The sequence below is a fragment of the Schistocerca gregaria genome, chromosome 2, assembly GCF_023897955.1.
Source record: "Schistocerca gregaria isolate iqSchGreg1 chromosome 2, iqSchGreg1.2, whole genome shotgun sequence".
Classification (NCBI taxonomy): domain Eukaryota; kingdom Metazoa; phylum Arthropoda; class Insecta; order Orthoptera; family Acrididae; genus Schistocerca; species Schistocerca gregaria.
In genome coordinates this window covers 537435765-537507853 of record NC_064921.1, presented here as the reverse complement: position 1 = coordinate 537507853, position 72089 = coordinate 537435765, and the positions used below count along the sequence as shown (strand labels likewise).

Genomic DNA, 72089 nt, shown 5'->3' with positions numbered 1-72089 from the left:
ATTATTTGTGGAGTAAATTCACGGACGTTTAGTAGAAACCTCTTCAAAGAACTGGGTATACTAACTACTGCCTCTCAGGATATTTACTCCTTAATGAAATTTGTCCTAAAAAATATATCTCTTTCTCCAACAAACAGCTCAGTTCATACATACAATACCAGGAACAAAAATGATCTGCACAAGGACTTAAAAACACTTACTTCAGTTCAAAAAGGGGTCCACTATTCAGGAACACTCATCTTCAATAATTTGCCAGCAAACATAAAAAATTCAGTGTCAAATAAAGATCAGTTTAAAAGGAGCCTGAAAGACTTATTAGTGGCCAACTCCTTCTACTCCATTGACGAATTTTTTAATAGGAACAAATGATGTATTGAATGTATTCCTACTATTAGTATTGCTATTTCAGTGACATGTTCTACATCCACGAGGATCTCCTCAACACGGATCTATGGAACGAAAAACTAATCTAATCTAATCTAATCACCCAGCAATGGCGAGTAGGTGCAGACAGCAACAAGTGACATCATTTCAGTAGCAGCAGTTCCAACAGTGGCACTCACTCAGCAATGTTGAAAAAGTGCAGGTAACTGTCCATAATATTCACCAGCAATAATTAAACAGTTCATCAGAGTTCATCAGCAGAAATTAAACATTTCCAAGTGGCACCCACCAATGATAATAGGTGTAAGCACGAACAACAGTTTGAATGCACACACAATTGCTTTTACAAAATTATTATCAATGCTCTTACACTAAGCATACAAATTATAATAAACACACAAATGATATCAGATACATCTACATCTACATGACTACTCTGCAATTCACATTTAAGTGCTTGGCAGAGGGTTCATCGAACCACAATCATAACTATCTCTCTACTATTCCACTCCCGAACAGCGAGCGGGAAAAACGAACACCTAAACCTTTCTGTTCGGGCTCTGATTTCTCTTATTTTATTTTGATGATCATTCCTACCTATGTAGGTTGGGCTCAACAAAATATTGTCATACTAACTATTACAAATACACAAATATCAGTAAACCTATAATATTTATGGATGTCAGTGCAAGCCACAACAAACAATTAAAAGTAATATTTAAAAGGTAGGTCGGTACCAATTATTTGGGATTAGGAATGGAAAATACACAAAACACACCCACTCATCTTTCATCCACATATTAAGTACTATTGTGTAATTGAATAGCGTTAACAGTGTAAATGCAATTCTGTTAAAAGTTGATGTTCAACATGTCTATCAAATAGTAGTGGCAGCAGTGTATAATGGTCAATAATAGTTAGTCAACGTCATAGTCATCATGTAAAGGCCAATGTTTGCCAAGCCAAATCAAAATGTACGGTTGCTGAACAACTGTCAGAGTGCCAAGATATGCAAATAATTCCTCTCTCCAAAAATAGTATATACTGATTATTGATTTCACAAAGTGTGTGTGTAGACAATCTTCCTTCCACTGGAGTGTTCATCCTTCTTGTTCCATATAAGCCCAAAAAATTCCCTCACTTACTTTACCTCTTATCCACCAAAACTCCAATAATCGTCAGCATCACATAATCTCAATACTTCAATAATACCTCTTTAATACGTCGATACATATAAACTCTATCACCAACATCATTTACCTTACCTCTTATCCACCAAAACTTCAATATCATCAACGTCACACAATCTCAATACTTCAATATATCGATACATATAAACCTTATTACCAATATCATTTCACTTCCATAACAACTCTTTCCTCTAGTCTGTCTCCTCGAACAAGTACAGATAAAATCCTAGTGCAAACTTCAATTCATCATCCCATACAATCCGAAGACACAATGTCCACACACAACCTCTGTGTAATCACCTGAGCCAAGTCTTCTACTCATTATAAATTATAAAATACATTTTGGTTACCTTGTCCATCATAAAATAAAAGAAATACGTACATGACCTCTAACAGCCTTCAGTTTGAATAACTTTAAGTAAGTAGGTGCGAGTACACAGTATTAATGATCACATAAGAATTGGAATGAATAAACTGTAATATTTCACAGTGTGTACACCACTTCAAGAATCATGAGAAAACAGAAGCAAACATGTGGAGTATTCCTTGTGTCAAGTGTTCCTTGCTATTTTAATTGCTCACGAAGAATGCAGTGTAATAACTGTTAGTGGTCTAAAGCTAGTGTTAGTATGTCATATCGTCAGCTTCCTTTGTATTAGAATAAATTTATACTGCTTCTATAAAACCGCCAGTTCATGTGACTTCAATGAAGTTTCCTGTACCAATGTAGTTCGTAGAATTATAGCAGTTCATTTTCTTATCTTAAAATGTAAAGCACTGAGCGTAAGCAAAACATGCAATAGCGAGTAAATACACCAGTAGAGAACAAAATATCAACAAGTGGATGGAGCACAATCCCTACAACGAGGCTCTGCCAAGTGAACAATCTATAATCAATACCGTAGTGTAACCTAAACTCTATGTTTGTACACATAATATAAGCATTTCTATATACCAAATTAAATAGTAGTTATGACAACAAAACAGGAATGTGTAAATATGCAATCCATACGCAAAGCAGCAAGTATATACCTTACATAATAAATAGGTCATTAGCATCATATCAACATAAGCAAATAAATGATCACATGTAATCTTAATAAGTAAACATGAAGGCGCAAGCAGATAAATCACAAAGTATAACTTACATACATAACCGTATCAGCACAACTAATCAGGTGACAATTATAATTTAAATAAATAGGCACAGCAGGCATGTAATAAAAAAATATGACATCAGTGAAAAAGCATAGCAGCCAAGCGATGCATAATATACACAAGTAACAACCATGTTCATTAATAAAACGTTGTCAAAATCAGGAAATGTACGCAAGCATGTCGCTTCACGTATAAAGTACATACCTAAGTAGAAATATGTTACCTGAAAAATAAACTTAATTAAAAGTTACCTTTTTAGTTTATTACTTTCTTCTTCGAAATTACATTCTTCCTGAAATTTTCTCGATAGCAAGTCCTCTTAACGTCGAACAAGCACAGAAGTTCTTAAATTTTTTATACAACTGTATCCTGGAAAAGTTGAACGTTAATAACATTAGTTACCAAGTCAGTATAGCTTTATACTGAATTTAATCGGAGAAATTAGACTGTGTATTTGTCTACGGCTGTCAGTGCATTCGCACTGAGCGCTCGATCAGCGTAGGAAGTAATTGTTTGCGGTCAACGGCTACTTTGTGCGGCGCACGGACTGACTGTCGCTTTGCGTATGTGCTGCCGCTAGAACAAGGCACGATATCCTTGTATTCACTGTGTGTTTACCTGTAACTGTTAATTTCTCAAAAGTATGTCATTCCACAAAATTTTAACGTTCGATATATGATGTATTCCTTTAGAGCGCCGTGATTTAAGAGTTTCTACTTCGACAGTGTTATCATGAATAATTTCGCGAACTCTATATGGACCGTTATAAAGCAGAAAAAATTTGCGACGCAACCTTTTCCTTTGTGAGACAAACGAAGAGACTTAATTAACACCTTTTGACCAGCTGACAAAGTTTTTTAAACGACCAGGACGTTTAGCTGATTTCTCTCTTCTAGCAGCGCAGATGCAATATTTTGTAGAGCCAGGTTGACAACTTCAGAATGCCGCAGTTTCCGTGTAAGCGGGAAATGAACTATTTCAGAAATGCTATTTGTCGGTGCTTTATTTTTTAATATCAATATAGGTAGTAAAGAAGTTGAATCATTAGGAAGTTCATTCAGAGTGTTTTGAAAAATATGGAGATACTGATCCCACGTTCTGTGATTATGATGGCAATAGAGACGACACAATTTATTGATTTCCTTCATCCATCTCTCTGAAGCGTTAGATTGAGGGTGAAAAAGTGCAATGAAAATTGGTTTAATCTTACGACGCCGTAGAGTACGAAGCCAAATTTTAGAGCGAAACTGTGAACCATTATCTGATATAACTTAATCAACATGACCCACTTCTTTAAGAAAATGTTTGATGAAAGAATTAGATACTGAAGGAGCTGTTGCTTTGCGTAAAGGTCTAAAACACACATACTTTGATGTCAGTTCCACTACTACCAAAATGTACACAAAATCACTAGTAGAACGAACCACTGGACGGAACAAATCGACTGCAGCCATCTCCTTTAATTTTGCTGGAATGATAGGAAACAACGATGCTCTGTGAGAAATAGTTGGCGGGTTATCCATTTGACATAATTGGCATTTGGCAAGAACAAATCGAATACGTATTTTCCATATTACTGAAGTAGCAATTTTCTCGTAATTTATGAAAGCATTTTCTGGGACCAAAGTGTGCATAACTGAAACATGTAAGACAAATCAATTTATTAACCCACTCATCAGGCATGCAGACGAACCAAACAGAGTTGTGAACCGATTTTCGTTTAAAAAGAATGTTATTACGAACTAAATAATACTGTCTAATCGCTACGCTTTCCTTTCTCCTCCACTTCTCCTTAATGTCCTTCCAGATTGTATCCTTGTTTTGCACCTTAGCGATGTCCTGCAGCGAAGACGAAATAAAATTTTCAAACGCAACACCTTGAATATACATCGAACAATAATTGTTTTCTTTGCAGTCCTCCTCAGCACTTTGTTTCAAACCCATAGGTGCACGTGATAAAGCATCAGCAATAATATTTGAAGAACCCTGGATGTAAACAATACTAAAATCAAATTCCTGTAGATACAGTGCCCAACGTGATAATCTTCCATGTGTTAATTTTGTTGACATAAGAAATTCTAGAGCTCGATGATAGGTGTAAACCTTAGTATGTCTGCCATACAAAAAGATGCGAAATTTTGTGAAAGCCCAAACAACAGCCAAAGCTTCAAGTTGCGTAATCGAATAATTCTTTTCTGATTTAGAGAGAACACGACTTCCAAATGCAGTAGTTTTCTGTACTACAACGCCGTTTTCTTCTATCTCTTGAAGGAAGTGTGCACCTAGGCCTTTGTATGATGAGTCCGTCGCCAAACAAAAATCTTTGGATAAATCCGGATGTGAAAGAAGTGGAGCAGCAACTAAAGCATCACGAAGTTGTTCAAATTCTAATTGAGCTTCCTCATCCCAACACCAATTACAATTCTTTCCAGAAAGTTCACATAAACGAGGTGTGGCCAAATTGTCCAATCTGACAAAGCGTATAAGAAAATTACTGACACCAAGGAAACTACGAACATCACGTTTTGTAGTAGGAATAGCATAATTACGAATAGCATCCAGTTTCTCTGGATCACGAAGAATACCTTCTGTAGAAATAATATGACCTAGAAGTTTCACCTGAGAACGACCAAATTAAGATTTTTCCAAGTTCACTGTAATGCCAACAGTTGCAAAAATACGTAATAATGAATCCAAAATTCTGTACAAGGAATAGTTCTTACACATATACGAAAAACTGATTCACTAATAACATTCAATGGGCTCCCAGAATCTAAAACCGCAGTGAACTTATTCTTACTCACGCATACTTCAATAACAGGATGTAAAAATGCGTCTACATTATTTTCCTTTTCGTCTAGTAAAATATCTGTCATGTCTTCCAAGTGTACGCAGTGTAAAGTCGTAGTGTCATTACTTTCGAAACTGTCTATATTGCTTCCAGAAGCCGAAGCTACAAGTCATTGTCGATTGTTTGCGTCACGTCTTTGATTATTCCCGTCATTTCGCGGATCAATTTCTACGATTTGCACTTGTCCCTCTGAATTTCTGACACGCGGCGGATGCCAATTAGGTCCCTCCTGTCTGTTACATGTAAATTCTTGGTTGTGTCTGTTATTAAAATTTCTATTTTCCTGGCTATCTGCATGACTACTTCTTGTGTAATTTCGACTGTCACTTCTGAAATTATTGTTAGATCTACTACCCTGGTTATTTCTGTAGTAAGAATTTCGATTATTGTATGAATAATTTCTGTCTTGATGATACCGATTACTGATTCCGTGTGATTGATCATTCCGGTAAGAACTTCTGTTATTATACTTGTCTGTGTAATTTCTGTTAGGACGTCTGTTATTGTCATAAGGCTGGTATCTATTGTCCTGTCTGTTTCGTCTGTCATTTTCAAAATTACCGCTATAACGTCCGCTTCGATCATTATCCCTTTTCTCTGAAAATCTATTGTGATTACCGTTACTGAAAAAATTACAAGAAGTGCCGACGTCGTTGTCATACTCAAGTTCTTGTAGCAAAGTCTTAAAAGTTTCAATGTCATCTTTACATCTTCCGGCTAAAGCAATGTGTCTTATTGATTGTAGCAGCATAGTTGAACAAATGCGAATTAATTCAGTCGAGCTATAAGGTTTGGAAAGGAATTGATTCTTTCGAAACATGGCTTCAAAGTATTCTGCCGGCGTGCAGAACTCAGACTGTTTAAAATTACGCTGCATAATAAGACTATATTTGACTCTGTGTTGCGTGTTTTCGTGCCAATATGCCGATAGAAATGCATGATAAAAATCATTTAAATTATTACAATCTCTAATAAGTGCGCGCATGCGCGCCGCCGGTTCGTTTTTCATCAATATCCTGAAAATTATCACTTTTGGGTAAAATAGTCATATTCGGTTATTCTTTACTGACTCCTTTTCTAGAGAGATTGATAGTTGAAGAGTTGTTTTGATAGATACAGAGAATAGTAAAAGAATAGGTAGCAGTGCAGGAAACTAAAAGGGAAATAGCACCACTACAGCTTGGGCCCTGTGCACGCTACGGCACATATTCACTTAGTGTAGTGAATCCCCTGAGGACCTAAATAGCCACACATAAATTCTAGTTTGTGACTTAATAGGCAATTTGGCGGAAGTGCGTACATAAATTGGTCTAACCATGAACATGGATGTATGTCATTATTAGAATTGCGAAAGATCTTAAATTTCGGAACAGTTAAAAAGTGTTTATAGTCAAAGTTTTCGCCTCGTGGCGACGAAGACCTACCGCGTCTGTCCCCGTCCCAATGTCGATTATTGTCAAGTTCGCGCGACTGGCGCTCTCTTGTAGCTTCTCGTAAATGAAATAAATTATTTTCTTCAAAGCCCTCTGCTATCTGTGATTCTAAATTTCTTCTGCTGTCTTTTCCTACGATTTCGCTTTCAATTTGTTTGACTTGATTTCGTAACGCCTCAAATTCCCTTTTAACGCGTTCATTAAATTTTCCCTGATTTTCAACATGTTTATTTATGTTCTGGTACTCTTCGGTTTCTGCAAATAGCAATGGAGCTGTATCGTCTGAATCTCTGTCCCCATTTAAACTAAGACTTGACAATTTATCTGAAATCTCCTCAACTCTTTGCGATAAGTCACCTATTTGTTCTTTCTGTTTATTTACCTCTTCCATAAGTGTCGCAACTCGGGTTTCAGTATTGACACATTTTGTAGCTAAATGTTCATATTGCTGTGTTTGGTTATTTATTCTGTCATTTGGTACGGATTCCTCGATTCTTTCAAATATTTCTTCCTTATCGTGTGCACGTTGTAAATTTAACTCTGAAAATTTTTGTACTATCACGTGATCTATTTCTTCCTGTTCTCTATCCTGTTCCTTTTGTCTAATTTCTATTGAAATTAATCTATTATTGTGAGCATTCAAAACCGGTGGTACTTTTTCTATAATTTCTTTCTTTAATTCATCTTTCATGTTTTTAAAACATATCCCTATTCTTGAGTCTAACCTTGTTTGCATTGTTCCCATATCAATTTTAATTGTTCCTATTTGTAAGTCTAACTGTGATTCCAAATTTAGTATTGCTCTCATCAACTGCTCCATATTAACTGGTTCGAAATTCTTTTCGCCCCTAACATTTCCCATAAAACTAACTTCCTTCATCATAGCTGTAAAGCTATCTGTGTTCGATACTATTCCAGAATCTTCCGTCGTTAATCTCGTATTCTAAAAATTTTTTGATTGTGAGAAATTTTGAACTGGTTCTGGACTATTTTCCCAGCTTATTAAATTGTTTTCTCCTTCATTATTCATCATACTGTTCTCCTGTGCTGGCAAGTTGGCCATGTTAACAATTTCGTTATTCTGATTATCCATCATTTTTGCCTTTTTCAATGATCATGTAATCATTTACAAAACATACAAAACTGGTCACTATACGAAAATTACACACAATACAACACTTTATCACCATCAATACCACCCACATGAAATGCTTCCCAACAAATACAGTTAACAAACAATTAAAACCTTTACAATTGCTCAAAATTGTCAAACCCATATACAACTCATCAAAAATTAAATTCTACAAAAGTACCACCAGAAGAATGACAAGACAACTACAAATGTTCAGTTACAATATCTATACATGCAGTATAGACTACACTTACTAAACTACAAATTTCTACAACAATACTACTGTCTGCTATTTTTACTATCAAAGGAATTCCAAGGGGCGATCCTGGCAGGGTCGCCATGTGCATGGGGGCTTAATTAAAAAGGATAATGAATAAATGCAATAATTTTAGTAGTTGAGTGGCCAGTTACAAAGTCTCGTAACTGGTTGGCCCTGCTAGTAATAGCATGCAATCTGACTGCTTAAAAGAAAAATAAAGAATGACAAGAATTTTCCATTAACACAATTGATTAATTGAGTCCCCCGCAACTATAAAAGCTACGAAACAACAAAGCACAAGTGTAACTGTTCTGTGTGTGGTAGTGTGACTCAATGTACATGTATCTGGCTTGGTTCTCCCTCAATACGACAAGATATTTTAAACCCATTTACAATGAACTAATTGAGAAACCAGAATTACAAGTCTAATACATGAACACAAGTCAGATGCTTTGTTGACTGAACCTGTGACCAAGGGGCATTGTCATTAAAGAAATCTGTAACACTCTCAATATATATTGAGGAAAAATACACTGTGATAATTGCAACATCTTCCATCTATACATTACACCAACTGAACAGCATCTACTCTCTAGCCCAACAGAACAACAACTGCCATAAACATCCTCTCAACTACCACTGCCCTCGACATCCTCTCAACTACTACTGCACCAGTGGAGACGCGGAATAATAATCTTTGCACAATCTCTGGCGCTGTGACTCAGTGTAGTCACCTTTCAGGCATATCACAATATCGAACTAAATATTTTCATATAAGGCTGCCACAGCTCTAGAGACATCCAAACCCTTATAGACGATGTAAGAAGTGACATTATGACTGTAGTTCTGAATCGAAATGGCGAAGCAAGCTTTCACGCCTTTTATTGCGAAGTGCAGTCGAGATGAATGTTGCAGTATCAATATCATTGATGTCGAGAAATTACCGAGGCACTAAAAATCGATAAGATACCCGGCGCCGATTCAATTCTGTGTTGTTTCAAAGGAAATCTGGTACGCTGTCCGTTATAATTGTTACATTTATCGAGGGTGAAAAAATGACTCCAGAGCATGGGAGAAGGCACTAACAGTAACAAGAAGACTGGACTACTGACCTTTTTCAGTGATATGTGTGAACTGCAGAATCACAGAAAAACTTGATAACCTATGTGGATCACATCTGTCTTCCTCATAATAACCAGTTTTTCTTCCGAAAACATACAGCGCCCCTTACTTGCACGGTACATGATTTTTGAAAAGTAATAAATCATAGTATAAAGAGGGATTTTGTGTCTGTTTACTTCTCAGATGTTCTGAATTCAGTATCGAAACGGCGCATCAAAGAAAATGTATCGTTGGTGAAGCAATAACAAAACCATTCTAGGTTGATATGAAAAGCCTGAATTAACATGAGCTGTGGCTAATGGTGACGATATAAATGTTTCATGTTTCCTAGCAGTACGATCGAATCACTACCCAAATCAACATTTTGTTAACCTAACTTGAGCACAAACGAAAGATTTCTCAGTTCCCGACATCGGCGAATAAACGAAGGCTGTTTTTTTTGTTTACGTGTTGTATTAACTGTAGCCCGGTCGTAGCATGTAGCAGCGCGCATTGCACTGAGGCACTTCAGAAGCTCTGAGACACCTATAGAAGAAAGATACTAGACAAGATTCTGAATTCGATCCAAATTCCCGAAGGTTGTTTGCGACCTCCTTTCTCTTTCGAATGTATTGTCTAATTTGACTTGTCTGCCATCCACTACACAACGCAACCTCCGACTCCTTCCGGTTTGACCCAGTGTAGAACAGTCTACGAAGATAGCGATCTGACGACGTAGGCGAGATTGAAACAAGTTCAAAGAAGTGGATATGTCAATACACAAGTGATTGATTTGAAAATGAAGGCATGGGTTGCGTTCACCGATGGCGTAAATACTGTCCCCATAATGGAGACTATTCGGCAGCCACAGTGTGTAGCAGGAGTCATTCCAACTTTCCATGTATTATGAAAGATCTGCATAACTTAATAAAGACGTTAGGTCAACTTTACATTACTTTAGTTACATGAACTGTATATATCTCTAGGATACGTAAGTCCAGTCAGTTCTTACATCTCCATTTGTGAATGAAACTGGACGAATTCTGTACATTGGTACGAGGGGGATACTATATACCACGAACGCTACACTCACTCGCAGGTGTTTACTCGTCTGTGTACTCATCTACTCTTATTTATCGGTGCTAAGAGTGCGTGTTTTGTTAAAAGAAATGGCGTAAAATATTACGTTGGTCCGTAAGTTCGTAGCATATTTGTTTTGCATGTTGGTATTCCGGTTTCTGTGGGTTTATTTAACGATTGCCATTTTTATTTGTAGTTCACTATTGCTATTTGAGTTTGAATATTGTCATTTGGTCATTTGGAGATTTCGAGTGGAACTGTTGATGCTAGAAAATGGAGTGCCAAGTGGAGAAATCTGACCGTTTCCGCCATATTCTTCTGTTTGAGTTCAGTAGGAGGGTGACAGCAGCAGAGGCAGCCAGAAACATTTTCTCCGTGTGTAGGGATAATGCTACAGGACACAGTACGGCAAGAAAACGGTTTTCTCGTTTTAAGAAGGATTGGTTTTACATTAGTGACTTCCCACGTTCAGGATGACCTTTGGGGACTGATGAAGATCCAGATCAGGGTATTCTAGAGCTAACAGATGTAATGAACTGTGCTCATTCCACCATCGTGCGACATTTGCATGTGGTGTGGAAGGTTAAAAAATTGGGTGTATGAGTACAGCATTCTCTAAGCAAAAATCACAAAAGTCAGCATCTCTATTTGCTCGTCATCAATTGGCTCGTGAACACCATCGATCGTTCCTATCCTGTATCGTTACTGGTGACGAAAAACGGTGTTCTTATGATAACATAAGGAAAAGAAAGGAATGGTTGAGCCCAAATAAAGCAGCAACTGCCCGTACAAAGACCTGGGCGCATCCACTAAAGATAATGTTATGCATCTGGTGGAACAGTGACGGTGTGGTGTACTACGAAACACTGGCCGGAGTTATTGTTGATCGTAGTTTCTGCCGAATGCACGTGAGATGTAACGAGATGACGCTTAAGTAAACGCTTGGAAATGAAAACTTGTGTTCAGAATATCTGCTTTTGGATATAGCACAGTATCTGTTCGTTTGTCGGTCAGCATATGGATTGTTAAGAAGATGTGATGGATTGGTAAAAGGTGGTGAAGGTCTCCAGGTGTATCAAAAGACCATTCTGTGAAGGAAGAGTCGGATCCACAGTGTACTGCTGCATATAATTGACAGGTGACAATTACACGAGGAACTTAATTAAGAAAAATAAAGTTTTAAACATCCCTACGAAGTCAGCTACCGTTTACAAATTAAAGTTAAAGCAATTACAGCCCTCGGTCACAAAATTTCAGTCTTTTGACCTGGTTTCGACACTTCTGTCAGTGCCTTCATCAGAAATTAAATATTCAAATTGGCCTATAGCATAAGTAAAAATTATGGGAAATTTTTTTATATGAAAGTGTAAGTACTGACTAACAGTACAAGAAAGAAACAGTACTTACATGTCAAGTATAAGATAAATATCAAGCTATAAGGCTTCAGTTACAAAAATAAAAAAATAAAAAAAGGAAAACACGTCAAAAGACTTAAATTTTGTGACTGAGGGCAGTAATTGCTTTAACTTTGAGAAAGCGCTACCGACAGACGATAAAGATGAACTGCGAACAGGTTTGTTGCGTCACTGGTGCCTATAAGTCTATGTGGCACGATCCACAGAGCAAGATTACTGCTCCTTCTCGAACGGACGCTCCTGATGGTACTGCGTTGAATGGGTTTCTGCGATAGACTTTTGTGGAAGAGAACGTGCAGCTCGGTGGCAGTGAACGAAGCAAAGTAGATCGGGAAAATCTGGAAGTGTGTTATGTGTCAAATGCTTTAGACCTCGGATAGGATAAGACTAACCTATGGCATCGTATTCACGACAGATACCGTGAACCTTTCCTGGAGGGTTGCATGCAAGACATGGTGCAAAATGTAGAAAGCCGTGTGACCTTCTGGGCATTATGAAACTGCACGAAATGGGTGACATGGCTGAGCTAACAAGTGCACTAGATCTGATTCGGTATATCAGCTGGTACAGAACAAGGTACTGTGGTAGGTTGCGTGTCATCTTAATGGGCAGCGTAACTTTACCAGTCGTGACAGAAGTTTTCTCATTCACTGTGCCTAAATTGCCTCTTATTGACGTGACGTACATACAGTAGGAATAACGTACCTGGACTGACCTGTAAACTGCCTCTGGTGTCACCTGGAACTCCATACCAGACGATCGGAACGTCATGCGGGCGGTCTAACCGACATGAGTGAAGACGGAAACAGATAAAAATGACGATGGGTGAGTTATTGGGGTACGAATGGGACGGTGATGTTGCCTTGTGAACCTACGCCAGTAATTTACCGGAGCAATCCCGCAAACAGACACAGAAACGTGCTGTGATTATAACGTCTAATGTCCATCTTCGAGCTTCGTATAGGCAAATATTTAAAAAAATTAGACATACTAACAACAGACTCACAGTACATCTATTCTCTTAAGAAATTTGTTGTGAAGAATCAGGCATTTTCAGAAAATAATGAACAAAAACAACCTTCGTTATCAACAATTTAACATTAATGTTGGGGCGCGAAATGGAGTAGAGTATGTAGCCATAAAAAGTATCTGAACACTTCCTTCGTGAATTCAGACAGCTGGCAGATAATGAAATTTTTAAAAACAAATTGAGATAATTATTACTTGACAACTCCTTTTACTCAACAGATGAATCTTGGAGTAATAATAATTAAGTGGCTGAATTACTTTATCAGATTTTGTTGTAGATTCAAATAAAAAAATAGTTTTGTCAATGGCCAGTATGCAACTGCATTTCAACTGAGAAAATGTATATTATATGTAAACGCATTGACACTGAGCACATCATGGTGAGGTGTTGTCAGTACGATCAGCATAACATGCAAAAAATTGAGTGAAACTAAAATAATTTCACTTGTGAATGCGAGTGAAGCTTCTACATTTTAATAGTTCAAAAACAGTAAAATTTTTGTCTGGTACGTTTATTATTTGCACAAAACTGACTCGTGATGCTTTTCTTTCTGGGGTACATTGCACCCTAAAATATCTACATCTACATCTACATCCATACTCCACAAGCCACCTGACGGTGTGTGGCGGAGTGTACCCTGAGTACCTCTATCGGTTCTCCCTTCTATTCCAGTCTCGTATTGTTCGTGGAAAGAAGGATTGTCGGTATGCTTCTGTGTGGGCTCTAATCTCTCTGATTTTATCCTCATGGTCTCTTCGCGAGATATACGTAGGAGGGAGCAATATACTGCTTGACTCCTCGGTGAAGGTATGTTCTCGAAACTTCAACAAAAGCCCGTACCGAGCTACTGAGCGTCTCTCCTGCAGAGTCTTGCACTGGAGTTTATCTATCATCTCCGTAACGCTTTCGCGATCACTAAATGATCCTGTAACGAAGCGCGGTGCTCTCCGTTGGATCTTCTCTATCTCTTCTATCAACCCTATCTGGTACGGATCCCACACTGTTGAGCAGTATTCAAGCTATTAGAGCTAAGAGACTTATCTCAAAAACGTACAAAAAGATTGTGGAAAGTTAAATTTGTCCAATTATAGCTAAACCGTCACAGGGCGAGAGAGAACCGGTTTATCGTTACGTAGCTCCTCGACATCTAGTGCCATCTCGTGAAGGTTACGTATTTAGGGAAAAAGTGGAGCAGGCTACTTCTTTTTGTGTGCGTAAAGTTCACCGATCCTTCGCGTGGCCGTAGCCTCTGGTGGATGGCTCGCCTGCCTTTTAGCGCGTCACCCAGCGCTGGCGTCATTTTTGACGACAAGTGTCAGCAGGTCGTGTTTCTGTAAGCAAGAGCGCGCGATACGCCTGAGAGGGGAGCCCGTGTTTACTCGGTGCCACTGACTGATAAGCGTCGGCTAATTTCGAACTAGCTTAACATTCCAATTAGAGGACAGCTGATACGGTGACCTCGACTGGCCGTCAAAGTAGTTATTAAAAGTGAGGCAGATCGGCTCCCGTGTCAGTCCAGCCCTAATCGCCATGGAGAAGGGGTAAGTGCCCGTGTCCTGCACCACAAATTATGGAGTTGTCGAACTCAGCTCACATAAACTGTATTTACATTTTATAAGCAAAATCTGACCTACTAGTACATTGTTTAACAGAGAGCTATTACCAAGTTGAGAACTAGTCTTCCCTCTATGTGTGTTAATAGTGGCGCCTACTCCAAAAGTGTTCATGCGCAATTAACATTCACATTTCTGGTAAATTAACTGTGAAAAGGAAAGCGAGATACGGATTGTCTTCAGGTTATGACTGTGGTCTGTCACTGCTGTTTGGGACCCTGTTCATCAACACAAGTTAAATTTTTCCTATAATTAGCCTTAATATGATGTAAAGGTACCATTTAACTTTCAGTTTACGCCAAGGTATTCTGCTGACGGATGTCATTCCTGTCACCACTTGGCCATAAAATAATTGATAAAATCGTGTACTCCAGCTGACTGTTAATTGTTATAACCTGTTCGGTGCTATTCTGTGTTGTAATTCTTTGTGCATTAAATTTCTTTGGAAGCTGGAAGAAACTGGCCTGACAAGCTAACTCTCAGTGTATTATATTGTCTGTATAGGTCGTATCAATGAAACTGAAAGTGTTTACATGTCTTCTCTCGTATCTGTCAGTCACACTTCCAAATGCTTCATTGTATTGTTATTGTATTGTGTTGCGTTGATGAGTACCTCTAAAACCTGCTCTATTACAGAATATACTCGTGTATGAAACAGTAATTGGCGACTTTCAGGAAGAACGTAGGTTGTCGAAAAGTTATATAGATATTGCTAACTAAATAAATTGTACCGTTATACACTACCGAGCCAAAGAAACTGGTACACCTGCCTAATATAGTGTAGGTCCCCCGCGAACACGCGGAAGTGGGGCAACACAACGTAGCATGGACTCGACTAATGTCTGAAGTAGTGCTGGAGGGAATTGACACCATGAACTCTGCAGGGCTGTCCATAAACCCGTAAGACTACGAGGGGTGAAGTATTGCTGGAGGGAATTGACATCATGAATCCTGCAGGGCTGTCCATAAACACGTAAGACTACGAGGGGTGGAGATCTCTTTTGAACAGCGCATTGCAAGGCATCCCAGATATGCTCAACAATGTTAATCTCTGGGGAGTGTTCCTGAAGCCACTCTGTAGCAATTCTAGAAGAGTGGGGTGTCGCATTGTCCCGCTGGAATTGCACAAGTCCCCGTCAGAATGCACAATGGACATTAATGGATGCAGGTGATCAGACAGGATGTTCACCTGTTAGAGTCGTACCTAGACGTATCAGGAGTCCCAAATCACTCCAATTGGACACGCCCCACACCATTACAGATTCTCCATCAGCTTGAACAGTCCCGTGCTAACATGCATGGTCCATTGATTCATGAGTTTGTCTTCATCCCCTTATTCGTCCATCCGCTCGATACAATTTGAAACGAGACTCGTCCGACCAGGCAACATGTTTCCAGTCATCACCAGTCCAAAGTCGGTGTTGTCGAGCCCAGGCGAGACGTAAAGCTTTGTGTCGTGCAGTCATCAAGGGCACACGAATGGGCCTTCTGCTCCGAAAGCCCATATCGATGACGTTTCGTTGAATGGTTTGCTCGCTGACACTTGTTGATGGGCCAGCACTGAGATCTGCAGCAGTTTGTGGAAGGGTTGCACTTCTGTCACGTTGAATTATTCTCTTCCGTCGTCGTTGGTCCCGTTCTGGCAGGATCTTCTTCCGGCCGCAGCGATGTCGGAGATTTGATGTTTTACCGGATTCCTAGTATTCACGGTGACTCCCTGAAATGGTATTACGGGAAAATCCCTTCGTCGCTGCCTCGGGGATGCTGTGCCCTATCGCTCGTGCGCCGACTATAACACTACGTTCAAATCCACTTAAATCTTGATAACCTGCCATTGTAGTAGTAGTAAACCATCTAACAAATGCACGAGACACTTGTTGTCTTATATAGGCGTTGCCGACCTCAGCGCAGTATTCTGCCTGTTTACATATGTCTGTAGTTGAATACGCGTACCTATACCATTTTCTTTGGTGCATCAGTGGAAATTGCTAGTTCGAAAAACACAGACGCATATTCCACATGTACCACAACACATTAATAGTAATTGTTGCTATTTTCGCGATTTGATGATCAGATTACAAAATAAAACATTAACAGAAGGAAAAATATACGCATTACATAACCAAAGGAGATCAAACATACAATCAAAATAAATAAAAAGAATAGACTGCAAGATCACTAACTGAAAATAGTCCGTACAGCCCAAAAATCTAGCTTTTTGAATAGTTCTGAACAGATCGTCCACAGTTCGAACTTTGTTCAGCTTCCTGCGGATGAGAGGGAGTTGGGCATCCTGTAGTTCCTCACAGCCACAGAGTGTATCATAATATATGAATCCATCGCTCCTGGTTCCCCTTGTTTCACGTCACTCCAGTCCTTGGCTGTTAAGGGTCCTTTCTCATCAGCTAAACTCTAAAAGAAGCGATTTTTACGATAACTTGGAAAAACTAATGAAGCAATCAACGTAAATCTTTTTGCACATTATTTGTTTACTCTTGGACAATATTTCCTTACTTTTCGAAAGTAAGTCACTCATCATTAACCCTCCCGTGCCAGGATTTAAGTGGTTCTTCCCAAATTGAGGTGAGTCCATGACGGAAGCCGTGCCATTTGCAAATCGTATCTGATGTGAAAAAAACAACATTTTTTAATCTATAGGACAATGCGCACGGAGTAATAATACAGTTTTTGGAATTTGACAAAATAATAAAATGGCGAAAGGTTGAAACAAAGATGTAGTTTCGTCGTGTTCTTTGGACACATTTTTTTCGGTAACTAATGAATAAATTAGCCTATTACTCGTTGCGGACATTCCCGAGGAGTAATTCAGCCACATTTCAGAATGATATCTTTATTCATGCACCCGCAGTCCATTCCGTCAGCTTGAAACACAGTGCATTTCAAACTGAAGGAATGGATTAAGGGCGCACTTACTTATAAAGATATGGTTCTGAAATTTGGCTGAATTACTTCTCAGGCATGTTCACAAGGAGTAATAAGCATTTTTAAAAAATTTAATTTACTCATCGGTTATTGCGAAAAGACACCAAAAGCACACGACAGAAGAACATCATTGTTTCAAACATTCGCCATTCTATAATTTTATCAAAATTCAAAAAACTGTGATATTACGACCTGTGCAATAGCCTAAAGATCAAGAAAACTTGTTTTTTTTTTTTTTTTTTTTTTTTTAATTTCACATAAGATTTGCTGATTGCACTACTTCTGTCAACGACTCATCTTATTTTGAACACAATGTAGCCCAAGAATCAACAAGTAACATGCAAAAAGGTTTACGTTGATTGTTTCATTAATTTTTCCAAAAATATCGTAAAAATTGCTTTGCTCCATGTCGTATAACACTTGTCGAGGCCAGCAACAGATTTAGCTTTGTTACTGTCGGTTTCATGTCCTGGTGGTCACTTCTCCAGAGCTCTTTTCGTCTGAACATAGGATGTGATGGAATTGGGTTATATCGTTCACAGCAACACGTATCTTCATCTATGCAGCTGGATTTCGGAACCGACTAAAGAGTATCTGCTGTCATTTAGTGTTTTAGATCAAATTCGGAGTAAAGGTAATCCAAGTCTTATGTTCTAGAATAAGTGCATCCTTAGGCAGTTAAAGCAAAGTACCTGTGGGAATTGTACACACATAAAAAAAAGGTTTGAATCACCACGATTCCCAGAACTCATGAAGATAGATGTTGACTGTGGATGTTGTGTCACAGACACAGTCCCCTTGACTGTTCAGAGATGTCACTAAACCCACCCAAAGATGTAAACAATCGTGCATGAGCAGTGCCTATTAGACGGAGGGGGTCCGACAGTCGATCAATTCTAGTCATAAAAATTAAATGGCCTTTGCCTTATTGCTCTTATTCGCCAAAGCATTATGGCGAAGGCCATTGAATTTTTAGTTTTGGACTTACACTTCTATCTGGTGTCTTTTTTAGCCCTTTTTCTACTTGCCTGTTTTTAGCTGTCTTCTATTATGTTAATTGGGACAGACGTATAGTCTTTTTTTAGCTTCTCTCTGTCTTCATGTTCTATAGTTTTGATTTGGGCGCGTATGACCCCAGTTGTTTTTTGCGCCCTAAAGCAAAACAAAACAAAAACAAATCAGGAAGTAGGTACAATGCTAGTATTGTCTGTAGTTTATCCATGCCTAGAGAGTCAATACCGCGGTTCGATCGCGTCGGCATTGTTACTTTGTGGCAGGAAAGGCTCTCCACAAGCGAAGTGTCCAGGCGTCTCTGAGCGAACCAAAGCGATGTTGTTCGGACATGGAGGTGGTACAGAGAGACAGGAACTGTAGTTGACAAGCCTCGCTCAGGCCGCCCAAGGGCTACCACTGCAGTGGATGAGCGCTACCTACCGGATTATGGCTAGGAGGAACCCTGAAAGCAACGCCACCATGTTGAACAATGCTTTTCGTGCAGCCACAGGACGTCGTGTTACGACGCAATAGACTGCGCAATAGACAGCTTCACTCTCAACGTCTACGGCGAGGTCCATCTTTGCAATCACGACGCCATGCAGTGCGGTACAGATGGGCCAACAACATGCCGAATGGACCGCCCAGGATTGGCATCACGTTCTCTTTACCGATGAGTGTCGCATATGACTTCAACCAGACGATCGTCGGAGACATGTTTGGAGGCAACTCGGTCGGGCTGAACGCCTTAGACACACTGTCCAGTGAGTGTAACAAGGTGGAGGTTCCCTGCTGTTTTGGGGTGGCATTATGTGGGGCCGACGTACGTCGCTGGTGGTCATGGAAAGCGCCGTAACGGCTGTACGATACATGAGTGCCATCCTTCGACCGACAGTGCAACCATATCGGCAGCATATTGGCGAGACATTCGTCTTCATGGACGACAATTCGCGCCCCCATCGTGCACATCTTGTGAATGACTTCCTTGAGGATGACGACATCGCTCGACTGAGAGTGGCGAGCATATTCTCCAGACATGAACAGTGCCTTGACGAACTTGTGGATAGTGTGCCACGACGAATACAGGCATGCATCGATGCAAGAGGACGTGCTACTGGGCATTAGAGGTACCGTTGTGTACAGTAATCTGTACCACCACCTCTGAAGGTCTCGCTGTATGGAGGAACAAAATGCAATGTGTGGTTTTCGTGAGCAATTAAAAGGGTGGAAATGATGTTTATTTTAATCTCTATTCCAATTTTCTGTACAGGTTCCGGAACTCTCGGAATCGAGGTTATACACAACTTTTTTGACGTGTTTATTTTACCGAGTGTACTAGTGAATGTAGTAAATACGATCAACTACTAGATACCTATACGAATACTTACCTGGCAGTCAGTAGCAGTGGTCAAACTGTGCAAGATTTGTTCTTGTCTTCTTTGAAACAGCTAGTAGATTGTTGTACTAGCACCGGAAAGTGCCATGCCACCGGAACAAACTTATTCTAGTGGTGAATATTACCACTTTATTCGACCTGTAGCTGTGCTAATGCAAGCAAATTCAGTTGTTTAAGTTTTACAATCACCGGTTGTTTTTCTGGTTTGCTTTCAAAATACCTCATATTTGTCAAAGATGAAAGGTTGAAAATTAAGGTAGAAACCAGCTTTAGAATGTGAATAGCAGTTAAATTAGAGCCTATGAAGCTTCAGAAGAGTAACGAGTTCGTTAATTCAAAATGTCATCTCTGTCACAGTCAGAAGGTGTTTCATTAACATCGGTTTGATACCAAGATAAAAAAATAAACCGGGTAATATAATTAAAGCTAAGCTTTCAAACCGCTATGGAAATAACACCACTGGTCAAAATGATGTCAAACCGCAACGGAATCTTTTCGGAGAAGGGGAAAAACGTATGGCAGACAAAAATAAATAGTTATAAAATGTAGCAATAGATGGCGCTTTAAGCATCATAATTTAATAGCGGTCGACTACAAATGACAAATGAAATATACAACAATTCTTAAGGTGTATGTCGGACGTTAAACAAAATGTACACTGGGTACAGTCACATACTAGTGACGGTACATGTAAAAGGACCGGAAGCACCTGTCTCTTCGAAAAAATATGTCCCTATGATAAATGATGCCGTAAGCCCGCTCCACACAGTGACCTTTTTAGGATGAAGTGGTACTGGTTGATTTGGTGTGGATTTTCCGTTGCCAATATTCGACAGTTCTGTGTATTGACATATCATGTCAGATGGAAGTGGGCTTCGTCTGTCCACAAAATCTTCCACGGCCAATCATTGTCCACTTCCATGCGAGCAATAAATTCTAAAGCATAGGTCTCTCTTGCTGGCTGGTCAACAGGAAGCAATTCGTGCACACGGGTAAGTTTGAATGGATAGCAAAGAAGGATGTTTCATAGTATTTTAAGCACCGTGCTCACGGCTATGTCCAATGTTCGGACAACTCTCCGTGTACCACACGTTTGCACACCACCACTCGTCTCCTCCTGCATTGCTGTGGCCACTGCTTCCAGTGACGTCTAATCAATTCGTTTTCTCTCTGTACCAGGTTGCACACCAAAAGAACCAGTCTTTTCTAATTTCCGAATCATTTTCTCCAGATCCACGGCAGTCATCGAACCAATGTCTTTCTTCAAACCCTTCAGTGTCCGGAACTTCTGCAGAGCGACGTGTGCACAGGTATTATTCTTGTAATACAGCTTTACAGGCAGAGCCCGATCCTGCATTGAGACAGTCATGGCGAACGTCGCAGACGCTGGAGGAGGAAAAGCTGTGTACCAGGCGTGTATAAACCAACTTCATTGGGGCGTGCGCATGACAGGTGTTTTCATTTGCGTATTCTGATAACTTTTCTGGACCTTCTCGCCGCAAAATATGCGTATAGGAACCATGCGAGTATTGTATACTCCAAGAATACATTTCTTATTTGTGCTAGTACGTGATGCGGCGTTAGTGTTTTTTAATACAGTGTAGTAAATTTGTAAGAATTTATTTATCAGCACTGGCATTCTTAATTCCTAAGCAAGAGGCCCTCTTGTCTAAACGCACTTATTTCTATTCACTTGACATCTCATCTTCTCAAAGTGATGAACATACTGATTCTAATTAGGTATGTAATCTCATATCACCTCTGTCTCAACTATATTTCATTACATGTGCAAAATGCTTTCGTAAGTACGTGGCTCTTAATGATACCTCGTAATATTCATCAATGCAAAAATAATGCGCCCCTTAATTTAGTTATGGTCAATAAAATTTATCAATGAAAAGCAGAAAGAATCAGTTAATCGTAGACAAATGGACACCATAACATTTTTTTTTCAAACAAGCAATTCATACTTCGATTTACGATATTACTCAAATATATAAAGCAAGTAATTATTTATAAATACCTTAAATACAATACGTTACGTCGCTTATTAGTTAGTTTACCAGCTTCTACAGTACATCGCGATATCTACATGAATGCACTTGCGCCACATACCGTTGAAATCCTGATTACTTGTATTAAAAAGAGACTACACGACATTCGTTAAAAAACCGTCAAGTGTCGGATCGTATTGCAGTTTCATTTACAGTTTTAGAGAATAATTTGATTTTCATTTGCAAGGCTCTCATCAAACGACGGTAAAATGCTAGTCATCAATGACAGTGTAGGGCTTCTTTTAGGAGAGTCATCGGCGAAAATAATAATAATCAGACGGTTTGGAACGTACTTGGACAGAGTTTAAAGTCTGGTTGACGGCAACGTTGTTAGAGAGAGTTGGAGATAAACTAAAAACCAGTTCTTTTTATTAAACAAAACTTTTTCATTTTCTATCCGGAACAAATGGTTCCACGTAGATGCAGGGAGTTTTCAGCCAGGCGAGCTTAGTAGTGGGGCCGAAGGAGGGAGTGGGGGAGTACTGGCATCTGTTTTCTATCGAGGGAAACCTCTGAAAAATTTTGGTCGGAAGCAGCGATGGGAAATATTTTTAATTTATTTCCGAGATAATACGCGCCACACAAAAGTGAAAGACGAATGTATGTGTTTGTGCATATATTATAAAGTGGACGACTTGTTCAGTATGTGTGGTGTACCTGCCTCACTCTCCTAAGAAACGAATCGTCTCTGGTATTTTTGATAAGACCATTTCAGGAACGCTTCTCTACCGCTGCACAAATCCATTATTGCTTTCGAGATTCTTCTTGCTGTGCATCGCAGAATGCACAGAATTGTATGTTGAAAATCAATGAAATGGAAAATACAAGGGACTAACGTGAGCTGCAGTCACGTTCCTTGCGTTTCTGGAACGTTTACATAAACTATTTTGCCAACGATAAGCTGCTAGGATGTCGGCGAGGGTTATCGGGGAGGGAGACAGGACACGACCTCTGCTACATGCCTTATCACACTGTGTGACGTCCTCTGGTAACTGATTACTGAAGACACGAGGATCGTCGAGCATGCGATATAGAATCTCCCTCTGCTAACCTAAGACATTAAACCTCGACTGAAATGGGTGGCGGCTGCGAGATAAGGGAGTGAGAATATGCATAGGTACAAAAGAACGGAGCGAGTATAAGACAATGGAACAAACAAATTGTTGCAATAAACATAGGTCCGGAAATCAATGGTTTACAACTGAGTACAAGAATACCTTATAACACAGTTCAGGAGGCCCAAATTGCAAATCAAATATATGCTTGAGGACAAACACATTACACATGACACGGCCTCCGATCATGCGAAGGAAGGCTTCAGCACCTCTCCCCATGGGTACACGTACTTATGTGATCCGTAGTGCAACACGGGCCATAGATGATAGAGGTGAAAGACAGATGCGGAAATGTGTAAGGGTGAATGGACGTGTAAGTGTTGAGCAAGTGACCGCCCAGACGAAACAACAGGCTGCCATCAGAGTCTCCTCAGAGACAGTTGCTGCGTACGGGCCTCTGCAGCAGGTGCCTGGGTTCACTCACCCATACTGACTGCTGTTCATTGGCGATAGAGGTTGCAATTTGCACGCCACTTGCACAACTGGACGTCCACTGAGTGGCGACAGGTGACCTTTTGTGATGACTCACTTTTTATGCTCCATTGGACAGATGGCCGTTGGCGCGTACGGCGTGAAACGTGTGAAGGCTATCACCCTGAAACAACCGTCGGTAGGGTCCAGCCCGCAGGAGGGAGCGTTATATTCTGAGGAATGTTTTCGTGGTTTTCCCTGGCTGATCTCGTCAAATGGTTCAAATGGCTCTGAGCACTATGCGACTTAACTTCTGAGGTCATCAGTCGCCTAGAACTTAGAACTAATTAAACCTAACTAACCTAAGGACATCATACACATCCATGCCCAAGGCACGATTCGAACGTGCGATCGTAGCGGTCGCTCGCCTCCAGACTGTAGCGCCTAGAACCGCACGGCCACGCCGGCCGGCCGATATCGTCATTCTGGAGGACACAATGGATCAATAGAAGTACACGTCCATCCTTGGGGACCACGTGCACCCGTACATGTAGTTGAGTTTTCCTCGGCACAATGGCATCCGTTAGCAGGGCAATACAGCGTGTCACACAGTCACAGCGTAAGAGCATAGTTTGAAGAGCTCCAGGATGAGTTAACCGTACTCCCCACCCAGATCCGGCTGTTTGCACCATGGATCCTCAACTGGGAAACCTAGTGCAGCTGACCACGGCACTGGAGTCGGCATAGCTGCACATCCCTGCGGTACCTTTCCACTCTCTCTTCCTGCAAATCTCGAATCAGTCTCCGCTGCCAAAAGCGATTATTCATGCGTTTAACAGGTGGTCGCATTAATGTGACTGGTCAGTGGTACTAGTATTAGTAATTACCGCTTTTATTTCGAAAATTATATCCAATGTAAATTCAGTGTGTATTTGACATTTTCTTCATAGTCATTGCACATACGAAGAGTAGGTTCAATTATAAATTTAACCGTCGAATGACTGTGCTAGTGGCTCTCTTTCAATTTTTGAAGATGAAAGACAATTCTGTTTTTCTCGTGAGCAAAGTACGAAAACATGCATTAATACAACAATTTTGCTAGTGGCATTTGAAGCGCTATTGGCAACTACCAGCGTGTGCTAAATCTCTGCGCAAGTATTAGGATCACCAGAGTAAGCCATACGCCTGAGGTATTAGCTTCCAGGAAGATGGTACAGTTTTGCGAGGCCTTAGTGCTACAGCATAAAGGTTATTTATTAGGGATTTTGCACCACAGCGGTGGCATTAATTTAAGAAAAGCTTTTAGTCCAACAGAAACTCGTATTGATCTCTTAGAGATGTATTCAGAATGAAGCGGAGCATTGCGGGCTTCCAATCTATTCTTTTGTTGACGACCTTTTATTAACCTATGTGTGAGATACAATCTTTCTATTGGCATTCTACTAATAACTCATCAGTTATGGATCGACTTGAGGTTTCTTGCTGGTTAGCACTGGCTTATAGATACTGTGTACCCAAAGATCACACTTGTCTTAGGTTATGAGTGGCCACAGTGACTGCCTCACTCCCTAATGAATGAACAGTACGTTGGTCGGAGTGTAACGCGTCGTACACGCCTCTGTCATACAGCTTTATTTCGCTAAATACCCTTAAGCCACTTACCACCTTACCACTACACAACAGAAAATATAACTATGTCTTTCGTGAATGAGGATGCAAGCGCTTGTTTGGATGTGTGACAGACATAAACTGATCGGTGTTCCCCTTCACGTGATAATAATGTCTATTTTCGCCCGTGAGAAGAAAGTGGAATAGTGCAACTGGGTGCTTCCATGACAGGAAGCCGTGGACTATAAACACGACTTCACGTTATGCCGGCGAACGAAGTGATACAGCAGCTAAGATAGTGGGCAAATATTGATAAGACTATCAGATCTCATAGTCTTGTCTGAACATCTTCTTTTACGCTCGCTATTTCTTTTGTCTCAATAACTTTAGAGGAATGCTGGGATGATCCTTACAATATATGGGTTTGGTCGGTTTGCTACCGCCGTCAGTACTCTGATTGCTGATACTGAAACCAACCCTGGGCTGTAGCATAACATTCTATCTGTGATACAGGGTGTCAAGTTAAACACTTTTCAGCCGTCTAGTTTCCTACCTCATTTTATTTGGCGACCAGTTTCAGTGTTTCACTAAGCCATTTTCAGGCCCCTGACCGACGTGTTGGAAGATTCTACCTTAGTAGTGATCAAAACAGGAGCCAGCAATACGGATATCCGTAGATTTTTGCTATAGCGATAACTTCAACCATCATCTGCCGAGTCGGCAGATCGCTGTAGCAAAAATCTACTGATATCCGTATTGCTGTCCCCTGTTTTGATCACAAGCGAAATAGAATCTTCCAACACGTCGGTCAGCGATCTGAAGATTGGGTAGTAAAAAGCTGAAACTATATACCAATTAGGAACAGAAGACTTGCTTTTATTAAGTGATTTAAGTTGCTTCACTGCTCTGAGGATATTTAATTCTACGTTACTCATGTTGGCAGCTGTTCTCGATTCGAATTCTGGAATATTTACTTTCTCTTCTTTTGTGAAGGCGTTTCGGAAGGCTGTGTTTAGCAACTCGGCTTTGGCAGCACTGTCTTCCTTAGTATCTCCATTGCTATCGCGCAGAGAAGGCATTGATTGTTTCTTGCCGCTAATATACTTCACACACGACCAGAATCTCTTTCGATTTTTTGCCAGGTTTCGAGACAAAGTTTCGTTGTGGAAACTGTTATAGCATCTCGCAATGAAGTCCACGCTAAACATCGAGCTTCTGTAAAAGATCGCCAATCTTGAGGATTTTGCGTCTGTTTAAATTTGGCATGTTTGTTTCGCTGTTTTTGTAAGAATGTTCTAACCTGTTTTGTGTGCCAAGGAGGATCAGCTCGGTCGTTTGTTAATGTATTTGGTATAAATATCTCAATTGCTGCCGATACTATTTCTTTGAATTTAATCCACATTTGGTTTACACTAATATTATTAATTTGGAATGAGTGGAGATTGTCTCTTAGGAAGGCGTAAAATGAATTTTTATCTGCTTTTTTGAATAGGTATATTTTTCGCTTATTTTTCTAGGATTTGAGGATTACAGTATTCAATCTCGCTACGACAACTCTGTGTTCACTAATCCCTGGATCGGTTTTGATGCTCGTTATTAACTCAGGGTTATTTGTTGCTAAGAGGTCAAGTGTGTTTTCACAACTGTTTACTATTCGCTTGGGCTCATGAACTAATTGCTCGAAATAATTCTCAGAGAATGCGATTAGCACAATTTCGGATGGTATTTTATGCGTATCTCCTTAAACATGTATTTTCGCCAACATGTTGAGGGTAAATTAAAGTCACCACCAACTATTATCGTAAAAGTCCGGTACGTGTTTGAAATCAAACTCAAGTTTTCTTTGAACCTTTCAGCAACTGTGTCATCTCAATTGGGAGGTCGGTAAAAGGATCCAATTATTATTTTATTCCGGTTGCCAGCAATGAAAGTTTTCTGTGTGCGTAGAGAGAAGCCCAAGTCGTCGCTGCCAGGACTGTGGAAGTACCCGTCCCTCCGTGACGTGCCGCTGCACTCCGGAGGGCTGTGGCTGCAGGGCCGGCGCGAGGACGACGGCGCCGAAGGGTTGTGGCGCGTCCACGACCGCCTCTACGACCTCACCGGCTGGGAGAAGACGCACCCCGGCGGCTCTGACTGGATCACACTCACCAAGGTATGATGCACAGCGGCACCCACGCCCACGCTTCAGCCGGTGCCGATATCTAGCCTTAGCTTGGAATGGGTTGATCCCCTACCTCAAACAGCGCAAATACACAGTGAAGTATCACTTTCACCTTTCCATTTATCACCCAGCAGTTAGACTGTTATTGTGGTCTTCAGTCTGAAGACTGGTTGGTGCAGCTCTCCAGTACACATATCCACTGCTACGAACATTCATCTGAACCTGCTTCTGTATTCAATATTCGGTCCTCCTCTACATATTTTACTCCCTCTTCCCCTCTCCTCAGCCATGCCTCCTCCCCTCTCCCACCCAAACACACTTCCCCTTCATTACGAACTTGACGATTATTTAGTGCCTCAGGGTGCGTCCTTCGATATAGGAACCGTTGTCTGGAGTGACACTTGTGTGGAGAAGGGAAGTGTTGATGTTTCTCCGGAGCCCAAGTCACATCAAGTAGTCTTTTTCTTTCTCGTGCATTATCTTCACCATCTCACAACCAAGCTGTCACATTCCAAGGTAACCTAGACTTCAGGATAGCAGCAGATCAGTCTGTCACAACAAACAGATTCTTTGTTTTCACATTCGTTGGATTCGTCAGTTCACGAACAGACAACCTGCGAAAAGCCGCTTATCCCAACAAGAGTCCTAGGGTCCACTGAAAAGGCTCTCTACAGAAGTGTCAGTCCGCTCAAGTGTCGCAACCCCGTGTCGTACAAACCACTCCCTTCTTTTAGACAACCTGTGACATAAATTTCTTTTTTCCCCAGTTCGCGTCAGTGCTCCTCTGGTTATCAGATACAGACACCTACTTTTCAGCATTCTCCTCTATAAACCCATTTCAAAAGCTTCTATCGCCTTCTTGTCTGAACTGTTTATCGTTCACATTTGACTACCATACATGACGACAATATAGCCAAATACTTACTTACTTAGTGCGACCAGGCCTAGAGGACAGCGTGCAGCTACAAAGCTTCTCTTTTACTGGATTCTGTTTTCTCCTTTTTGCTGCCAATTACTGTGTATGGCGATTTTTAGCAAGTCTTCATAGATACCATGTCTTCATCTTTTATTTGACCTACCTAGTGGTCTTCTTCCAAGGAGAGTGAAATCCATGTTATTCAAAAGCCATCGGTGTTTATTTATCTGAGTTAGATGACCGACCTGTACAAACCTTGGTTCTCATCAGGCCTACAATGTCTCGGCCGTTCTGAACGTCATCTGACTCACTCTTACGACGAATCCTCCCTCCTCCATGATCTAATACCGTACTGACCGTAAACTTTCCTTAAGACTTTGTGCACGGAAACGGGAAAGCTATTTAAATCTTTTTTGTGTGTGGTCCAAGTGTTGTGACCATACAATCTTACAGACTGGATCAGTGGTTTGTGCAGTTGGTGACTGAAATTCCTGGAGAGATTCCGCGTTTAAAAAGCTGACTGCAGCGGAAGATAATCCAGACAGATACCTTCAGAAAGGATTTCCTAAGACATACATTTATATTTAATACGTGCTTGAAAAATGACCAAAGGTTGAAATCCGTGAATCACGTAGATAATAAGAAGAATACAGCGTTCCTGGGACATGTTTTCGTTTTCCAAATGCGTTGAGGTTATAGACATCCACAAAAATAAAAATAAATTTAAATAGTATGTTTGACAATACTAAATTGCTTTTTCGCATAAGCACTTCTCATGTTGTTGTCAGTTTGCATTTTATGATCTCCATGATTGTCAGATATTTTGCTGCGGCGATAGAAAACTCATCTACTACTTTTAGTGTCTCATATCCTAATATAAATCCCTAAGAATCGCCTATTTAATGCAGCTACAGGGTGTTTCAAAAATTACCGGTATATTTGAAACGGCAATAAAAACTAAACGAGCAGCGATAGAAATACACCGTTTGTTGCAAAATGCTTGGGACAACAGTACATTTTCAGGCAGTCAAACTTTCGAAATTACAGTAGTTACAATTATCAACAACAGATGGCGCTGCGTTCTGGGAAACTCTATAGTACGATATTTTCCACATATCCACCATGCGTAGCAATAATATGGCGTAGTCTCTGAATGAAATTACCCGAAACCTTTGACAACGTGTCTGGCGGAATGGTTTCACATACAGATGAGATGTACTGCTTCAGCTGTTCAATTGTTTCTGGATTCTGGCGGTACACCTGGTCTTTCAAGTGTCCCCACAGAAAGAAGTCACAGGGGTTCATGTCTGGCGAATAGGGAGGCCAATCCACGCCGCCTCCTGTATGTTTCGGATAGCCCAAAGCAATCACACGATCATCGAAATATTCATTCAGGAAATTAAAGACGTACGCCGTGCGATGTGGCCGGGCACCATCTTGCATAAACCACGAGGTGTTCGCAGTGTCGTCTAAGACAGTTTGTACCGCCACAAATTCGCGAAGAATGTCCAGATAGCGTGATGCAGTAGTCATTTCGGATCTGAAAAATGGGCCAATGATTCCTTTGGAAGAAATGGCGGCCCAGACCAGTACTTTTTGAGGATGCAGGGACGATGGGACTGCAACATGGGGCTTTTCGGTTCCCCATATGCGCCAGTTCTGTTTATTGACGAAGCCGTCCAGGTAAAAATAAGCTTCGTCAGTAAACCAAATGCTGCCCACATGCATATCGCCGTCATCAATCCTGTGCACTATATCGTTAGTGAATGTCTCTCGTGCAGCAATGGTAGCGGCGCTGAGGGGTTGCCGCGTTTGAATTTTGTATGGATAGAGGTGTAAACTCTGGCGCATGAGACGATACGTAGACGTTGGCGTCATTTGGACTGCAGCTGCAACATGGCGAACGGAAACCCGAGGCCGCTGTTGGATCACCTGCTGCACTAGCTGCGCATTGCCCTCTGTGGTTGCCGTACGCGGTCGCCCTACCTTTCCAGCACGTTCATCCGTCACGTTCCCTGTCCGTTGAAATTTTTCAAACAGATCCTTTATTGTATCGCTTTTCGGTGCTTTGGTTACATTAAACCTCCGTTGAAAACTTCGTCTTGTTGCAACAACACTGTGTTCTAGGCGGTGGAATTCCAACACCAGAAAAATCCTCTGTTCTAAGGAATAAACCATGTTGTCCACAGCACACTTGCACGTTGTGAACTGCACACGCTTACAGCAGAAAGACGAGGTACAGAATGGCGCACCCACAGACTGCGTTGTCTTCTATATCTTTCACATCACTTGCAGCGCCATCTGTTGTTGAAAATTGTAACTACTGTAATTTCGAAAGTTTGTCCGCCTGAAAATGTACTGTTGTCCCAAGCATATTGCAACAAACGGTGTATTTCTATCGCTGCTCGTTTAGTTTTTATTGCCGTTTCAAATATACCGGTCGTTTTTGAAACACCCTGTACATACATTACTGACATTGTACTTTTGTCCATATTCATTGTAACCTTGAATTTTTTAATATAGCCTCCTGATCTTTAATTCTCCTTCCAAATTTCTCCTTGATTTCCTTCACAGATTGGTCACTGTACTGACAGAATAACCCTGAGTATCGGTTACAAACCTTTAACGTCTCAAAAACTGCTTCCCTTTCTAGTTCTTCGGGCAACGGCCTTACCGCAGTGGATACAGTGTTTCCCGTGAGATCACCAAAGTTAAGCGCTGTCGGGCGTGGCCGGCACTTGGATGGGTGAGCATCCAGGCTGCCATGTGCTGTTGCCATTTTTCGAGGTGCACTCAGCCTCGTGATGCCAATTGAGGAGCTACTCGACCGAATAGTAGCGGCTCCGGTCAAAGAAAACCATCTTAACGACCGGGAGAGCGATGTGCTGACCACACACCCCTCCTATCCGCATCCTCAACTGAGGATGACACGGCGAACGGATGGTCCCACTGGGCCACTTGTGGCCAGAAGACGGAGTGCTTTATAGTTCTTCGTTTCCCGTAACTGCAGTCTAGTTTCTGTACAAGTTGCAGATAACCTTCTGCTATCTGTATTTTACTCCTGCTACTTTCAGAATTTCAAAGCACGTATTTCAGCAAAAATTCTTGATTATGTTACTTGTACACTTGTACTAGGGCACCTCAGACGATCTCTGAGCCCTAAATTAACCCGAAACTTTCAATCTACATCCAACAGAAATATTACAGTAGATAAAGATCTTCAAACTTTACTCTAGGGAACCCTAATCCGATCCATAACGGCATCTGCAGCTTGATAACTCTATTAATCTTGTTTAAAGTTGGTTCATACCCTGCTCTCTTTGGTGGACGTGCAATTTTGACTTTTTTGTTCTATTATAGCGATTTATTTTCATCTGAAAGCAACCGGATTCTCTCAGTGCCTCAGACAGTGTCTGTATCTACATCTACATCTACATCTACATCCATACTCCGCAAGCCACCTGACGGTGTGTGGCGGAGGGTACCCTGAGTAACGCTATCGGTTCTCCCTTCTATTCCAGTCTCGTATTGTTCGTGGAAAGGATTGTCGGTATGATTCTTTGTGGGCTCTAATCTCTCTGATTTTATCCTCATGGTCTCTTCGCGGGATATACGTAGTAGGGAGCAATATACTGCTTGACTCTTCGGTGAAGGTATGTTCTCGAAACTTAAACAAAAGCCCGTACCGAGCTACTGAGCGTCTCTCCTGCAGAGTCTTCCACTGGAATTTATCTATCATCTCCGTAACGCTTTAGCGATTACTAAATGATCCTGTAACGAAGCGCGCTGCTCTCCGTTGGATCTTCTCTATCTCTTCTATCAACCCTATCTGGTACGGATCCTCTCTGTAACGCTTTATTACTAAATGATCCTGTAACGAAGCGCGGTGCTCTCCGTTGGATCTTCTCTATCTCTTCTATCAACCCTATCTGGCACGGATCCCACACTGCTGAGCAGTATTCAAGCAGTGGGCGAACAAGCGTACTGTAACCTACTTCCTTTGTTTTCGGATTGCATTTCCTTAGGATTCATCCAATGAATCTGTCTGGCATCTGCTTTACCGACGATCAACTTTATGTGATCATTCCATTTTAAATCATTCCTAATGCTTACTCCCAGATAATTTGTGGAATTAACTGCTTCCAGTTGCTGACCAGCTATTTTGTAGCTAAGTGATAAGGAATCTATCTTTCTATGTATTCGCAGCACAATACACTTGTCTACATTGAGATTCAATTGCCATTCCCTGCACCATGCGTCAATTCGCTGCAGATCCTCCTGCATTACAGTACAATTTTCCATTGTTACAACCTCTCGATACACCACAGCATCATCCGCAAAAAGCCTCAGTGAACTTCCGATGTCATCCACTACGTCATTTATGTATATTGTGAATAGCAACGGTCCTATGACAGTCCCCTGCGGCACACCTGAAATCACTCTTACTTCGGAAGACTTCTCTCCATTGAGAATGACATGCTGCGTTCTGTTATCTAGGAACTCCTCAATCCAATCACACAATATGTCTAGCAGTCCATATGCTCTTACTTTGTTCATTAAACGACTGTGGGGAATTGTATCGAACGCCTTGCGGAAGTCGAGATACACGGCATCTATCTGTGAACCCGTGTCTATGGCCCTCTGAGTCTCGTGGACGAATAGCGCGAGCTGGGTTTCACACGACCGTCTTTTTCGAAACCCATGCTGATTCCTACAGACTAGATTTCTAGTCTCCAGAAAAGTCATTACACTCGAACATAATACGTGTTCGAAAATTCTACAACTGATCGACGTTAAAGATATAGGTGTATAGTTCTGCACATCTCTTCGACGTCCCTTCTTGAAAACGGGGATGACCTGTGCCCTTTTCCAATCCTTTGTAACGCTACGCTCTTCTAGAGACCTACGGTACACCGCTGCAAGTAGGGGGGCAAGTTCCTTCGCGTACTCTGTGTAAAATCGAACTGGTATCCCATCAGGTCCAGCGGCCTTTCCTCTTTTGAGCGATTTTAATTGTTTCTCTATCCCTCTGTCGTGTATTTCGACATCTACCATTTTGTCATCTGTGCGACAATCTAGAGAAGGAACTACAGTGCAGTCTTCCTCTGTGAAACAGCTTTGGAAAAAGACATTTAGAATTTCGGCCTTTAGTCTGTCATCCTCTGTTTCAGTGCCATTTTGGTCACAGAGTGTCTGGACATTTTGTTTTGATCCACCTACCGCTTTGACATAAGACCAAAATTTCTTAGGATTTTCTGCCAAGTCAGTACATAGAACTTTACTTTCGAATTCATTGAACTCCTCTCGCATAGCCCTCCTCACACTACATTTCGCTTCGCGTAATTTTTGTTTGTCTGCAAGGCTTTGGCTATGTTTATGTTTGCTGTCAAATTCCCTTTGCTTCCGCAGCAGTTTTCTAACTCGGTTGTTGTACCACGGTGGCTCTTTTCCATCTCTTACGATCTTGCTTGGCACATACTCATCTAACGCATATTGTACGATGGTTTTGAACTTTGTCTACTGATCCTCTACACTATCTGTCCTTGAGACAAAACTTTTGTGTTGAGCCGTCAGGTACTCTGTAATCTGCTTATTGTCACTTTTGCTAAACAGAACGATCTTCCTACCTTTTTTAATATTTCTATTTACGGCTGAAATCATCGATGCAGTAACCGCTTTATGATCGATGATTCCCTGTTCTGCATTAACTGTTTCAAATAGTTCGGGTCTGTTTGTAACCAGAAGGTCTAATATGTTATCGCCACGAGTCGGTTCTGTAGAGGTTAAGTATTTCCCGAATTGACCTGTAGATGGCAGACTCAATGTGTTCCATAATATGCTGACGTGCACAAGGTATTCAGTGTATGTCAGTCATGTAAATACTTCGCTTAACCGGCTAACAGTCTCTTTGCTTAGTTAATATTCAAAGTATATTACCACTTATAAAAATAATTGTGTTTGGTCGTTACATTTGACTGAGTCTCTGGACAGCGCTGCCTTCTCTGGAGGAATTTGTACATGAGGGACAGTGATCAGTGGGCCACCCCTGCAAGGGCACCTAACGGAACACTCGCCGTGGCGAAGGAGAGATTTCGCAGTGGTGAATGGCCGCTCGTGGCTGTGGGTGCCATGTAAACGGCAAAGATGCATATTTTGATTGTTATCTTAGCTTTGAATAATAAGTGATTATCTCAACTCTCGCGTTTCATTACAATCTGATTGGATTCGAACCATTATATTGTTCTCATTAACTCATGGTCCTCTGGTACATTTACGTTTTCGTTTGCGGACGCTAACAGATTGAGGATGATTTTATCTCATGTTATTGTCTTAAAGTCAAGCAAGGAAACACAAAAATGAGGGGCCTAAGCACATAACAAATTTTTTATAAGGCTCTCATTTTGTTAAACTTTTGACTAGTGATCATTAATTTTCCCGTTTTGACCAACCGTAAAGCATCCAGTGTTAACACTGATTTAAATCATCACAAACAACAAAATTTTATAAAAATAGTGTTCATTACTTCATCAATGTCAGTGGCACTAGTAGCAATTAATGAAGTAGAAGCGAGTGTTCCAAGAGTTCATAGTTCGTAAATATTTTCGGTCCCAGCGCTTGTATGGAACCCATGATAAGCCTCCTGAAAATATGGGTTAGAATTAGTAACGTTGGATAATTTTATTTTATTAAGAACTGGTAACGTTGGAAAATTTCGCTTTAACATTATTCCCCTAAAAATACGAGACTGTAGAGGTAGGAATCTCAACTGTGAATAATGCAGGAGATGATTTGCTGCTCCTGAGTTTATTTGCTTTATAAGCGAGGGACCCTCCCCGAAACTTTGAATGAAATTTGTAGAGAAGAATTCTTTTCTGCTTTACTGACTGGGACGATATATATGCTAGAAATACACAAGAGACGTTCAATAAGTAATGCCCCACATTTTTTTCAAAGGCCATTAGTATACATAGGCAAACGTTGTTGTTGGTGATTGACATTTGATGTCTGTGCGCCGGTGGAGTTTCGAACAATTATGGCAGATGGCAGTGCCGTAGTTCAGCGTCAAAATGGCGTCTACAAACGACTCAAATTACAAGCAACGCGCTGTTATTAAATTCTTGTGTGCAGAATAAGAAACCGTGGTGAACATCCATAAACGTTTGTGTGCAGTGCATGGCAATGCTGCAGTTGATAGGATTACAGTTGGGCGATGGGTAAAGAGAATTACAGCCTCAGGAACCGCAGAAACAAGGATCCGTGATCAACTATGCTCGGGACGTCCTGTCACAGCCACTGCTCAAGACATGGTGAATCTTGCTGATGCCTTTATTCGTGCCGACCGGAGGATCACAACTCGACAATTCTCTGCAGGGAACACACGTAGAAGATGACGAGAATGTCAGTCACGCAGTGAAAACATGGCTACACCTACAGGACAAGATCTTTTACCAGCAGGGAATACATGCTCTACCAAAACGTTGGAGCACGGCCATAGAAAGTGATGGAGACGGCTTAGAATAATGGGACATGGACAAGACATGTTGGTCTATTGTCAGCAAATTCAGACTCTTAACAATAATCATGTTCTGAGAAAAGAACGTGGGGCATTACTTATTGAACGACCCTCGTACATTAATCTAGTGTGGCTCATGGTTCGGCGCGCGCGTTTGTGTGTGTGTGTGTGTGTGTGTGTGTGTGTGTGTGTGTTTGTAGTGTATGTACATTCATGCTGCCTTTCGTTTGACTGCAGGGAACGGACATCACAGAAGCATTCGAAGCACATCATGTACGCAATGTTGCGGAAACCAAGCTGAAGGACTTCTACGTGCGAGACGCGAAAACGCGGCGCAACTCGCCGTACGTCTTTGATCCGAAGGGCTTCTACTGCACGCTGAAGGAACGCGCACGCCAGGCGCTGGCGAACGAGAAGTACGTCGGCTCCACAGGCACCGTCTACTCCAAGGTAAGCACTCTGGGCACAGACACATGTATTGAAGATGCGGGGCACTGGACGTACTATATAGTAAGGATAGACCATGACTTCAGGCTCCGAGCTCGTATTTTGAAGGAGCCGGTTTCAAACCTCTGAGGGATCATCCGCATTTAGAGTTAGCATGGTTTCCCTTAACAGTGTCTAACATTCATGGTGGTGTCTGATTGTTCTATAGTGTGTCTTCCTACCACTTTCGCGCAACGACGCTCTGAGCGTATTTTTTAGGGAATTGACTAGTTTGAACCTGGCACCTGTTGCTGGCAAGGAGACGCCAGACCACACATGATATGTAGAATTCAGAAGAGTTCAGTGAGACTAGCGAAGATATAACCAAATACTTAATGATTTTAGCGTCAGGTCCTCTGCACTCCCTGTAAAAGAATCTTAATACTAACTAAATTTAGTGGAAGGGGTATAAGGCTTTCCTAATTTTAGTTAGCTGGTAAAATAACGTCGAAAAAGCAGTTAAGTTTACCATTGGAAATTTTATTCTACTCACAAAACATTGTTTATAAATTGCACTATTGATAAAAGGAAATGTTTCAATACAGGATGGTAAAAACCAACTGCGTTCAACAAAAATGTGAACGAATATTCCCTGAATGGGTTTCCAAGTTCTATAATGGATCGAAGGATGACCTATACCATATTACATCTGTAATCTAGGTTTAAATTAAGTTTCACAAAAGAGAAAACTATCAAAATGGTCTACAGTGACCCTCAATTATCTTTAATTACTTATCTAACTTGTCGTGAATTACAGTGGCTGATGTGGCTTCTCAATAACTATATAACAGAAAAATTATCGCGTTTCAGATTTTTACTTTAAGTGGCAAATCTGAACACCATGAGCTTTAAATCGATCGACAGTAGTATCATGCAAAAAGAGGCTATAACAGATGAAACTTCTGCAGTTCTGAGTGAAGCTTTATGCGCTGTTATGCGGCATCACGTGCGTTCATTACCTTGTCGGTGTTCGTCAGGGGGCCCGCGGGCAGCACAGCTCCGCTCACCTCACCGACTCGGAAGCAACTCTCTTCTCCTCACTTCTCCTTACTACCATTTTACCGAAGTTGGTTAAAAAAAACTATCTGGCTGTATTTTCATCTGACCAATCAGGGTCTCAATGTTAACCTTAAGCTCTGCCTACAAAAATTCTGTGTATACAAGGAGAAACGTTATACTTTTCGTGGTGGGGCAATGTTTTTAAAGTTTGACACGTAACAGAGACGCGAAAAAGTCTAACGCTAAAATATGCGGGTGGTGTCGTCCTAATGGTTAGCTGGCGACGTGGGTGTCCAGTCCGTCCCTTATCGTAGGGCCTTCTAGCTTAACACGGTTCTGCTCTCGGCTTCTGTATGACATGCATTTAGGCATTCTTGTGTTAGTCTGTGATATTCCATTTGCTCACTCGTTACTTGTATTACTTTGGTTAATTTAATGTCACGATTTATTCGGAGCTATGTGACATACTACTGGATTTGCTTATCATGTCAGGTTTTTCATGGAAGGTGTTGGATTTGCCTGACACCTTAAATATCACCACCCTTCGAACTTAATTTTTGCACTGAATTTAGGCAATGATTGAATCGTTGTCTAAGTCAGTCAAAATTTTTCTAATTTATCTAAATTTTGTTGCGTACTGTTCAGCCATGTTATTCTGTTCTATGCTAGTTTGTATTACTAATTTATATTTTTATATTCTTCCAGATTATAATTAAAAATGATAAGAGAAGAATATTTTTATGCTGTTATTAATTTTTAATTCTTTTCTTTCTTCATTTAAGTGTGAGGTTTGTTTTTTAAGAAGTTTGTTATCGAAAGTGAGGAGTCTTTCACATCGATTTTATTAGAAATATTCTCTTTATAAATGTAGTAATTAAGTAAAATCTATTCCTACACATTTTCTTAATATCATGTACAAGTAAAATGTTTTTGTTTCTAGACACTCATTTCAACATTGTTACACTAACAAATAAGAATTATTTCCTGAATTGCTTTGACAAAGGAATATACATACACAAGTATTGAGATATTATCCTAACAAATGGTACAAATGTTAAAAAAAGGGAAAACATCCAACAAGATAATTTTTTATTCTTTATTTTTAGGAGGAGAAAATAAGTGGTATGTAGTTTAGCGTTTATTGTGCCTTACTTTGTGTTCTTTATATACTGTCCATTTCAGAACTAATGACTTATTTTTATCGATAGTCTATTTTTTACTTAAGTCCATAGTCAATGACTGTTATTTTGTAGTTTATTAGCTCTCTGGTGTGCTTAACTTATTTAGTTTTTCACACGTTTCTTTTGCACAATTCCTACATCACATAATTTGATTTCACACAATCCTATGAATGTTTAAGCATGAGTCTGGCAAATGTTTTTGCACGAAGGTGATGGGCTTGAGCAAGATGGATGTGGGCAATTATTTGATGTACAGGTTTGTTTGTCATTCCTTGTTCGCTTTGCAAGTTTGTGTTGCTGTTGTGGAGGTCCCATAAAGGAATGGAGCTGTGAGCGCAGAATCTCGTGAAAGTCATCGTTACGTGTCGCTGAAATCGGTCGTTTTTCGTTGTAATACTTCACAGACGACTAGTTTACAATAGGATAGGGATTTGGGAAGGTATGTCGTCTATTCTTCACCCATCTTCTTTCTTGGTCTCAATCTTGTGAATCTTCAACTTCTGTTCTTCCTGCCTTTTCTCTGCTTCTTACTTGCATCTTGGTTCTTCTCTGGGCAGCATATGGAAATATTTATTGATAACTAGTAGATTTGAAGTTCTCCTCTTAGTAACAGTTTGATAAATTGTTTGGGCATGTCATTTTTACTTTGTAGAAGTTTTTCTTCAGTTTTGTGCATCAGCGGGCTGTTAAATAGCAGTAGAGTGACTTTGACACATATTTTTTGCCAGCGGTGGCTTGCCCAAGCGGTCTTCTCGTCGGGCCGTTTCTTGCTCGCTTCGCTGAGTCGGGGCGCTTGGGGGTTTACGAGCGGCGAAAGTCTGCACCGGTCCCTTCTGGCGTCCCGTCGCGTCTCTGCAGGGCTCTGTCACTTTGTGGCTCCATGTTCCATCCCAGCAGGGTTCCACATAGCGGGCAAATTTACTGTCCACTTTCTATACAAGGGCCTTCTGTTGGTCTCGCTTCTACCTTGTAGGAATCGTGTCTTGCTAATTACGTCCTTTTCTTTCTTGACACTTCTCGCGTTGCAACTTGTGGGTCATTGCATCTCTTTCTTGCTGGAGTTTTTACAATGGTTCTTACAAAAAGTTTTACTTATAATCATCTAACATATGTCTAGTACGTACACTGTTTTGCGCCTTCTTAAAAAGCTTTACAAATTTTGGTGCCCTTTCCATGTTACAATTCTAAGATATTTGGAGTCTTAACGTCTACTCAAGAATCCTCAAATTCGTTTTTTATTTTCGTGTAGTGTCGTGGTGTATAACATTTTAGTATTTCATGCTGTTAGACTATCTACACTTTATCCCTTCACCTTAATCTATGGTACTATTGGTGTTATAATTGAAACTACTTTCTTTTTCCCACCTTCCTGTCTCTTCATTCTTCTTTCTCCTGACGATCTTATCTGCAACATAATCTTGAAATATTGTGCTGATTATTAAAAATTATAAAATTAATCCAGAATTAGATTTTCACTCTGCAGCGGAGGGTGCGCTGATATGAAACTTCCTGGCAGATTAAAACTGTGTGCCTGACCAAGACTCGAACTCGGAACCTTTGCCTTTCGTGGGCAAGTGCTCTACCATCTGAGCAACCAAAGCACGACTCACGCCCAATCCCACAGCTTCACCTCTGCCAGTATCTCGTCTCTTACCTTCCAAACTTTACAGAAGCTATCCTGCGAACCATGCAGAACTAGCACTCCTGAAAGAAAGGATACTGTGGAGACATGGCTTAGCCACAGCCTGGGGGATGTTTCCAGAATGATATTTTCACTCTGCAGCTGAGTGTGCGCTGATATGAAACTTCCTGGCAGATTAAAACTGTGTGCCCGACCGAGATTCGAACTCGGGACCTTTGCCTTTCGCGGGCAAGTGCTCTACCATCTGAGCAACCGAAGCACGACTCACACCCAGTCCCACAGCTTCACTTCTGCCAGTATCTCGTCTCCTACCCTTCAAACTTTACAGAAGCTCTCCTGCAAACCATGCAGATCTAGCCGCGGGCAGCACAGCTCCGCTCACCTCGCCGACTCGAAAGCAACTCTCTTCTCCTAACTTCTCCTTACCGCCATTTTACCGAAGTTGGTTTAAAAAAAACTATCTGGCTGTGTTTTCATCTGACCAATCAGAGTCTCAATGTTAACCTTAAGCTCCGCCTATAAAAATTCTGTCCATCCAATGAGAAACGCTATACTTTTCGTGGTGGGGCAATGTTTTTAAATATACAGAGGAAGGGTAGCCTGTAACAGGCTTCAGACCGCTTAGGTAACCCGCATTACATCATTACGGCGGAAAGTATGGCACCGTTCCCATTCCTTAAATTCTTAAGTATTCGGCAACGTATAAGGTTTAGAGTAATGAAACCAAGTCTGCCATCACTAATTGTAGCTTTACCTTCCCTTTTTGTAGAAAGAAAGCATACATGTGTCAATTAAAGAAAGTAACGTTGCGTTGAAAGTGATGTTTGTTTACTTGTAGATATTGTACATTCCTTCCCATTGAGATATAGGTGTATCCCTGGTGAAAGTTTCGGCATGTGAACATCTTCACTTATTTTTAAGCTGAGTTAGAAGAAGACAGTGCCAGTGGGAAAGAGACGGCAAAGTAATAAATACTGGACGATAGTGGACAGTGGGTGTGCTATAGAAAGATCAAAGGATACAATGGCACTATGAAGGAAAGAGAGGGACACAGTGGCATTGGAACATAGTAGACAGTGCCAGAAGAGTGCTAGAAAAAGGGTGAAGGAGACAGTGCCACACAGGGAGGAAAAAGGATAAGGAGGAAGTGGAAGTGGGTGAGAGCCAGTGATAATGAGAGACAGAGTCTATGACAGTGACAACGAGGAAGGGAGAGAGAGTGGCTGTGAGAGGAGACCGCAGCAGTGGGAAAGAATGAATTTGATGGTAGCAGTAAGAGAGAGCAAGAGGAAGACAATGACATTGAAAGGAGACAGTAGTAGTAGGACAGAACGAAAGGAACTGTGGTTGTGGGACATAAGCATTAGAGATTAGAGAGACACAAAGAAAAGATGACAATGAGTTTGGCTGAATAAGTGTGTGAGAATGGGTAAGTGCGAGTGGATTGCTATATGAGCGACTAACAACGATGGGATAGTGATTTGAGCGAGTTACAGTTAGGGGAGTTTATGGTAGTGAGAGGTGAGTTGCGTGTTAAAAAGAACTGAGGCAGCTGGTACCCCACTTTTCAGTTAGAGTCTTTTTCAAACGAGAACATATTCACCTTTTTTGTGCTTCGTTAGGAGTATTTTTGCACTGGCAGCTCATTAACTTAGAGAACACATTACTTTATCTCACGCGTCTCCTGTTTGTCCAGCTGTTGGCAGACTTCCTGGTGACATCGATGCTGACCCTGAGCGTGTTGGCTGCGTGGACGCAGAGCTACCTGGTAGGCACCTTGGCTGGTCTGATGCTCTGCTTCACTGTCATCTGTGCGCACAACTTCACTCATATGAAGGACAACATTCGCATGTACTACCTCGATTTCTCCATGATGTCATCCAGGTAGGGGGGCCATTGCATATAAAATACTTGAAACACTTGGGACAATCCCTTGTTTCACTTCATACTTACTGCATGTTTTTTATTCCAGAGACTGGCGTATCAGTCACGTTCTGAGTCATCACCTCTACCCCAACACGCTCCTTGATCTGGAACTGTCTGTGTTTGAACCTCTGTTCAACTTCTTCCCATTTGAAGAGAAAAATTTCATTGTCCGTTACGGAAGCTGGTTCTACGCTCCTTTGGTGTGGACGTTTAGTTTCCACGCTAGCTTCGTACGCAGGTGAGTGCTAAGGGCAGCCGTGCACACTGCAGATTACGAACTCTTTCTTACTACTAGTCGGGTATTAATGGAACTCGTCCTTCCTTTCTTTTAGGATTCTTGACAGATTTATTGGCAGTGGGCTCGAAATACGGAAAGCAGAACTCATACCTCTGATAATACCTGCATCTATGATCTTTATCGCTGGAGCGTCAGTGAAAGATGCTGTTTACATGTGGCTGTACATCACACTTTCTGCAAGTCTGTTTTTCAACTTCATTGGAATCACTGCTGCTCACCACCATCCAGTTATTTTCCACGACGGAGATACCCCAAGGTAAGTCTTGCGTTGTAGGCGAGTGCTGGAATGATCCCTGCGATCAATTTCCTTCCCCATCGTTCGAGTTTGTTTTCTCTCTCTAATGAATTCGTCGTTTGCGCTATGATTTTCCAGCATTTAGTTTGCCTGTCTTATTGTGTAAGAAATTACCTTTAGAGCACTGTAGCGCCAGCTGTGAATACTAAAAACTGTCTTCCGTAGTTTTGTTATGTTTTATCTATCATCAATCAGTACCATGTGTATTTTACCTTTTCTGGCATTAGGTCCTTATTTTTTCCATAAAATGTTTATCTTCTTGTTGTTTTTCATTTTCTACGTTTTTCCTTTTAAGTCGCCCATAACAGTTGCCTTTTTCTTCTTCTCCATCACCGTTACAGTATGGATATTGCCTACCTTTTCCTTTGTTAAGGGTTTCTTTAATATTTGACACAAGCACTAAAGTTAAAAAATACTAAAACTGTTTGTAATTATACAGGGTCATTCTAAAAGAGAGGCACAATTTAATATAGTTTTATATCACGAAATACAAATTCTATGTGAATAATATACACACCACTGGAAAGATGAGGAACTAAGGTTCGATTACCACCGCTAGAGCGCTGAAAGTTGAGTAAGCGATCGACGGAGTGCTTGCGCCAACAGACAGCCAGTTAATGTTTAAGTTGTGAGGTGAATAGGATGGTTACTGTGCAGTTTAGGGTCCTCTGCTTTCTTGATCTCACTTACAAGAAGTGATATGGCAGTTCCGGAGCAGAGGGCATTTCATCTCTGATTCGGTATTGAGCCACCAAGTAGGAAACACATAAGTTAGAGATTTCATCAATTTTTCATCAAGATATCTTTGCAAAAAATAGACCACAGATTGACCATGTGTTTCACACCTGCTTAGATGTTTGCTATGATGCAGGAGGCGGATACACTGAACATTCTTGCAGAAGAATAAAATGCGTTTCGTATGCGAAGATCTCTCATAGACATTGTTTTTCCAGTCTGCTAAATTATTAAAAGACAAAGAGAATACAATGATTCCACATACATAGCCATCGTCGGCTTTGAGAAAGCCTTTGATAAAGCTAATAGAGTTACATTATGAGAACTGATAGAAAAGAATCATGTACCTCTGCCTCTAATAAGTGTGATTCAAAGTATGTACACACACAACATTATCAAAGTACAAAAAGGAAGTTCGTTTGTGAGACCCATCTCTCAAGGAATGATATAAGGGTGCTTTATATCATCCACATTATTTTAGTACATCACCCATATTATTTAACACATACGTAGACATCGTCGTAAAGACATAACAGTATAAAGTTGCGAACCATTATACGCTTAATAATGCGGTTATAAATTTACTCCTGTTTGCAGGTGATCAAATAATCTTCGCAGACTCGGAAGATAAATTACAGAGAGCAATTAACTCCTGCACAATACAGCAAATTATTACTATATGAAAGTATGGCTCTGAGCACTATGGGACTTAACATCTATGGTCACTAGTACCCTAGAACTTAGAACTACTTAAACCTAACTAACCTAAGAACATCACACAACACCCAGTCATCACGAGGCAGGGAAAATTCCTGACCCCGCCGGGAATCGAACCCGGGAACCCGGAATATGAAAGTATCTAAAAATAAAAGTAAGATAATGGTATATTATGGCATAGAGCAATTGCGTGGAAAAATAGTAATTGGTGATAAAGCGCTAGAAGAAATAAATAATTTTAAATACCTGGGATGTGAGATCCAATTTAATTCATCCAATGATTAAGAAAACAAACTGTAAAAGTTTCAACACTTGGCAGGTACTATAAATTGCACTGTCCTCGAAAAAAGTTAGGAAGGAGGCAGTACTAAAATTTCAGAATGTAATGGGAGTATCATTTATAATGTATAGGCCAGAGACCTACACCCTAAACGTCAAACGACGGAGGAAATTGAAGCAGCAAATATGAGACTCCAGCCACTAGCTACTTACAAACACTTAGGTCAGAAAAAGGACAGTGAAATTAAAAATAAACTAAGCATCATAGCATATTTCATAAAATAAAAAGAGTACAGAAAGAAATTGCATGAACGTATACGAAGGATGTCAGATGAACGAATATCAAAATTTTATGTACAAAAATACACATCAAGGGAAAAGAAATGTTGGGAGTGCTTAGAAACGACCGAAAGATCAGCTACTGTGTACCTGAAATTAAGCGCGGAAGCCTAAACCAAAACTGGATATGATGACGATGAAATACAATTCACTAATATTCGGCCCATCTTCTTGAATAGCCCTGTAACATGCATTAAACTAAATATCGTGTCGGATTTTATTGCAACTTGTCTTTTATTTGAGTAAAATACAAATTTTTATTTTTTTAGGACTCGAGGTTATTAGTAAGATGAAAGCTTAATACACTACTGGCCATTGAAATTGCTACACCACGAAGATGACGTGTTACAGACGCGAAATTTAACCGACAGGAAGAAGATGCTGTGGTATGCAAATGATTAGCTTTACAGAGCATTCACACAAGGTTGGCGTCAGTGGCGCCACCTAAAACGTGCTGACATGATAAAAGTTTCCACCCGATTTCTCATACACAAACAGCAGTTGACCGGCATTGCCTGGTGAAACGTTGTTGTGACGCCTCGTGTAAGGAGGAGAAATGCGTACCATCACGTTTCCGACTTTGATAGAGGTCGGATTGCAGCCTATGGCGACATTGCTGCTCGCGTTGATCGAGAGCCAATGACTGTTAGCAGAATATGGAATCGGTGGGTTCAGGAGGGTAATATGGAACGCCGCGCTGGATCTCAACGGCCTCGTATCACTAGCAGTCGAGATGACAGGCATCTTATCCGCATGACTGTAACGGATCGTACAGCCACATCTCGATCCCTGAGTCAACACATGGGTACGTTTGCAAGACAACAACCATTTGCACGAACAGTTCGACGACGTTTGCAGCAGCATGGACTATCAGCTCGGAGACCATGGCTGGGGTTACCCTTGACGCTGCATCACAGACAGGAGCGCCTGCGATAGTGTATTCAACGACGAACCTGGGTGCACGAATGGCAAAACGTCATTTTTTGGGATGAATCAAATTTCAGTTTACAGCATCTCTTGTTCGCATTGACGACACTTTGAGCAGTGGACGTTACATTTCTCTGTGTTACGACCCGTGGCTCTACCCTTCATTCGATCCTTGCGAAACCCTACATTTCAGCAGGATAATGCACGGCCGCATGTTGTAGGTCCTATACGGGCCTTTCTGGATACAGAAAATGTTCCACTGCTGCCCTGGACAGCATATTCTACAGATCTCTCATCAATTGAAAACGTCTGGTCAATGGTGGCCGAGCAACTGGCTCGTCACAATACGCCAGTCACTACTCTTGATGAACTGTGGTATGGTGTTGAAGCTGCATGGGCAGCTGTAGCTGTACACGCCATCCAAGCTCTGTTTGACTCAATGCCCAGGCCAGAGGTGGTTGTTCTGGGTACTGATTTCTCAGTATCTATCCTCCCAAATTGCGTGAAAATGTAATCACATGTCAGTTCTAGTATAATATATTTGTCCAATGAATACCCGTTTATCGTCTGTTTTCTTCTTGGTGTAGCAATTTTAATGGCCAGTAGTGTAGAAAGACAGATATTATATAACACATGAGTAGTTCACAGAAAGCTGATAACCTTAAACAACGAGTTGTGTAGACTTTAGCCTACAGGTTTCTATATCGAAGTAATGACGCTGTTCCAGGCCTGACATGGACTGGGGCGTTCAGCAACTGGACGCAGTGAGGGACAGGCCTGTCATATCCAGCTCGGACCTTCTCGCTCTTACGTTCTTCGGCCATCACGGCCTACACCACCTGTTCCCTACAATTGACCACAGGTTCCTGCACAAGCTCTACCCAGCGTTCCAGAAGACCTGCGCCGAGTTTGGGGTTAAGTACGACGGCCTTGGAATCGGTGAACTCATTCGTGGCACTTACATACAGGCTGCGAAAAATAAACCCAACACAGTTCCCCCAGGTTTTGGCAAGCATTAATTCTGAAGACGTTGTAAGAAACTTAAAAAAAAGACAGAGTCACTGTGCTCACTTCAAAGCGTGTGTATTGATTATTGGTGCTACTGCTGATATGAAATCTTTCTTTTTGTGGTAGCGATAAAATGAATCGAGTACACTAATTTAGTGGAATGTAATTCAGATGGTATCACTGTTCTGTTTTCTCACCGGTAATGACCAGTGTAATGGAGTAATGTTTTCACGAAGATATATTTGCTCAAAGAATGCATAAGACTGAAGAAATGTAAAAAAAAAGTTGGAATTACCCAAAAATGTGCGTTAAAGGTAAAAACTATAATACCAAGACACATCTGGGAAAACTAGCATTACAGTACCGAGCGGCGAAGAAGCGTAATGTTAAGCCTCTTAAGTTGTAAGTTACGTTACATTGTTGCAAAACCTGTTTCTCCATGTCATAATTTTCATAGCGTTTTTGTGATATTTGTTATTAAATATGACTTCTCATTGATGAAGTACAAGTGTGCTTATAAAAAGACTAATGCTTTACGTCAGTAGGTAGTTTTAATTTTTTACTGCTTGTTCGAATGAAATTCTGTATATCATTTTGATGACATTATGGATGTTTACATGAAGTTGTTTAAATATGGACAATGCAACGTTTTTTATCCAAGATGTACAAAGAGTGTGAAGAAAATGTGTGTATGTGTGTCAGTTATTGGGTTCCTAATAAAGGATTGCTAAACTACATTTTCGTTTGTGATAAATAACATTAGTTCGTTCCAAAAGATATTAAAAGCTATTTTGTCCTTTAGGATAAACAATAATAACTGTTTTCGTAGAACCGTTGCACGAAGACTGTTTCAGGGTACGTCTCTGTCACTGACGTATCTGTGAAGGACGACCATATCTGTATTCTCCTCGAGTAACAAATTCATTGCCTATGCCACTGAAGAACCATGCATTTTAAATTGTAAAAAAAAAACAAGTCCGAATAAAATACCGTTTATATGATTGTGACGAAAGTAAATAACAAGGCTTAACTACCTCAGATCTCAATAGAAAGGCTTCAGGATGCGATGAACTTCATCATCAATAACTGGAAACTCTCTAGATGTTTGACTTCCCGGAAAGAATCGGTACTAGATTGTGGCTCTGACGGACTTTTCGAATTGATTTCTGATACTGTCCTTCGATTATCACTCTGCAGACAGTGCACAGAGCAGCTCCAGTCTGCTCGATGCCGACTGTGACTCAAATGCATGACTTAAATGTTGAAGCATATTTATTGTACCTGTGTATGTATTATATGTACATGTGGTATGCTTCTGAAAGCTGGGCAGCCTTTAAGAAGGACCTAGTGTTGCTAGTCTTCTCGATAACATATAATTCGGATTTCATACAAGCTGTTCAGACTTTGTATCCACTCTGCCACGTCACCATCTCCACATTAAATTATTGTACTACAATGAATCTTTTTCTTGCAAAAAATTAATAATCTGTGTGTGAATGCTTCTGGTAGACTAGTTCTCATATTGCTATTTGTCAGAAGTATGTACTTGATTAAAGTGCCATCTGTTCAATCCCAGTGGTTAACAATATAGTCACTAAACACCACTTAGTGTAAATTCTTCCAGAAAACTTGACAGTAGAGTAACAGTTATAGTTAAAACATCGAGAAAAATAAGCAGTGCGGCTTGGAATGAACCATGATATAAAAGAAAAGCATTTTGTTTATACCATCAATGCATAAGAGATCTCATTAACAAAACAAGAAATGGACTTATAAAGTCAATGCTGGAATTAAAGGGTGAGAGGAATATCTGCAAATATATTAGGTGTTTCAAATTATAGCTTTGAAATGGAACGGATACTTGCAGATGAAAACAGGCTAATGTCATACCAGACGCTGGTCACGCATCCTTCAGACCAGTTGGAAAGTGAGTCGTGTTGCGGTAGGAACCGCATGGGCAGTTATTGTAGTTTGTTTTTAAAACTATTTATATTTGGTAATGAGTAAACTAATCGAAATATGATATGCTAAATTTACAGTCTTTCTCTCTAAACTTTACATGTACATCTTGAAAGAAACTTCCTGGCAAATTAAAACTGTGTGACAGAATGGAATTAAAAAAATCCAAACACGACTGAGTTCTGTCAGTACGTACTTTTCTCCTACTTTCAAAAGTTCACAGAAGGGCTCCCGCATACCTCGCTGTACTAGAACTCCAGGAAGAAAGGATGTTACGAAGAAATGGCTGTCACAGCCCAAGGTTTCTTTCTGATGCGGCAAAGATTATGGAACTTGGTATAAATTTGTATTTTACAACTCCAAACACAATGAAATTAGCAAAAGAAGGGTGAATATTTAATCTACTATGTGATTGCATATGCTAGGAAATAAAAACGCAGTTTGTTATTCTACAGGAACAAAGTGTATAAAATTAAAGATTCCTTTAAAAATCACTCAACATAGCCTTTTACTTCTAAGAATGTTTATATTTGAGTTGTCAGGCGTACTGGAGAATATCGCAGTTTCCTTGCACGGTATTTCTGTGACGTGACTCGTTGTCTCTATCAGATAGATCCCGATGAAGGCGATGAGTCGCGTCACCGAAATACCGTTCAAGGAAACGACAACATCCGCCAGTACACCCAACTCAAGAACATCAGAATATCGTCGGTAATGTCTGAAGAATTATACCTATAAATTGTTATACAAAAGGAGTAAGACGAACAGGAACTGCACAGTCGCCTAGAACAAATACACTGTTGGATACACATTGTTCGACAAAAAAAGTGGAGCACGCATAAGGCATGGCACGGAGTCGGTGAAACTTCGTACACGTACGCAACCTTCAGCGGTATGTAAATGAGTAGAGTTGCAGTTCTCTGTGACGGTTAAAATTTATTCGTGTTGTTCATGTTTAATGTTGCTACCAAGGCAAGGAAAATGAAAAGCGTCGGATGATGAGTGCTTACTGTGAAGGTCACGGAGATCCCACTTCCTCGTGTGAGTCAGCACTTAACAGAGTTTGGGAGGCGCCTCACTATGGGTCTACGTTAGGCCGACTGGTCGAATCGTGCAGTATCCGGATTTGTTGGCATTCGAATATGATAGCGGCTCGATGTTGGACTGCGTGGGAACTTGAGAGCGGGACTATTCGGCAAGGTTCCGCTCGACCACGTCGACCACCGAAAGGGAAGATCGCCAAGCACCTCGTAACCACTTCACATCTCCGCCTGCAGTCCGAGGTCAAGAAATAGACTACCCGCAAGTTTATGTGTCATCCTGGAATCTTGATTGGAAGTCAGCAGCCAGGCTAGGAAATTACCACCCTGTGCGTAAGCTGCCGTGGATAAAAGCTTGATTACCTATGCTAAAGGAACATAAAATTCTGACAAAGACGATAATTAACTTATGATTGCTTTGAGAGAAGATGGAGTGCATAAAATGACAAGTAGAATTTATAAGAGAGAGGTTAATTTAAGTAGTGTCAGTGGTAAATATTGTATGTCAATAAAGGAAAAATGGCATCGTACACTTGGACTTGCAGATTTTAACAATTTAAATATCTTGTGTAAACATCAGTTAGTAGATGGATTGCCAAGAAATTTAGAATAAATATTTATGAAGTGTAAAATTTATACCGAAAATAAAAAGCACAATTTGCCTTTTAAAAACCATAGAAGCAAAGCAATTGAAATATTAGAGGTTATTCATAGTGATCTGAATGGACCACATTCAACTCACGGTTTACGTGAGGTATGACACATTCTCGACTTTATTGATCTTTATAGTAAAGTAGCTGGAGTCTACATTATCAAATCTGTCAATCAAGTTTATGATTGTTTTATGGATTATCTAAATGAAATTGAAAATTTACTTGGCAAAACTATTAAGTAACTGAAAGGGACAATCGCTTTGTTAGACAGAAAGGAATCATTTTAAATGCATGTCTTCCCTATGTACGTGTATTAAATGATGCAGCTGAAAGATACAACAGGTCGATTGCGGATATGTCACGGTGCCTGTGAGCTGAAGAAAGAGTAGACAGAATATTTTAACCTAAAGTAATCTGTGCACCTGTACAGCAACAGAACTTTAGCTAACACTACTGAAAAGAAAGCTGCTTACGAGATAGCGTTTGGGAAGAAACCTAATGTAAAATATTTAAAGTTGTATGGAACTAGAATTTTGGTACATGTACACGAATAGCTGAGAAGGTCAGAATGGAATCTTAAAGCAGACTTGGGAATTTTAATTAGCTACAACGAAGATCACTGCAGAGTACTGATTAACAATAAAGTTATAACTGACAGACTTGCTGATACTGTGGGAGAGGATGTGAGGAGTATTGATCTAAAGTACTCTGATTCAGGAAGTGAATATTTTAGTGTTTCTGAGTGTAAAAGAGTAGACAATGAACCTGTATAGAAGCAAATGAAAGAGAAGGATCTAGAAGGGGATTCAAGCAATCATAAAAAGGACAAGAATGCGAGTTGAGAAGGTCAGCTAGAGAATGTAGGGTGCCTGACAGTTTTAATGATTAGATCATCAGTAACTTCATTTATGTAAATTTAGTTTGTGTCGGCAGCCCAGAAAATTTTGAGAAAACGATGAAGGAGTGAGTCAAAAGCTCGGAAACAAGCAATGGATAAGGAAATTGCTTAAATAAAAATAAAACTTGGGAACTACTAACTAAACCAGTTAATGTAAACGTTCTTGATGTAAAGTGGGTTTCACAGGTAAATCAGATAACACTCTAAAGTAAGGTTAGTTGTAAGGGTTTTCAACAAAAGGAAATTGTTCATAATTTTTATTCACGAGTTGCTATAAAACTTCCGTTGTCATACTGTTTTCGAAAGAGTTGTAGAACAAATGGATGTACAGATTGCATTTCTAAATTGTAAAGTTTTCTCAGATATTTATGTAAGGCAGCCTCCAGGCTATCAGGAGGACACAAGCAGAATTTGTGAATTGTTTAAGACATTATATAGTCTGAAAGAAACCCCTACACCACGGTATTGATGGGATGAGTTTTTAAAGGGTCAAATTTTTAAAAGAAGCAAATATGATGATTCACTTTATGTGTTGATAACTGTAGACTATGTGAGCTGTATAATAGTTGTTGTTGATGATTCGCTAATTTTTTGATAAACTAAAGGGAAAATACAAGAAATCTGGACACTGTTATCCAAGTGATTTCAAAGTGAACACTTCCATGAAGAAAAGAATAATATTGAGATAAATACTGACTGTATTTATGTAAAGAATGCAATGACTCTTAGAGCAAGTCAGGAACGCTGTATTGAATAACTAGCTAGGAAATATCAGAATGAGCATTCAAAATTGTACAGTACACCTATGAAATTTTATTTGTAATTCAAATCAACACAAGATGCTAGTCAAGATATGTACAGAAGCTGAACAGGCGGACTTCACCACATTAGCTCAGAAACATCGCCAGAGATAAGTTATGGAGTTGTAAGTAGGCTGTTTAGGTTTCTATGTTGGTAGCGCCACGTAACGCTCTGTTAGAAAATCACCGACTGTGCTCTCTGCAGTCTGTGGCTGGTTGGACTCGTTGTTGGAATATTCGCTTTTGTAGTATTGGGCAGTTGGATGTGAATAGTGTGTAGCGTTGTGCAGTTGGAGGTGAGCCGCATGCAGTGGTGAATGTGGGGAGAGAGATGCCAGAGTTTTGAGAGCGGACGATCTGGACGTGAGTCCGTCAGAAAAAGGAATATATATATATATATATATATATATATATATATATATATATCATTTGCTAACTCTGCCTATTGGTAGCTAGTGCCTTCAGTAGTGTAGTTAGAATCTTTCATTTAGCTGGCAGTATTGGCGCTCGCTGTATTGCAGTAGTTCGAGTAACGAAGATTTTTGTGAGGTAAGTGATTCATGAAAGTTATAGGTTATTTTTAGTCAGGGCCATTCTTTTGTGGGGATTATTGAGAGTCAGATCGCGTTGCGCTAAAAATATTGTGTGTCAGTTTAGTGATGATCAGAATAAGTAAAGAGAGAAATGTCTGCGCACGTTCAGTTTTGCTCAGCTGTTTGAAGAACAAATAACATAAGAGGTTTATCAGCACAGTAATTCATAATTTTTCTAAGGGGACGTTTCAGAGTAAACTACTTAAGTAGATTTCATAGTAATTACAATGATACTCAGTTTAAGTACGCACTAAAAGTACTAAAATATTTGTATTAAACAATAGGTTTAAAAATCACATATGAAAACATTGAAAATATTTATCTCTTAGAATGTTTTGTAGTCGTGGATTGGGTAGATGGCTGTGTTGATCGTAAGTCTACATCAGGTTACGTAATTAAATTGTCTGGAAATGAGATATTTTGGAAATCTGGGATACAAGTAAGTCTTAAAAAATCTTCTTCTTTTGTCACGTATCTGACATTGCCAAAAGGTGTCACTGAGATTAAGTTATTTTGAGCATTTTTATGGATAATCTGAAGAGTGTGCTGAAGTATATGAAGACAGTTCAGAGGCGGTCAATATTGCTAAATACGGTAACTTTACTAAAAATTCAAAGTATGCTGAAGTACACAACCGCTCTGTGAAAGAATGTTATATCAACAGAATTACAGGCATTTGTAAACTTGACTCAGAAAACAATATAGCAGACAGTTTTACCAAATCTTTAGGAAAGGATGAATCTGTAAAATTTCGAGAAATATTGAATGTAAAAAAATGAAAATGAGCGTATGGCATGGTTGGCCGGGAGGCCCCTATTCAGCTGCCAAGTGCAAGTCTTATTTCATTCGACGCCACGCTGGGCGACTTGCGCGGCGGTGATGAGGATGAAATGATGATGAGGACAACACAACAGTCAGTCCCCGGGTGGAGAAATCTCCAACCCGGCCGCGAATCGAATACAGGATCGCTTGCAGGGAAGGCGAGCACGTTACCGCCCAGCTGAGCAGGCGGGCATATTGAATGTAATTTAATTTCGATATAAATCTAAAGAGGCCTGTAAGTATGTGGTACATTTATATCGATCGTATCGACGGTGTCGAAAGGACTCTCAACAATGAGTACGTGGACAACAGTCAATTCCTAACCGTAAGTGGCTGTTCACTGTATAAAGATAGATAAATATTGTATTTGCATTGTCGTTAATAAACATTATCAACACCATCAAATGTCTTCCGCTGGGCCTTGTTGAGCGATTGGGAAGGAAGAAATTGTTTACGTTAGCTAGCAAGTACAGGTACTACCGAGTATTCCCAGCTCCCCCTCAGCTAGTGTGGAGTGTAACAGAAGTTCTAAAGAAACTGCAGTGGCACACACTACAGGAAAAGCATTGCACATCACTAAGAGCTCTCTTAACGAAAATCCGAAAACCTTCGTTCCTAATCAAATCGAGAGACACATTTTCCTTCTAATACACACATACCAAAAAAAGTTTTGCATCACCTTGGTTCCGAGAGTTACGGAACAGGAGCAGAAAATTATAACAGAGATCAACATAAACATAATTTCCGCCCTTTTTATTGCTCATGAAAACTACACATTGCACGTTGTACCACCATACATCGAGACCTTCGGAGGTGGTGGTCCAGATTGATGTACATACCCATACCTCTAATACCCAGTAGCACGTCCTCTTGCATTGATGCATGCCTGTATTCGTGGTGGCATAGTATTCACAAGTTCATGTAGGCGCTGTTGATCCAGATTGTCCCACTCCTCAACGGCGATTCGGTGTAGATCCCTGATAGTGGTTAGTGGGTCACGTCGTCCTTTTCAATCTAAACCCAGGCATCTTCTATAGGGTTCATGTTTGAAGAATATACTGGCCACTCTAGGCGAGCGATGTCTTTATCCAGAAGGAAGTCATTCACAAGATGTGATCAAAATGGTTCAAATGGCTCTGAGCACTATGGGACTTAACTTCTGAAGTCATCAGTCCCCTAGAACTTAGAGCTACTTAAACCTAACTAACCTAAGGACATCACACACATCCATGCTCGAGGCAGGATTGCATCCTGCGACCGCAGCGGTCGCGCGGTTCCAGACTGTAGCACCTAGAACCGCTCGACCACCTCGGCCGGCCACAAGATGTGAATTCTCGTTCACGAAGACGAATGCGTCGCCAATATGCTGCCGATATGATTGCACTATCGGTCAGAGGATGGCATTCACGTATCGTACAGCCGTTACAGCGCCTTCCATGACCACCGGCGTACGTCGGCCCTACACAATGAAATCCCAAAACAGCAGGGAACCTCCGCCTTGCTGCACTCGCTGGAAAGTGTGTCTAAGGGGCCTGATTGAGCCTGACTGGGTTGCCTCCAAACACGTCTCCGACGATTGTATGATTGAAGGCGTATGCGACACTCATCGGTGAAGAGAACGTGATGACAATTCTGAGCGGTCCATTCGGCCTGTTGTTGGGCCCATCTATACCGCGCTGTATGGGGTCTTCATTGCAAAGAAGGAGCTCGCCATGGACGTCGGGAGTGAAGTTGCGCATTATGCAGCATATTGCGCACAGCAAGCTGAACTCTTGGGGTCGGGACTGCAACAACGGAACCTTCTAGCTCCAGGGACAAAGATTTCCTTTTTCAGATCACGAGTGATTCCTTCGCTCAATATTTCGGTATGCAGAATTCAATGTGTATGTAGAGATGTCAATGGTCTGATGATGCAGCTAGATGTAAAACATAATCCACAGGAGTGGCGACTGTTTATTGACTCCAGTAAAACCAGCTTGATAGCAGTACTGTTGCATAATGGCAATGTATTTCCATCGGTACCTTTGGCTAACGCAGTAGACTTGAAAGAAACTTATGAAACCTTGGCTTTGCTGTTAGAGGCAATCAAATATAAGGATCATGAATAGCAGCTTTGGAGTGATTTAAAAGTTGTTGCACAACTTACAGGTTTACAGGCTGGATTCACAAAATACTGCTGCTTTTTGTGCCTTTGGGACAGCCGTGAGACCAAGAACCACTATACAGTCAAGGAATGGCCTATAAGGAAGTCATATGTTCCTGGAAACATAAATGTGAACAATACCTCATTGGTTGAGCCCGATAAAATCATTTCCAATTGGGCCTTATGAAGAACTTTGTAAAAGCTCTGGGCAAAGAAGGTAAGACCTTCAATCACTTAAAAGAAAAGTTTCCCAAATTAAGTGAGGCAAAGCTGAAAGAGGGTATATTTGTTGGACCACAACTAAGAAAATTGCTGAAAGAGCCAACCTTTGATACTAAACTCACAGATATCCAGTTAGCTTCTTGGTCTTCTTTTAAAGGAATTATGAAGGGCTTTTTGGGTAACAGAAAATAAAAAAAAACTATGTTGCCATTGTGAATGATCTGTTGGACAACTATAAGGACATGGGGTGTAGAATGTCGCTTAAAATTCACTTTTTACACTCTTACCTTGATTTCTTCCCTGAAAATTTGGAAGCCATAAGCGACGAGCATGGTGAAAACTTTCACCAAGACATTCTTACCATGGAACACCGTTACCAAGGCCAATGGAACGCTTCGATGATGGGTGACTAGTGCTGGGGTCTTGTTAGGGTGGATGATGAAACGGCAAACAAATGAAGAGCTCCGTCGTCGCGTTTTTCAAAAACTAAATACGATTAAAGGTGAAAATATCTTCTGAACTAATTTGGACCTTTTATTGGCATCATGCCCATATGCACATACAAAATAGTATTGATTGCAAACGTTCTGAATGTGTATTTTTGTGTGACTAAATTGTGTCAATTTTCGTTATTACCATTTTTTATTCTGCTGTGTATCTAGGAAATGTGACGTCATAGAGAAAAATTGATTTTACCAGTGTATTCGGCACTCCAAAATTTGGTAAATCCACCCATTTACAAACCAGGTGCAGAAAGAAAGTTTAAATTTGTTAACTAGTGTAGTAAGATGACATCAGGCAAAGGCACGGCTAATCTAACCTGAAAGCATATTCTTCACGCTTTCTTGGCTGCTTTGTTGGGCGATTTATTTCACTAAATCCAGTCTTGTCCTGTTTTCAAGCAGAATACAATCTCTCTGGATTGGTTTTGGATCTGCTGTAAGGCATCTTGGACAGTCTGAATATTTTTTTCTGCTGGATAGGTTTGTTGTACACGTTACAGGGCAGTGAGATAGTCATACAGTTGAGAATCTTTCAGTTGCGATGGTGTCTCACCTGTATTAGAGCTTTCAGGACTCAGTTTATCCAAACATCACAGTTAATTGTTCGGGGGCGTACTCTCAAGACCCTAAGAATGTATTGTGGATTTGGACGCATCAGACCACAGAATAACAAGCTGAGGATGGAACAAACTGCCACTTTGGTGTCTTATGAGACCCGGAGTGATTTTAAGCTTCACAGACTGCAAGAAATCTCGTACTGTGGGTTAAATGTTTAGATGTGTTTTTCCTTCACTAACGGCCTTGCCGCAATGGCAACACCGGTTCCCGTCAGACGAGTGACCGTCCGCTGGTGCCGAGCGCTGTTCGCAAGCGGGGTGCGGTCAGCACTTGGTACGCCAATTGAAGAGCTACTGGATCTAGAAGAAACCGCTTCGGTTACGAAAATTGACAACGGCCTAGAGAGCGGTGTGCAGACCAAATGAATTTCCGAATCCGCATCCAGCGACGCCTACGGGATGACTCGGTGGCTGGTCGGTACTGTTGGACCTTCAAGCTCTTTTGGGATGGAGTTTGAGTTTATGTCTTCGGTTTTAAGACAGTACCAAGAATTTGATGTTACATATGCAGATGGATGAAGCAGGAGAATACACTGTGCTGTCCAGCTGCCTTCTCTGGCTTGTGGAGTACATTGTTGATGTAGGTGTTCATTCTTTCCGCGCGCTATACGAGATTGGAATAATATACACTCCTGGAAATTGAAATAAGAACACCGTGAATTCATTGTCCCAGGAAGGGGAAACTTTATTGACACATTCCTGGAGTCAGATACATCACATGATCACACTGACAGAACCACAGGCACATAGACACAGGCAACAGAGCATGCACAATGTCGGCACTAGTACAGTGTATATCCACCTTTCGCAGCAATGCAGGCTGCTATTCTCCCATGGAGACGATCGTGGAGATGCTGGATGTAGTCCCGTGGAACGGCTTGCCATGCCATTTCCACCTGGCGCCTCAGTTGGACCAGCTTTCGTGCTGGACGTGCAGACCGCGTGAGACGACGCTTCATCCAGTCCCAAACATGCTCAATGGGGGACAGATCCGGAGATCTTGCTGGCCAGGGTAGTTGACTTACACCTTCTAGAGCACGTTGGGTGGCACGGGATACATGCGGACGTGCATTGTCCTGTTGTAACAGCAAGTTCCCTTGCCGGTCTAGGAATGGTAGAACGATGGGGTTGATGACGGTTTGGATGTACCGTGCACTATTCAGTGTCCCCTCGACGATCACCAGAGGTGTACGGCCAGTGTAGGAGATCGCTCCCCACACCATGATGCCGGGTGTTGGCCCTGTGTGCCTCGGTCGTATGCAGTCCTGATTGTGGCGCTCACCTGCACGGCGCCAAACACGCATACGACCATCATTGGCACCAAGGCAGAAGCGACTCTCATCGCTGAAGACGACACGTCTCCATTCGTCCCTCCATTCACGCCTGTCGCGACACCACTGGAGGCGGGCTGCACGATGTTGGGGCGTGAGCGGAAGACGGCCTAACGGTGTGCGGGACCGTAGCCCAGCTTCATGGAGACGGTTGCGAATGGTCCTCGCCGATACCCCAGGTGCAACAGTGTCCCTAATTTGCTGGTAAGTGGCGGTGCGGTCCCCTACGGCACTGCGTAGGATCCTACGGTCTTGGCGTGCATCCGCGCGTCGCTGCGGTCCGGTCCCAGGTCGACGGGCACGTGCACCTTCCGCCGACCACTGGCGACAACATCGATGTACTGTGGAGACCTCACGCCCCACGTGTTGAGCAATTTGGCGGTACGTCCACCCGGCCTCCCGCATGCCCACTATACGCACTCGCTCAAAGTCCGTCAACTGCACACACGGTTCACGTCCACGCTGTCGCGGCATGCTACCAGTGTTAAAGACTGCGATGGAGCTCCGTATGCCACGGCACACTGGCTGACACTGACGGCGGCGGTGCACAAATGCTGCGCAGCTAGCGCCATTCGACGGCTAACACCGCGGTTCCTGGTGTGTCCGCTGTGCCGTGCGTGTGATCATTGCTTGTACAGCCCTCTCGCAGTGTCCGGAGCACGTATGGCGGGTCTGACACACCGGTGTCAATGTGTTCTTTTTTCCATTTCCAGGAGTGTATAATGTGAAGGTGGTTCGATGAACCCTGTGCCAGGCACTTAAATGTGATTTGCAGAATATACATGTAGATTTAGATGTAGATAACAATACACAAATGATAATAGTCATAGAACTGTGTACGATATCCGTCACTATGAGTGGAGCAGATTGTGAAACCCTCTAGTGGTGCATTTATGTCCCATATCGACCCATATGTTATTAGATTTCATCATACATTGTAGAAAGGCTTAACGCTGCTGTATGTCAGCGAGCAGTTAAGACATGGGTGTTCAAACCGCGGCCCGAGAAAAAGGGCATCAATGCGGCCGAGAAGTGAGCATCAATCACACGACCGGTAAAAAAAATCTGTTTATCTAAAGTTAGCCTAAATTGAATATTTTCAATTTGAAACTCTCGCCGTACTGTACTATTCTCTCTCTTTCTCGTTTTTTGGGCAGTGGTTGTTGCTTGAAGAGTGCAGTTTATTATGTGCGGTCCACATATACTTGTCTGCTTCCACTGTGGCCCATGTAGGCTAAAAGGTAGGGCACCTGTGAGTTAAGAGATCGATAGCAGTCCCCATCTCATAAAACGACAGATGGTCTCGGAATGTGAGAACGGGCATACAAACAGGAGTTGCATCGTGTCGAAGTGAACAGGGAATGCAGTGATTCACTGTGTGAGGCTTGGCAGCAACCCTATAATTTCGTTTATTAATATCAACTGCTTTAATGTTTTTATACACCTCTATCTAGACTCTCTGTGTTTTCCACGTCGACAATTACGTAACCACGATTTCAAAATCCAGCACATTTTCTAATTATCATTTTATGCAATATGCCCAGTAATTGGCCGATTAAACTGACCAAACAGAAATAACACGCCCTGTGCAGGCAAGTGTGTTTCTGATTGCTGATTACACTGACCATTCAGAGACGCGCCTGCCTGCACAGGGCGTGTTATTTCTGTTTGGTCGGTTTTGTCGGCCAATGATTTCGGATATTACATAACTGAAGCATTTCGCTTTAATGAAATAAGACATCATTAGCGATTTTTAAAGAAACATATTTACAATTAGAATTGCTTTCTTGGTAGAAAAACAGTTCGTTGCAGGATGTTGATCTTTACTTACGGTATTTCCTACCTGGTTTGTCGCTGACATCTGGCAACGCCGTCTGCTTGCACGTTTTAGGGTCATTTCTTCTCTTGGAACTGTTGATTCCGGCTTAATCCCACACTGATTTGCTGAACTATGGATTTTTCGATGTTCAACACAATGTACAACTGAGTCGGTATACAAGTTGATCCTTCACAGTCGCAGTGGACTAGGAGCGGCAGCCTCGCGGGCCTACCTCAACCAATAATGGAACGCGAATTTTTAAGCGTCTCTATGGAAACGCCTCAGTGTTGTCACAGCTCTGTTTACGCCTGCAGCTGTTTGCGCTTTGTAGTCGGCCTACGGCAACAGCGCTATGAGCTGCAGTACTACCACTGTTTATATGTACCCATCTGGCTAAAGATGTTTCGTGTGTTTTGTGTACTGTTGTCAACTTTGCCATTAGCTTTACTTTGACCTAAAATAGTACTTTTTTCCTGTTGTTTGTCACCTGTTCCTTATCCATTTAACTATGTAAAAATGTGTTTATTTAATGTCTAAGAGAAATGAAAGAGTGGCAATGGAGCTGAAAGTCTAAAAAAGAGTAGATGGTGGGGGAAAGGGAGGAGGAGGAGGAAAATATGATTAGGGGAACAAACCTCGTTAAGGTGCAGTCTACATTGTTGCCAAATTTATTTCCTGGGTGATCCCTCCACTTCCTCTCTTATACTCATTTATTTTTGAGGATGTTATCCTGCTGCAGGATTATGTTTGAAGCTGAGACATAAACAACATCTGCTTATCATCATCTCCCTGAAATAGTTCCATTATAGCTTCATTATGGTTCTGTACATTTTCCCCATATTTTCCTAAATGCGTTTAGGTACCTTTTTATGTCCTGAACTTGATATTTTCCTACTTCTACTTCCTATAATACCACTGTATTACCCTATCCTCATAGGAACCTTCATGCAGACACATAAAATTCCTTATATGTTTATCCTTTAAAGGCGCCTCGCGCCAGCCAAAAACCAAATGCTGCATCAGGTGTGTTCTAGTACTTAGGGATTGGTCTGTTTCTTTCTATTGCAATAGTTAATTAAAAATGTGAGCACCTTTCTCCAATCTAATATCATTATTGGGCTTCCTTAATGCACCCACTGAGTTACAATATGGACTACCTGATCTTGTAAAATTATTCTAATTAATCATACGATTTATCTCCATGTGCACAATCTTTCTTACACACAGTTCAATTGGATAAGGTGGTTAAAATGACAAGTAGTCTTTAATTTTTAACATACATTCGTAACCCCTGGCCTCTTCCTAAAAACCTGGGTGTGACTCGTCAAAATTTGCTTTAACTTTTTTCCTTCCTTCTGTTTATATCCTAAAAATTTATTACATTTAGTTGTAACTTTATCTTCCCATTTGTTTTACAGTTCTTCCAAAGAACTTCCACACGATTAATCACCACAAATGGATTCTACGCCTCTTTTCACTTTAATCTTCCAACTGTTGATATATTCCGTCAGAACTCCCTGAACGTGTCTTTTGCTTAACCTGTCCCAAGTTTTTTGATATTTAGATTCATTCGCATTATTTCTCTTGGTAATTCTAGCAACCCATAATAACTGCTCATCCACTCCATAGCCAATAACAGAAATACATTGATATCATTTACTACCAACAGATATCGTTGGAGCGTAATTCCTGATATTTGTTATATCGCCAGCATCAGCCTTTCTACCTTTCGATCCAGTCTAACACACGCACTCACAAACTTCCGCATATGTATATATATGGGGAAGTTTGTGAGTGCGTGTGTTAGTATGTTTGTTACTCCTTGGCACTGAAACGGCTGGACGGATTTGGATGAAATTCGGAATGGAGATAGATTTTATCCTGACTTTAAAAATAGGCTACCATATATATATACAGAGCGTCAGCGAGAATGCATCGCTAGTTTCTCCTACTACTAACGCGAGTGCACCGTTCGCTTTTTACATATTTTACGATCTTCAAAACAGGAGGAGTGCAGTAATGGATAGGAACCGTGATTGTTGTGTACAGATGCGAGCTGAGCTGGCGACGCTCGCTCACAGGTTCAGGCTGCGTTGGCTTCCGTCACACAGCTTGAGGCTGCTGCCAAGGGGCGTCACCGTGGGGGATCGGACGCGGGGATTCAAGGGACGTCGAGCACGTCCCACGTGTTCTACGATCGGTCCACTGCTGTGACCTCCACGGGTACGGCCTGCACTGAGTTTGACCCCTCACTCGTGGTCGAGTGGGAGATCATCCCAAAGTCTGGCAGGCAGCGAAAAACTTTCCGTGGTGCTGATCGTAGGGCCTCTGTAGTGTCCCTTTTGCAATACTCACCATTATCGAGGTGAAACATAAATAAAAATGACTGTATGTGACTCAAAATGAATTGCAAACATTGATTTATCTGCGAAAGGTAATAACACTAACTGTAAAAATATACAATATTGATCGATAAGAAATTATTTTTATTGTATGAGATTATAATGTGATTATCTTTGTAAGAGTATAAAATACAATGCAATGCTCATTCATCTGTCTAGTCTGTTTTGTTCTGTTCGTTCTGGTGTTAGCTGGAATAACGTACGCAAGCTATTGTGCTGCGCTAGCATTTGTTTATGTCGTAACGTAATTGCAAATATTTAATGGTGTAAACTGTGTCCTAGTAAGAATATATTAGTATAAAGTGATCTCCGTGTGTTATTTCAAGAACCTACGCCACATTTATCTTATGAAAAGAATATTTAATGAAAATTATTTAGCATGTTTCCAGCTGCTGCGGAGCGAGTAACAGCGATCTCTGACTGTTAACAATTAGCCGCCATTACGCGGTACATTTAAAAATATTTTTTTCACAGCACAATATCTAATAGCCGGAGCGGAAGAAATTATGTAAAAATATTCAGTGAGATTAATTGAAGTGATCCAGTGAAATAATTTTATTAAAACTTGTCTATTTTCTGTGATAGTGAACTGGAGCTGAGTAATACTACGCTATTGCATTTACAGTAATTTGTAGGGAGCTTGGCGCTCGATAAAACCAGATATAATACGTAATTGGCAACCTACGAAATTCATTATTTTGCTTATTATATCTCTTTTGTATTTTTTTGAAAGCTAAAAGTAAAAACTAACTCCACTAAAAATCAGTAACAGATCATGATAAATCAAAGGACAAACAAATTTACTAGGTGAGTGTTTCCTCTAAATAAATAGTTACATTTTTTTAAGAGATATAATACCACCCGGTTCGTTTGGCGAACTATCTGTGGTTGACGATGTCTCTGAGCCGGATGCAGTCGTCCACCCTGTTTCAGAGGAAGCTTCTCGGCCCGCAAGGTCTGGGTATCCACAGAGGGTTGGTTTGCTGGTAGTTGGGAGCTCCAACGTTAGGCGCGTAATGGGGCCCTTACGAACATGGCTGCCAAGGAGGGGAAGAAAGCCGGTGTGCACTCCGTGTGCATTCCGAGGGGAGTCATTCCGGATGTGGAAAGGCTCCTTCTGGATGCCATGAAGAGTACAGGGTGCATCCAAGTGCAGGCAGTGGCTCATGTCGGTACCAATGACGTGTGTCGCTTTGGATCGGAGCAGATTCTGTCTGGTGTCGGGCGGCTAGCGGAAATGGTAAAGACTACCAGTCATGCTTCCGAGATTAAGGCAGAAATCACCATCTGCAGCATCGTCGATAGAACCGACTGTGGTCCTTTGGTGCAGAGGCGAGTGGAGGGTCTGAATCAGAGGCTCAGGCGGTTCTGTGACCGTGTAGGCTGCAGATTCCTTGACTTGCGCCATCGGGTGGTGGGTTTCCGGGTTCCGCTTAATAGGACAGGAGTCCTCTACACACGAGAAGCGGCTACACGGGTAGTGGGGGCTGTGTGGAAGGGACTGGGCGGTTTTTTATCTTAGAGGGTCTCAGGGAACCACAGAAGGGGCGTCAGTCAGAAAGTGGGCAGATAAAACAGAGTAATGTAGTTGTAGAAACGATTGGTATTGTAGTTGTAAATTGTCGTAGCTGTGTCTGGAAAGAATCAGAGCTCCAAGCCCTAATAGAAAGCACTGAAGCGCAAGTAGTTGTGGGTACAGAGAGCTGTCTAAAGCCGGAAATAAGTTAAGCCGAAATTTTTTCAAACGATTTAACAGTGTTCAGAAAGGATAGATTAAATAAAGTTGGAGATGGAGTATTTATTGCTGTCAGAGGTAGTTTGCCTTGTAGCGAAATTGAAGTAGATAGTTCATGTGAAATAGTATGGGTAGAGGTTATTCCTGACAATCGGACTAAACTATTAATTGGATCGTTTTACCGACCTACCGATTCAGAAAACATAGTTGCTGAACAGTTCAAAGAAAACCTGAGTCTCATTTCAAATAAGTACCCTGCTCATTATAGTCGGTGGTGACTTCAATCTACCCTCGATATGTTGGAAAAATTATACGTTTAAAGCCGGCGCAAGGCATAAAACATCATTCGAAATTGTACTGAATGCTTTCTCAGAAAATGTTTTTGAACAATTAGTTCATGAGCCCACTCGAAGCGTAAATGGTTGCGAAAGCATACTTGACCTTTTAGCAACAAATAATCCTGGACAAATAGTGAGTGTTGTGACAAATACAGGGATTAGCGACCACAAGGCAGTTGCTGCTAGGCTGAACACCGTAACACCTACAACCATCAAAAAGAAACGAAAAGTATATCTATTTAAAAAAGCTGATAAAAATGCTCTTAACGCCTTTTTAAGAGACAGTCTTCACTCCTTCCGATCTGATCATGTATGTGTGGAAAAGCTGTGGAATGTTTTCAGATAGTATCAACAGCAATTCAGAGATATATACCACATAAATTTATAAGTGATGGTACTGGTTCCCCACGGTACGCAAAACGGGTCAGATCGTTGTTGCAGAAGCAACGAAAAAAAGCATGTCAAATTTAAAAGAACGCAAAATCCCCAAGATTGTCAAAGTTTTACAGAAGTTCGAAATATGGCGCGTAATTCAATGCGAGATGATTTTAATAATTTCCACAACGAAATTCTATCTCGAAATCTGGCAGAAAACCCAAAGAGATTCTGGTCATACATAAAGCACACCAGTGGCAAGACGCAATCAATACCTTCACTGCGCCATAACAACGGTGAAGTCACTGATGACAGTGCCACTAAAGCAGAGTTATTAAACACGGTTTTCCGAAACTCCGTCACCAAAGAAGACGAAGTAAGTATTCTTGAATTCCAATGAAGAACAACTGCCAAGATGAGAAACATAGATGTAGATATCCTCGGTGTAACAAAGCAGCTTAAATCACTTAATAAAGGCAGGGCCTCCGGTCCAGATTGTATACCAGTCAGGTTTCTCTCAGAGTATGCTGATAAAATAGCTCCATATTTAGCAGTAATATACAACCACTCTCTCAAGACTGATACGTACCTAAAGACTGGAAAATTGCTCAAGTCACACCAATACCCAAAAAGGGAAGTAGGAGTAATCCGCTGAATTACAGGCCTATATCACTAACGTCGATTTGCAATAGGATTTTAGAACATATACTGTATTCGAACATTATGAAGTACCTCGAAGAAAGCCATTTATTGACATACAGTCAGCGCGGATTCAGAAAATATCGTTCTTGTGAAACACAACTAGCTCTTTATACTCATAGGTAATAAGTGCTATCGGCAGTGGATGTCAAATTGATTCCATATTTTTAAATTTTCCAGAAGGCTTTCGACACCTGTCCTCACAAGCGTCTTCTAATCAAACTGCGTGCCTCAGTTGTGTGACTGGATTCGTGATTTCCTGTCAGAAAGATCACAGTTCGTAGTAATAGACGGAAAGTCATCGAGTAGAACAGAACTAATATCCGGCGTTCCCCAAGGAAGTGTTATAGGCCCTCTATTGTTCCTGATCTGTATTAACGAGTAACAATCTGAGTAGCCATCTTAGATTGATTGCAGATGATGCTGTCATTTACCGCCTTTTAAAGTCATTAGATGATCAAAACGACTTGCAAAAAGATTTAGATAAGACATCTGAATGGTGCGAAAAGTGGCAATTGACCCTGAATAAAGAAAAACGTGAAGTTATTCGCATGAGTACTAAAAGAAATCAGCTAAATTTCGATTACGCGATAAGTCACACAAATCTGAGGGCTGTAAATTCAACTAAATACTTAGGGATTACAATTACAAATAACCTAAATTGGAACGATCACATAGATAATATTGTGGGTAGAGCAAACCAAAGACTGCGATTCATTGGCAGAACACTTAGAAGGTGCAACAGGTCTACCAAAGAGACTGCTTACACTACGCTTGTCCGCCATATTCTGAAGTACTGCTGTGCGGTGTGGGATCCGCATCAGGTGGGTCTGACGGATGACTTCGAAAAAGTACAAAGAAGGGCACCTCGTTTTGTATTATCGCGAAATAGGGGAGATAGTGTCACAGACATGATACGTGAATTGGAGTGGCAATCATTAAAACAAAGCCGTTTTTCGATGCGACGGGATCTTCTCATGAAATTTCAATCACCAGTTTTCTCCTCCGATTGGGAAAACATTCTGTTGGCACCCACCTAAATAGGGAGAAATGATCATCACGATAAAATAAGAGGAATCAGGACTCGCACGGAAAAATTTAAGTGCTCGTTTTTCCTGTGTGTCGTTCGAGAGTGGAAAGGTAGAGAGGCAGCATGAAGGTGGTTCATTGAACCCTCTGCCAGGCACTTTACTGTGAATAGCAGAGTAATCACGTAGATGTAGATGTAGATATATATTAAAGGGATGGGATTGAGGGAGACGAAGAAGTATAGGCCACGGCGCACGAATGCCCATACTCCATTCATCCAGTATTTAAGAAGGAGAGCAGTTAGTGACTTGCAATAAACTTTACAACAAATAATATCAAACAATTACGAAATCTTTGCTAGCCGCAAAATGACGAAAGGAAAAAAAATGGTAGCTAGCTAAATTTCCTCTGTTCATGTAGTAAAGCTGCAGCATGAAGCATGACATTTTAATTTATTTCTTTTGTACAACTAAATGTATTCACGACATATTTTGGAGACAATGTTCATATATTCAACTAAATGTACGAGCAAAATTGTATCACTGTACGGCACGTAATTGAGGAGATATGACGTCAAATACTGAGATGCATAAAAAACTGCCGCATCATGCACGATGTCTAAATTTGTTACTTCCTTGCTATTAATTCCACTTACAACACGTTCGCTGATGGTATCCACATATGTTTCTGAAAGTACCTAGAAAAATATATCATTGTATGACACATAGTTTAGCAGTTACAACGTCGTAAGCACTGAGTTGCGTGAAAAACTGCCGCATCATGCACAACTTTTTGATTTATTACTTCTTTACTACTAAGTCTGTTCACAATACATTTTGCAGACAGTAGGCACACATACCACTGGATGTACCTGCAAAACTACATCTTCGTACGACACACAGTTCACGACACATGATGTCATAAACATTGTGCGAAGTGAAAATGAAACCGCAGGGTGAAATTCGCTAGAAAAACGAGTGAAAATATGTGTACAAACGAGCGGGAAAAGCTACGGGTAAAAAGCTCATCCCAAAACCCCGCAACGATTTCAAGCAAATTTGGTAGACATATGATAAGGGACCATCAAAAAGCTTCCATTTCAGGGCGCTGTTGCCCCGTATATGCAACGTTGTGCGACTCCGATGCTGATATATACAAGCATCGAATTGTGTGCATGGAAGCAGTGTGATCTTTGTGTCTTTCCGACGTGCGTGCGGCAAATGCAGAAATGTTAACTATGGTGACATTGTTAGGAAATCCGTCCCAACAGGACCAAAGAGCTGCTATTTTTTTTCTTGCCTGCCGAAGGTCAAACACCGCTAGACATCCATTGGAGAATGAAGAGTGTGTAAGGGGTAGCACATCTGTCGAAAACCACTGTTGTGGAATGGTGCGACAGGTTACGTGTTGCTTCATGATAAAATGTATCCGTCTATAGCAAAAGTCGTATCGTAGAAGTTACGGCAAGTGGGAGATACTTGGGCGCGCGCTCTGTAGTCCTGACCACAGAGCACGCGATTATCACACCTTCGGCCCCTTAAAAAGTCGATGATTCCTGTCGGACTAGGATGTGCAACAGGTAGTTCTTCACGTAACAGGACACAGTGTTTTACCAAACCGGCATCTTCAACCTCGGACGTCGGTAGGATGATTGCCTCAATGTTCACAGCGATTTTGCGCGATTGGTATAACGATTCTGGACTGTATGGCCATCGAACGGAAACTTTTTGATCACCCTTTAGAGTTACAATTTGGCAAGAAATACTGTGGGGGTAAGAATTATCAGCCTCCTATGAAGGAGAGTATGAGATGGACAGACAAAGAGGGGAAAGGAGATGGATGCAGATAGGGGGGAAGAGGGGTTGTACCGACAGAGGGAGAGGAGGAAAGGGACAGAGGGAGGGGGAGGAAGAAATAGACAGGGAAAGGGAACAGGAGGAGATGGACATGGAGGGCGGAAGACAAGGACATGGTTAAAAAATGGGGGAGATGAACAGGGAGGGGCAAAACGAGATGGACAGATAGAGTGGTAGGAGGAGTTGGACAGAGAGAGGGGGGGGGGAGGAGGTAGAGAAAGGAGAGGGAGGAGATTGACAGGGAGTGAGGAGTAGAGGATGTGGTGCTGGAAAGGGGGGTAGGAGGTAGACTAAGGGGGGAGGGGGAAGTAGGAAGTGGGTGGGTATAAAAAGAAGGAAGGAGGAGGCAGACTAATAGAAGATCGGGATAATTACACATCCGGGCAACGCCGGATACTCAGCCATCTCTAAAGATACGCAGAGAATAAGTCTTGGTACGTTGCTTACAGATATTTATTGCAGGAGATTTCTACTCTCCATACACACAGGGACTGTTATGGTCTTTTCCGTCCCAAGCATGTCGCAAACAGTCGTGAAATTATTTGTTCCCTTTTCTGCCACTTTTTTTAATCCGCTACTCGGTCTCATGGAAGTGTTTTCCGTGAAGTTAATGGGTGAACTGCGAGAAACATGAGTTTTGTCAACTTTCCCCACCGCATCAATATTTGGTGAGCTATTTCTGTTGATATCGTGCGGTCTGCTGGGCTGTAATTAGCTCTCGCAGCTAGACTTCCAGGTGACAGCCTTGTTGGCGGCGCATAACCGTGCGTAGTGAGTTCCTCCATCAACATCTATTTTCACAAAATACTGTTTAACTGCGGGTAGCACCGCGCCGCGGTGCGCAACTAGTATGATAAAATTTCGATACTGTGTAGCTGCTGGTCGACAGTGACTCCGACGGCACAGCTCCCGCTACTCCCAGCGCCAGATAATCCTTTGCTGCTATCCTGGCGCACAGAGAGAAAGGGAACAATGCGAAGGCCGTCACAATGACGTGGGAGCAGCTGGCAGACAATCGCTATCAGCGGCAGGGAGGGCTTGAGGTCGAGAATACGAGCACAGCAGCATTGCAGAATACACTGCAAGTGGAAACGACAGGAGCAACGGAGTGCAGATACAGGCGGAGCTTGTCGCGACTGAAATCAGTCCCTCAGTGACGATTTAAAGTGTTTCTGCGTGTACGGTCCGACATCGGGACCTAGCGTTGTCAATGCAGGTGAGAGAGAAGGTACAGACAATAGAAGTGACCAGTGTATGTTAAAATGGCAAAGTATTGTCCGATTCTCCGGCCGTGTATCAGTAGAAATTGAGAGTTCTAAAACGCAAGTGCTAGTGAACTGTGTCGACAATAAGGTTGCACATCGCAAACAATGAATACCTCGGAGACGATGAAGTTATCGCAGGAGTCAACTTTGGTCGTTAATCAGGTAAATAAAAGAGCAAATGTCGTTAGTACATGGATTATGTAGCCTATATAACGTCAAGTTATTCATTTACACTATGTACCTCTCCACTGTGAAATGTGGTTCTTGGCTCTTAACTGCATGTTTTCCGCTTATACAACTGTGATGAGTATGTGTATTAGTCAAAAATCAAAGCCATCCGTGGGTTGATCCTGACTACCTTCGTCACGCACTCTACGCAGCCACATTCAAGTTTAAAGTAGAGCGCGTTGTTACCTATCGAATATTCTGCATTTGCTCAGAGCGTTCGTTGTTAACGTCATTAAATTTTCTCAGGGTGAAAATGAGTGCCAACGCCGACAGAGAAAGAGACGAAACAACTACACTATTTCTTCAATGTGAGTAAGTGTTTAAGTTACGTAAGCGGGGGCATGGTGTGTATGGGAAGAAAATTAGAGTGTCTACCCCAAAGAAAAGAAGCGAAGTGTTCGGAACTAGTATTCCACTGACGACACGCTTCTGCTACTAAGCCGCAGTCACAGTGATGTTTTGAATACCGTACAGAAAAACCAACCTTGCGGAAACTTCACGCAACTTCCTGTGTAAGCCTAGTAACAAGCTCTCAGAAAGTTGTTTAGTGATTCGGATTCGGTTTTAAAAGTACCAGAGGATGAGAGTGCCTAAATGTGAACCATAGGACGCAGTTGTAAACAACATCTTTACATTTTTAAACTATGATCTATTTTCGGTAAGCCTAGTAACAAGCTCTCAGAAAGTTGTTTAGTGATTCGGATTCGGTTTTAAAAGTACCAGAGGATGAGAGTGCCTAAATGTGAACCATAGGACGCAGTTGTAAACAACATCTTTACATTTTTAAACTATGATCTATTTTCGGCAATGTGGATTTAATTCCGTTTTTACTCTTTCTCGTCGTGTCAAAAGAGAGAATTTAGAACTGTCGTATAGTAAATTACAGTGAAAGTAGAGATTGAGCAGATAATAGTTTAACATTGTGGATAATTCATCATTTCATAATAATCAGTACGATAAACCACCAGCTTCTAGCTTCGAAAAAGTGAAATACAGTCTTGACATACTACTAATCATATACAGTTTTGGTCGTACATTTCCTTAGAGCCTTTCTCGTAGGTACGCGTGGTTGTTACACTACCAGTATTGTTAGAAACTAGGAATCGACTCTCCACACACATGCTTGGTCTAAAGCAACGATGTAAACTAAAGCCTGAATTTCTTTGTTATCTGCCTACAGCAGTCGTTGCGTAATGATTAAAATCAATTACATGTCAAACGTGATCACATTCAGAGTGTATATTTTTCACTTTCACGGAAGTGTGAAGTGATAATATTTCATAGCAAAGTGACTGCAGAAACCATAGATGAAGAAGTAAATGACTATGGGAAAAGTGGAAGGTGACGACTGACACCGTACGGTCGTATGGATCAACTTAAAGACAAGTGATGTTCAAGAATGATTTTGGTTAGAAAAATACTTCTAATAGAGAAGAAAAAGAATGTCGAAGCAATGAGTAAAAGGAGAGAGGATGATAATGAATAGAAGAACATTATATTAATAGGAATTGAGAAACGGAGACGCTAGGTGTAGACAACGCGAGGGACGGCGTAGATATCTGTGTAGTCCACTTGTAAAGAAATACATCCAGCACCCTCTTTTGTCAACCAAATGTTTTTGTTGCAGCTGTTAGTGTGCAGAGGAGATACAGCTGTAGGCCATGAGATAGTTTTTACTCGTTTGTTGAGGTTTACCTAAAGACTGTCCTAGAACTTTTCTCATGTATATCACAAGTTTCATCTGTGAAAATATGCGTAAATGCCGGGATGCTCTCTGGTTTTGATTCCACTATAATGCCCATCCCAGGATAATTCAGCCTCCGTACAATGGGAGGCAAGAAATCTCACTTCTAATAGGATACGGCTATACAGCACTACGACGTTCAAAAGAATCCTTACCTTATTATGAAGACGGTAATTTCTCAGAGAATATCATTTTTTTAATGTAGGAGACCACTTGTCAGTCTTACGTATTTGCAGTCAGACATCAGTTCTGTTGTTGTGTTATTCTGAAAACGTTTCATGATGACCAACTGTATTGTGTTAACTTCCGTAGCCGAGGTCGCTAACATACTTGGTGGTGATTATTGACTGGGAATTTGATGGTTTGAATCACGATGGTGGCAACTGGGTGAACGGTTCCACTAAGCCTTAAAGAAATGGAGTGGAGGTAC

General features: G+C 41.2%; 1 protein-coding gene across 3 annotated transcripts; it reads left to right on the top strand.

The window, feature by feature from the left end:
* Positions 1-14252: 14252 nt before the first annotated feature.
* On the top strand, positions 14253-47325 carry LOC126330809 (cytochrome b5-related protein-like). 3 transcript variants are annotated; one of them, XM_049996418.1, is made up of 7 exons: positions 14253-14574; positions 27114-27318; positions 35994-36206; positions 41761-41948; positions 42037-42228; positions 42323-42544; positions 46308-47325. In XM_049996418.1, exons 1-7 carry the CDS (start codon positions 14564-14566, stop codon positions 46597-46599), a joined length of 1323 nt encoding a protein of 440 aa, XP_049852375.1. In that variant the 5' UTR covers positions 14253-14563; the 3' UTR covers positions 46600-47325. The 3 variants fall into 3 exon arrangements, 2 of the variants coding, with proteins under 2 accessions (XP_049852375.1, XP_049852369.1); XR_007563224.1 differs by lacking the exon at positions 46308-47325 and adding an exon at positions 43291-44564 and having other exon boundaries at positions 14545-14574; positions 42323-43157; XM_049996412.1 differs by lacking the exon at positions 14253-14574 and having other exon boundaries at positions 27076-27318.
* Positions 47326-72089: the final 24764 nt, after the last annotated feature.

Excerpts from the sequence above, each read along its gene's own strand:
- LOC126330809 (XM_049996412.1), top strand. The coding sequence starts at position 27,091 with ATGAAAGTTTTCTGTGTGCGTAGAGAGAAGCCCAAGTCGTCGCTGCCA. Across the intron at positions 41,949-42,036 it reads TTCTCCATGATGTCATCCAG|AGACTGGCGTATCAGTCACG; the intron begins GTAGGGGGGCCA and ends TTTTTATTCCAG. Across the intron at positions 42,229-42,322 it reads CACGCTAGCTTCGTACGCAG|GATTCTTGACAGATTTATTG; the intron begins GTGAGTGCTAAG and ends CCTTTCTTTTAG.